Genomic DNA, 60,948 nt, shown 5'->3' with positions numbered 1-60,948 from the left:
GCTATGTACTTTAAGTGTGGATTTTTTGAATGACATTCAAGTTTTTGATGAGATGGTAGAACGAGATATTGTAACATGGAATACTCTTATAACTGGTTGTGCTCAGAATGGTTTAGATAAAGAGGCTATTTCTTATTTTGAGAACTGACAACTAAAGGGCTTGTTCCTGATCAAATCCCATTTCTTGAGCTCTCGTGTGCTTGTGGACATGCGGGGCTAGTGGATGAAGGTTTGGTGTATTTCAATTCCATGAGACAGCGCTACAGGACTGTACTAATGATAAATAATTATACTGCAATGGTAGATCTTCTTGGTCAGGGTGGACGACTCTTTAAAGTCGAATCACTGATTAAAGACATGCCTATGCAGCCAGATACTGTAATTTGGGAAGCCCTTATTGCTGCTTGTCGAAATCATGATGACACCAAACTTGAGCAGAGAGTTGTTGAAAGGCTTTTTCACATGGGTACACGAGAGTTGGGAGCCTAGTTCTATTATCAAACATAAATTCTTCTCAAGTCATGTGGGAAAATGTCCACAAAGTACGTGAAACAATATTGGATCAAGAAGTAAATAAAGAACCTGGATTTAGCTGGATCCAGATCAAGAATAACCTTGGACATATGACCATGTCAATGAGATTTATCCGATATTAAGAGACTTCTACACGAGCTTTGAAGCATAAGGTTACATTCCTGAGACAAAATTTGTCATCCATGATGTTGAGAAAGAGCAAAAGCAAAATGATCTTTTGTACCATAGTGAGAATATAGATGTTGTCTTTGGCATCTTAAACACTCCGAATGAATCTCCTGTCGAAATTATGCAAAACCTTTGTATATGTGGTGACTGTCACCCAATTCTTGTTCAAAGCTACACAACACAAGATTATAATTCAGAGATAGAAATAGATTTCACCATTTATCTGAGGGATTCTGTTCTTAGGGAGAATATTGGTGATAGATTCATGAGACAGCTTCATCTAGCTAACTAGCTAACTGACGCTTCCTGTAAGCCTCTGTTAGGTGAAAGACACTGTAATAGCTACTATATTGTGCCTGTCTGATAGTTATAAAGTGGATAACTTAAGGAGGCAAAATCACATTTTCATCAGTTGGTTCTTCTTGTGTAAGATGCATGAGAGGATGTGGATCACCTATTATTGCACAACAACTTCTTAAATATTGCTCCTCTTTGTACTTTTAGGTTGATTTTGAGAGAAGAAAATAATTAAATTTTTTAGGGTACAAACAATCCCATATGGAGGATTAAAAGCTCTATTTTTCATATTACTATATCTCTAGTGCCAATATGAGGAAATACTAAACGCAATCATTTATACTCGTTATTCTTCAGTTTTCTGGTTGAGGTCTATCTTACATAGATACTCCAATCTGATCAATGCTCGAGTTCTAGAGATTAAGATTTTAATTTTACTGGAATTGGCTTGTATAACTCTCAATCTCAATCTCACTAGAGATTTGAATGCTATTGAACATTCTGATTCATCTTAACATATTTGTATTTATAATAATAATAATTATTATTATTATTATTTATTGCCATTTTCCCATGAATCAATTACTGTGAGAGCAGCCATATAATAAATTTTGATGAAAGAAATAACTTGATCACTATGCATATTTTAATCAAAGAAGCAAGAGTGAGTTCTGTTGGAGGAAAGAAACACCACAACTAAAGTTTGATATGACAAATAATATGAAAATAAATTGGACACGAGAATTTTACGTGAAAACTCCTCTAACTAATAGAAGAAAAAAAATACGGGGTAGAAGGATCTCACTATAAAAATATAGAGTACACTGTTCTCAAATACAATAAAAAAACAACAATTAACACTTCTCTCTTGTAAAAGGAATAACTACTAAAGAGGACACTCAAGACTACAATATTTATCTTAGTATATAACTCTCTTTGTATTTTTACTCTCACTTTCTGGGATGATTTAAATGAGAACAAGAGACCCTCTATTTATAGAAGAATGAAAACGCGTAAAATTATTTTACGCATTTTCAAAATGTGTTTGAAATGTCCAACATTTCAATTCAACAAAGGCTGTAAAATGAAAAGTCATAAAGGGAGGCAGACTTTTTGACTTCCTTGTCCTCTCCTTTTTGACTCTCTTTCATTCTCCCACTTGAAGATTTAATTGAGAATCAATTAAGTCTTCACACCATTCTTTCTATCCAATTACTGTAATGTTACGTTTCTGCTAGGCCAATAGAAGATCGACACCATATGAACTTGTTACTGTTGATCGGCTTTGTAAACATATCTGCTAGGTTGTCATTAGTGTGATTTTCTGAATATCCACACTGCCTTTTTCCACCTTCTTATGAATGAAGTGATACTGAACTCGTATGTGCTTTGTCCTTGAATAAAATGCTGGATTCTTTGTAAGATGCAAAGCGCTCTAACTGTCACAAAATAGAGCAACCTTCTCTTGTTTGTACCCGAGCTCCTCTAGTAACATCTGCATCCATATTGCCTCTTTGCTAGCTTGTGTAGCTGCTAAATATTCTGCTTCCATCGTAGATATAGCCACGATAGATTGCAGTTTTGAAACCCAACTTATAGCTCCTCCAGCAAAAGTAAACACATAACCTGTGGTGCACTTACTTTTATCAAGATCACCAACATAATCTGAATCAATGGCCTTAATTTCCAATGGCCTTCCTTCCTTGTGGTAACTGAACATGATCCCATGTTTTATTTTTATGAAGAGCTTTAATTTCTTCTTGCATTGCTGCCACCCACAGAGATAATTCTTGGTCTTTCATAGCCTCGTGAAAAGTTGAAGGCTCTCCATCTTCTGTTAGTAGACAGTATGCAATATTACTCTCTATAGAATAATCTGAGTGTCAAGATGGTTCTCTTCTCTTCCTAGTTAACCGTCGAACTTGTGGAGTTTCGATCTCAACTTGCTCTTATTTTTCGTGCTCTGGTGTTGCTTTAGAAAAAACTGGAAGTTCTTCTATTTTTTCGATTTCAACTGTAGTAGTCTCTGATTTTTCTTTTGAAGTTCTACCTTCTTTTGCTTGTATTTTATTTTCAACAAATACAATATCCCTGCTGATTACCACCTTGCGGGTTGTGGGATCCACAAGTGATACCCTTTGACTCCATCAGCATACCCTAAGAAAATGCATTCCCTGGATTTTGGATCCAACTTTGATTTTTCTTGAGTGTTGTACATAACATAAGCAAGATTTCCGAATATATGTAAGTGAGAATAATCAGCTGGTTTTTCTGTCCACATCTCTAAAGGCGTTTTCAGATCAATTGCGGTTGATGGTGACCGATTGATCACATAACAGGCGGTTTTTACTGCTTCTGCCCAAAATAATTTTTCCAACCCTGCAGTTGACAACATAGCTCTTGTTCGTTCCAATAAGGTCTGTTCATTCGATCTGCTACTCCATTTTGTTGTGAAGTATATGCCACCATGAACTGTCGTTTAATACCTTCTTGATTACAGAAGTTATTAAATTCATCACCAGTGTATTCTTCTCCATTATCTATCCTCAAACACTTTATCTTTTTCTCAGATTCAAGTTCCACCCGCGCTTTGAATTCTTTGAAAACTAGAAAAACATCTGCCTTTCTCTTGATTGGATACAACTAACTTCTTCTAGAGTAATTATCGATGAATGACATAAAATATTTCGCTCTTCCTAGGGACTTCACCGGTACTTTCCAAACATCAGAGTGGACCAGATCTAATATTTTCTTGTTTTTAGCAAAGGAACTCCTAAACTTCAGTCTATTCTGCTTACTGATAACACAATGCTCACAAAAGAGTAGTGAAACATTTTTGAGCCCTAGAAAAAGCTTTTTCTCAGCAAGAATATTCAAACCTCATTCCAATATATGGCCAAGTTTACGATGCCATATCATCTTTGATTCTTCAAATGAACTTGCTGACGCGGATGATGCTTCTCCTTCTTAATGTGTTTCACCTTTAAGCACATATAGATTTGCAGCAAATTTTTTCGCTTTCATTACTACAAGCGCTCCTTTGGATATTCTCATGACCCCACCATGAGTCTTATATGAACATCCATTATCATCTAGTTGTCCTAAAGACAATAGATTCTTCTTCAAGTCTTTTACATGTCGTACCTCTTGGATAGTGTGTACCGTGTCATCATACATCTTTATTTTGATGAAACCAATACCAATAACATCAAAGCATGATCGTTTCCCATGAACACAGAACCTCCTGAGATAGGATTATACTGATGGAACCATTCTCTCTTGGAAGTCATGTGCGATGTTGCTCCTGTGTCCATGATCCAGACATTAGCGAAATGTTTTCTGCCTTCATTATTTGATATTGCCTCACTGCATAAAATATCACCATCATCCGAGGTACATGCAATATTCCCTTGAGCATTTGATGGCTCAGGGTGTTCACTCTTGTTTTTGAACCGACAATTTTTCTTGAAGTACCCTTTCTTGCCACAGTTGTAGCACTTGATATTCTTTTTACTTCTTGATTGAGATCTACCGTGATTGTGACTCCCACTAGGGCCACATTCCGTTGGACTTCCTCTCACCATCATCAAGGCTTTAGCTTGCTGCGAACTTGCTTGTCTGTCTTCCTTGTTTTAGTGCCGATTTTCTTTTTCTAAGACAGCAGCTGTAATTTTATCAAAAACTAGATTGTCTGTATTGTTCGTTAGATTGATGATGAGTTGGTCATACGAGTCAGAAATTTTTTTAAGTAGAAGCTCCGCACGTTTAGTCCCCTCTATTTTGCAACCCATTATTGTAAGTTGCGAAAATAGAGTATTCAAAGTATTGATATGTTTAGTAACCGACATGGACTCTGCAATTTGAAGAGTATACAATCTTCTTTTTAAGAAGATTTTATTATGTAAATATTTGGCCTCATACAACCCCGTAAGAGTATCTCATATTTCTTTTGCCAACCATTTTTCTGCCACACTAGACAACACTTGATCGGCTAGTGCCAAGTGTAGATCAGTAACTGCGTTGCTGTCTATGTCGTTCCACTTGCTGACATCAATAAAGTCTATGAGTTTGCCTTCAATTGCAGCTAAGCAATTGTCTTTTCTTAATATCGCTTTTATTTTCATTTTCCACAATGAGAAATTAGTCTCATTAAATTTTTCAACGTCAAATTTTATTGTAAGACATTGTTATTTGCTGCATACCCTTCTAGATCATTTTTGAATATTTTTTCGAACAATTGTGACAAACTATACCGTCATCGAAATTTACTATTCATGTGAATAGTACTATTCACCAAATTTACTATTTATGAAAATTTACTATTCATGAATAGTATCTTCGCATAAAACAAATAGAATAACCAAGAGCTCTGATACCACTGTTGGGTGAGAAAGCACCACAACTAAAGTTTGATATGACAAATAATATGAAAATAAATTGGACACGAGAATTTTACGTGAAAACCCCTCTAACTAATAGAAGGAAAAAATCACGGGGTAGAAGGATCTCACTATAAAAATATGGAGTACACAGTTCTCAAATACAAGGATAAAATAATAATTAACACTTCTCTATTGTAAAAGGAACAACTATTAAAGAGGACACTAAAGACTACAATATTTATTTTGGTATATAACTCTCTTTGTATTTTTACTCTCACTTTCTGGGATGATTTAAATGAGGATAAGAGGCCCTATATTTATAGGAGAATGAAAACGTGTAAAATTATTTTACGTGTTTTCAAAAGGCATTTGAAATGTCCAACATTTCAATTCAACAAAGGCTGTAAAATGAAAAGTTATAAAGGGAGGCAGCCTTTTTGACTTCCTTGGCCTCCCCTTTTTGACTCTCTTTCAAGTTCTTCCCAAAACTTTGATTTAGACAATAAAGACTAGGTAATTATTTTTCTTTTAGACTGTTAAATATAATTTTGGAGTAACAATTGTTAATTCGAGAGTTTACTTTAATCATCAATAATATAGTCATGATGGTTGGATATGTTAAGATCCTAATGCAAAAAGTCCCAAATTGGCTAAATGGGAAGCTGGTGTAGGGCTTATATAACTTTAGGCTTTCCCACCTTAATAGCTAGCTTTTAGGGTGTGATTCTTCTTGAATTGTATCATTGGTATCAGAGCCAACCATCACCTTTCGTGCCCACCGTGCTACGGAAAGGGCTACCTGAAAAAGAGCTACCTACTTGTGATAAGTGAAAGCCGTCGAGGATGACGAATGTGGAGCATGGTGATTTGTTATGATCCTAATGCAAAAAGTCTCACATTGATTATATGGAGAGGTGATATGAAGCTTATATAACTTTGGGTTCTCCTACCTTAATAGTAACTAGCTTTTAGGGTGTGTGTTTTCCCTGGATTGTATCAGGATACACCAGGAGAAAAATAGAACAATAAAAATTATGTATGGTAAAAAAATACAAATAAAGCTTGATAAAGTGTGCTAAGCAGCTAAATACATATCACAAGAAGGTATAAATAACTTCTCAAAAAATGATCCCTGGATATGGAGAAAATTTTGTTAGGTGTGTCTTCCTCAAATGAACTCTGCAGTGTGCGATTCAAGTTTAATCGAATTTCAATATAAACTCCGAACATCAAAGTGAGAAATCAAAAAAAAGATATCATATCAGAGTCTTCTAGAAGTATCAATCATGTAAAAACACATACTAGGATCACCATGGTCTTCTAGTTACTTTAAAACTAGCCAGCCTACCTCACGCTAGCCCACTCACACATACTAGATGGAATATTTTATCATCAAGATTCTATTTCTATAAAAATGGTTAATTATATCACAAAAAGGAAGATAGTTATATACATAAAGAGATAATTTTACAATAAATATTATAAAAACGATTGTTGATGTTATAGGTAAGACAATTGTTATCGAATCCAAGAGGGTCGATGTCCGATTCCCTGATCCATTACTCATTTTTTTCCTGAGAAGCAATATATAATATTAAAAATTAATTTAGAAAAAAACTTGATTATTTTTATGAGATATTATTATATAAGGATATTGTTATAATGAAGTCTAATTGCATTTATACATAAACAACTAAAAGAGCATATTTAATTTACTAAAAGTTAAACATGCTTATTTAATTTACCCTGGTATGATGGAATTTAAATGACTAAAAAGAGCATATTTCAATTAATCGAAAGTTAAATATGCTCCAAACGATTAAAATAATAATTTATTGATAACTGAAGGACTAACTGAGTCGTAAACTTTAGATTTTTATCTTCAAATATCTATTTAACTATCAACTTCAAATATTTTCAAGTTCTCATATCAATCAGGTTTTGGGAAAACTTTCGCTCCCGCTCACAAATATTTAAAACAAATTCAAACGCAATTTAAATTTCAAAAACTCAAATTTTGAAATTTTAACTTCGAAATCTAGAGCAATCTACAACCAAAAATTACAACTTTCAAAAACTCATATTTTCCTCGTATCAACCAGGTTTTGGGAAAACTTCCGCTCCTGCACACAAATATTGAAAATAAATTCAAGTAAAATGCATGTTTAAATGCAATTTAAATTTCAAAAATCACCGCTTCAAAAATTCAAATTTTCAAATTTTAATTTCGAAATCTAGAACAATCTATAGTCGAATCGTAACTTCAAAGACTCAAATTTTCCGAACAAAAAGTGTTTCTATAAAAGCATTACATTCTTCCATTTCACCGTATAGAGCTTTCCCTCCTCTTTCTAGAAGAACAAAAAAATGGCTCTGGATCCAATTGCCTTCAAAACCATCGTCCCTTCTCGCTACATCACCTTCACAATCCCAAATCCTTTGCTTCATCTTCATCACTTCAATGCTTCTCAACTCCGCGTTGCAGTTCTTGATTCTCCGGCTCCTTCAAAACCCATTCAAATCGCTGCAATGTTGGTTCCGATCGACCGTGAAACCGATTGGTATTTCTCTACCGAACAAGGTCATCTTCAACTCCTCCTCAACTTCCCTCAGCTCTCTCGCCTTGTTATAATTGGGAATTCACCGAATTCGACAAACCCCACTTCGTATAATCCCCTGTTATGTACAGATGGTGTGGCGGATTTGTCTGTTGTTGAGGAGAATTTGATGCCTTTGTTGATTGAGTTGATACCCAAATCGGCATTTTGTCGAACAGGTGGTGGGTTATGTGAAATCCCGTTTTTGTGCTATGAAGATGAGGTGGTTCGGAGTTTGTTGTTGGATAGATGTGTTGGAGAGTTTGTTGGGGAGATTTTGATAGAAGATGTGGAGTTGGAATTGGAAAATGGGGGTGGTAGAGAGTTTAGGAGGAGATTGAGGTTCAAGAGAATGCCAAATTTGGTACAAACACAAATAAAGATCCGACCCAAGAAAGTCGATTTTGTTAACATGGAGGAAGTAGAATTTGAGATTGTTGATGATGGGGTTTTAGTTCATCCTTATTTGACTCCAATGGTGGCGGGTCTTTCAGTAATCAGGTCATTCTTGGACGCGAAAATTGGAAATGGGATAAAGCCAAAAGCTCTGTGTTTGGGTGTTGGAGGAGGTGCACTTCTTGGTTTTTTGAGCTCTCAATTAGGATTCCAAGTCTTGGGTATTGAGGCTGATAATGTTGTTTTGCAAGTTGCAAGGAAGTATTTCGGGCTGGAAAGTGGTAACTCCATATGTTTATGTGTTGGAGATGCACTAGAAATGATTGGGAAATTCGCAACTCAAGTAGAAAGTGATGGTTTTTGTGGTTATGTTTTGGAGAATGGTGAGCATTTGGATGATTTTGATGGTAAATTTGATGTGATCATGGTTGATTTAGACTCGAGCGATGCTAATATAGGTAGGAGTGCTCCTCCTTTAGCGTTTTTCCAGAAATCCGTGTTATTGGCCACAAAGACATTGCTTAGCAAAGATGGTGTTGTCATCATAAATGTGATTCCTTCAGACCAGTCATCTTACAAGCTAGTAATTACTGAAATTCAAGAAGTTTTCACAGAGTTGTATGAGATAGATGTTGGGAATGGAGATAACTTTGTTCTTATTGCCTCTGCTTCAGAAATTGGACATGTTTCTAGTCACCATCAAAGTAAATTTCTAAAGAAGTTGAAACAAGTATCAGGATCTTTTGTGGACTATATAAGATTAATCTGAAAGGGTTTTTGGTAGCTCAAGTGAAATTGTGCAGTATATGGAGTAACTTGTTTGCTTAAGTTTTATATAGAAAGGATGAGCCAGGACAAGGACAAGTCTAATATTTTTTTTGGTTGATAGAGAAGACAAATCTAATATTTTTTTTGGTTGATAGAGAGATCAAATTGTATAAAGCTCATTTGTTGGTAGCTCAGAGAATTACAAACATGATTCTTGATTTTCAATTGGTTGTTTTTGCATTGCTACTTCATTGATCCTTGAAATTTAGAGCTAGCAAAGTAGAGAAAGTTGTGTATGTTTTCTTAGGAGTTCAATGCAATGTTTGCTTGGTGGCATAAGAAATATTATCTCCGCAAAACTAATGCGACTTTTAATTGGTGGCAGTATTAAATAATACGCACATTAAGCTATACAAACTTTTAGGTGTTATTTCATAGAGTAGTGTATAAGAATAGGAGCATTAGTAATGCGGGAAATTAACTATTTAAAGAAATTTAAAAAAAAATACCACTTTAAAGTAAGTAATTCGTTATAACAATCCCTTCATTATTAACCTAAGCATAGCAATTTTTCATTGTTAGTCCATGTATAAAAATCTCTACATTTTGATTCATACATAACTAGTATGTGAACCAAACGCCCCCTTAGTGTATTTGGGAATCATAGAAAATCCATCCCTACAATCATGAATTAAGAATAGTCGTAACAACAAGGTCTACTCGACACGAGTTCCGCGTTAATGAAACTTTTCAGAGTCGCCTTAACACCATTGAGCCTCCTGCCTAAAGAACAGGGTGCACATATACTGTTAAACTGATAAGAGAACTGACGAAAAGGGCAAAGGTCCATGCAAGCAAGAACTTCACAAGCTTTACTAGATAAGTTTCTTTGACTTCAAAATCTGTGTTGTTGGGACGCTTCAAAAATAGCAATGGGTGCGTGTCGGATCCTCCAAAAGTAGTGCATTTGGAGGATCCGACACGGGTATGACAATATTTTTGGAGAGTCCGAGCAAAATAGCTTCAAATTGATTGCAAATATTTCATAATGGTAAAACCAGAATTTTCTTATGCAGCAACACCAGGTACCAACATATATAATATCCAGAGGCCAATAGCTGATCTTCAGAATACAAAAGTGGTACGACCCTGCCAAGTTACTTTCAGCCAGGCGTCTCTTCGATTTATGCAAGCTCCAGAACAACATTCGACATGCATTCAGTCGGAACTCCTATGACTAATTATAGACACACTTGTTTTTGGAGCGAACTTCAAACATCTTCGTAAGATATCACTAGGGAAGTGCTCAATCGACCAAAGGTTGTTGAAGGCTCGGTCTAAGCAAACAATCTGGTGTAACTGGGAGATCATTCCTTGAAGAATATAACACAATCTAGAGCAATCAGCCACCCACTTAACTCTACAAAGATATCGGATTAAGACAAGTTCTTTCTAGCTTGGAAAGGTCTATTACAACCAATTCATTTTTTTCTTGATTGTACTATTAGATAAAAAGGTCAAAACAACAACAATAACAAACGCAATTTAATCCTACAAGGTAGGGCCTAGGAGCGTAGAATGTACGCAAACCTTGCCCTACATTGTGGAGGTGAGTTATGCACCAGCCGAAAAAACGAACCCGGGTCTGTACCATGGCAGGGTACTATTCTACCACAAGACCACTGGTTCTTGATATACAAGGTGAAAGCATCAAAAGAATTTATGTAGTCATTGCTCATAACCTGTTTGTATAGCAACTGTGCAACTCCAGTTCATGCAGTTCTTCCACAAATGCAGCAGCACACAGGAGCTCCAGTTTAGTATCTAATGCAGGTGATCAGAGTAGATTTTTCAGCTCAAAGGCTCTCCAACTAACTTGAGCTCAGTTACACTATATCACCTATAGTGCATCCATTCTTGATGTCTCATAATTAGAGTTAGATCAATTACTTGTTTATATAATTTCCAATATGATTTGGAGTTGTAATCATCTATCGATGAATAAAGCTTCTAATTTCTCTCAGAGAATTCATGGCTGTTAGAAGCTCATTGCAGTATTCTCTTCAGATTTTCCAAAACAATAAGTATTTGCATTATCCTGATTTATGTATGCTTTTTGGCATTATCAAGCATTCAGAAGGCGGAGGTAGAAGCCAACATATGGGTCTAGCCAACTAGTTTTAGTTTAAATTATCAAGAAATTCGCTAAATATATACAAAACTTAAATTGAGAACCAAGTTACTAACACATAATATCGCTAACCTAAAATTTAGAACCCATAAAGTTCAAATCCTGGATTGCCTCTAGCCCTCATTGAGTTCTTATTCCTCAAGTGATTGTTCAGAGATCCATTATTTTGCCCTTTTTGATTATTGCTTCCTCTGTAAAACAATTGATTGGTTCTAAAACTGCAAGTAACTGAAAGAAAAAACAACAACAACATACCCATTGTAGTCCCACAAAGTGATGTCTGTCTGGCACGGATAGAGTGTAGGCAGACCTTGTTTCCAATACACCTCAGACTCAAAGAAAAACAGTCCAAAGCAGTCCAAAAAAGATAAAAATAACAAACACAAAAACAAGAGGATGATAAAAGAAGGAACTTTAGCATATAACCAAGTTTCAATTCACTTCTGAGAGTTCAAGCTAAACAAAATAAAAATACTAACTTTACACTAAAATTTTAGTGCACAAAAATGGGAATTACCCAAAAATAGCTAAAGCAGAGTAATGAGTATGAAAATGAGAAGAGCAGCAACAAAAGAGTACTTAAGAGCAGCAAGAAGAATAGCCAGTGCAATCACAAACAACTGCCACAATATACTTACACTAGCCCATGTCAACAGACCCGTTAACCCAACTGCCACAATATTATCCGGGTCCGGATCCAACAAAAGATCCATCCATCTTAAATTCAATCTGGGCTTTCCTCCACCATCACCATTATTACTTCCATTTCCGTTGCTAGAACCATTGTTCTTCAACCCATTTTCTTGATTTTCTTCAGTATTATTGCCCCCATTTTCTGCTGCAAAAACAAGAAACTGTTTTCTTTTAGGGCAAATTTTTGATTTGGGGTTGTGAATTGGGGAAAAGGGAAAATGGGTTTTGGTGATTGATGGGTTTTGAAGGATTGGTGGTGAATATGAGGGGGATATGTACATTAATATTGCCATGAAAATGTAGCAAAGATTGATTTGAGGTGATGGAAAATGGAGAGGAATCAAACAACAAAGGTTTTTTTTTTTTAAAGCTAAAATTATGATTTGACCTCTTTAATTGATTTCTATAAGCACTTTGGTCCTCAAAACTTCTAAATTGTTGCTCCTACACCTTATTTTTATGAGATAATTAGTTAAAAGTATAATTGACCCAAATACATAGTCAAAATAGGCCAAAATTTTAAAATTTTATCATATATAGCCACTAATCTATTGACATTTCTCTTTCCTACCCATCCAAAATACACTCTCACTCTCTTTCCTATCACATTCCATTTTCTGTCCATCGTTGAAATTTTTAAATGTGATTTTATTGCTATGAGAATTTGGCAATAGTTAACTTGCTGATAATTTTTTTGATGAAGGTGACTATTGCAGTAATGGCGCAACGATAATTAACTGATTTATTTGTTTGCTTATTCAGAGTGAAATGAATGATCTCATATGTATATATAGTTGAATGATTGATTGGTAATGACTCCTACTTTTGGAAAAATTTACATATTAAGTCATTGTTTTATCTTTGTTATTGGAGTTGTGAAGTGCTATTGATATTTCATTGAACCCATAGGCAATCATTATTGAAGCTCGCTTCAAAATTTGAAATTTGAATTTTGACAAATAAGCTTTATTTTGAGTAGGCATTGTTGCAAAAGATCGACTACGTATTGAGGAGACTAAATATGAAAATTGAGATGATTTGGTGTAATTTTTGAAGTGTTTTTGGATGAATATGATGCTTTGATTCAAGAAAAAAATACGAAAGTCCATTTTAAAAAAATAATATATTATATATTATTATATATGAATGTATAAATACCTTTTATATTTTTGTATAATATTATATATTGGGTGTACAATAATAGTGTATGTCAAATTTTTAAATATTTTTGTAAAAATAAAATATGAAAAAATTATATATTATTGTAAACCAGATATATAATAGTGTATGCTGGAATTTTTTTTATCGAAATATTTATAATGTAAATTTTGAGCTATATTTTTACAATACAAGTTATGTAATTGTATATTTGTGATATTTTTTCTTTTTTTATTATCTCTTAAAACAAATGATTGTAGAAAACTAGTAGTCAAGCAAGTAAGAATAAGAGTCTGTTTAGATAGGCTTATTTTAAGTACTTTTTAAGTTAAAATAGCTTTTAAGCTCTTTTATTGTGTTTGGATAGATGAAGAGAGTGTTTTTGAACATTCATGTTAAGGCAAAACAGCTTTGAAAAAGTTGAAAATGAAAAATTGAAATTTCCAACTTAAAAAAGCAGCTTCAAGAAAGTTTATCCAAATAGACTATAAGGGGTCGTTTGGTTGGGAACAAATTATTATGGGATTAATTTTCCCGGAATAAGTTATCCCGGGATAAGTTATTCCTTCATGTAATGGGATAAGTTATTCCTCCATGTATATGGGATAACTTATTTCATCTCTAAGGTATAAATAATGGAATAAATAATCATAGGACTGTCTAATACCTCCAACCAAATGTAGGATAAAATAATCCTTCATTTTATTCTTGAAATTATTATACCTTATACCTCATACCAAACAATCCCTAAGAGTTTGCTCGTATTCTTATGCTTCAATTTGACAGAGGGATAGATCTTGATACCAATTGTTTAGTAGTCAGTGTTACGTCAAAAAATTACTAGATTATAAAGAAAATTCTTTTTTACCCATGATTTTGAGTATTTGTACGAAGAAAAGAATCTCATACGAAAATTAGAAAAAAATTATCTTATTTTTAAGCGGATTCATGTGTATATGTTCGGATGGATAAATAATAAAAAACGAATAAGTTACTCGATTGACTAAATCTCAGAGGAGTAATTGAGGATTGAAACAAATGGATAACAAGAATTTTGGGAATTCATTGGGGAATCTTGATTGGTGTTGAGCTAATAGAGATGACACTAATTACTTGTTACTTTGAAGAAAGTATCAAATCGACTTCTATCTATATGAGAACTTACATTAGTTTAGCTCTTTCAATCTAATACATATATTGATTGGGAGAACTCGTCAATTGCTAGACATAACACATAAGTCGACAATAAAAAAATACGAATTTATAATGTCAAAAAAAAAAATCATTAAATTATCATTTACAGAAAACTTGAAAGAAATTATGGACCGACATGTTCCAATATGTGTTTGATTGAATATATTTTTCACCAAAAAAAAGAGTATTTACCATCAAAATAGGTAAAATTATAACTTGTCTTATTTATGGACATTTTCCCCAAATGTCCCAGCTCTTATATAATTTTAACCCATGTCAATTAAATCTTACACTTTGTTATCTAACTTCTAATTAAAAACTATCACTGAAAAATAATTCAAAAAATTATGTTCCTAATAAAAAAAAGATGCTTTTAATGGTTTCAAACAGAAAAGTTTCGCCATATTAAGTAACTTCACTGTTTTTATTTGTTTGGCTTAGTTTGTTGGGATACAAATTATTATTTTTTGGTTTTCTATTCGGTGTTCGAAGTTTGTATTAGAGCCCCGATTAAATTTGGATCGCGCACTGCAGGACCTGCTCTCCCAACAGAATTTTCTCCATATCACGAGGTTGAATTCGATGCCTCTGATTAAGAATGAAATAATTTCATCACTATACCACAATCTACGTTGATAAGATACAAAATTTGTTTGGCTTAATTGGACACATAATCATGCCTCAATATAAATATCGAACGCTTCACTAAAAAAAACAAAATATTATCATCATTTTGTACTTTCAGAATCTTAAATTTAATTTAATTTTAATATAACTATGAAATAGAGATTGTCTAAAAAAAAATCATAATTATCATGTCTAGCAGAAGGTGGAGGCTTCTCAAAAGAAACACTATTTTTCTCAACACGTGTCTATATGATTTATTGCTGGACGCTTCTGATAAGTAACTACTAAGAGCACCCAACATTAGAGTATATAAAAAGTGAGTAAATTATATATAGTTAAGTACAAGAACAATATGCAAATATAGAGCTAAAAGCAAAAAAAAAACAAACTTGTAGCATAGGCATTAATTAATTAGATATGGAGGAGAGAAAGAATAATGAAGGAGGCAATAAGGGGAAACAACAAGTAACACAAATAGAAAAGTGGCTAAGGAAACATAAGTTAGAGTATACTGCAGCTACTAGACATCCTTTTATTTATTCAATCCATGATGGTTCTATCCATTTCTCTTCTTACAAAAAATGGCTGGTAATAATATTGTGTATTTATTATTATTATTATTTTGACAAATTTAATTATTGAGCTCTTTTTGCTAGGGGTATGATGATGAAGTTGTGTTTTTTTAAAAAATAATTGAACTAAGTTAATTGAAGTACTGCAGGAAAGGGAATATTTGTTTGTGAAAATAGCTTTGGCACCATTTGCAGCTAGTGTTTTGCTTAAAGCTTGGAAAGAGTCAGTTGATAGCTCTGATGTTGAACTCATATTGGCTGTTTTGGGCTATTTGAATGATGAGATTTGTTGGTTAAAAGAAGAAGCTCCCAAGTGGCACATTTCATTGACAAATGATGTTGTTGATGACAACAAGCATGTCCTTGATTACTTTGGCTAATCTGATGTTAAATATTTATATTGAGGCCAATCAAATTTGAATTCTGTAATGATCTGAGTTCGAGCATGGTATGGTACTGCCTATTTCTATTGGTGATTCTAATAGGATTATTTGTTTCCGTCTCAAATTCGAAACTTCTGATTTAATTAATTTGATTGGAGGAGGAATTCCAATAATTCCACTGCTAATTACTACTATTGGTAATAATGCTTAGGTGAGAATCTAAACTTTGGAATTTATGGTACCTTTAGTTAATTAATATCCAATAATAACTTTTTCACTCTCAAATATTTAGTGAATATTTTAATACACATGTGATTTGACTAAATATTATTGTATACATTTAAATTCGTAGATTCTACAAGTAGGGTTTAATTTCAGTTAGCGTTGTGGGAGGCTACTCCTCCCTAAATCCTAGTTCATGCTTATATGAAGGTAATATATCCCTCTGAAGAGGCATCTCAGAAGTCACATAAACTCTTAAACTTTAGGGATATTCAGAAAAAGATTAAGATATGTCAAGACTCTTCTTGATAATCAACACTTCAATAAGATTCATTCACAAAACTTTTGAGGAAGATTAAGTTCAAATCATCCTAGTTCGAGGAATACGCCACCAACGGCCCTCGAATCAAGGGGAGATCTAGAAGAGGAGAATCAAGGGATAAACAAATTTGTATCTATAATGTTTATCAATAAAATTATTTTACTGCATATTTTATTTGTGATAACAATTTATTTTCTATCACTTTAAAATTTATTGCGGACAATTATATTATTGTCCTAATTGTTTTAACTAGGCAAAAGTTACCATATGTTATAACCTACAATAATTACTCTAATGACATGACAAATGGTATTCATGATCCTCTTTAGGGGTTAATTATGTTACATTCACTTCTTGTAGTGGTTAATTTTATCATACATTTTTTCAATTAACTATATGGTTTCATATAATAATGAATTTATAATACAGGTTTTTCGAACGTTTGACAAGCCCAGAAGTGAAGTATTCAGAGGCAGTAACCATTTTATGGGCAGTGGAATCAGTTTATCACAATGGTTTTGGACATTGTTTAGAAGAAGGAAATAACACTCCAAATGAAATGAAAGAGGGTTGTAAAATATGGGGCAGTGAGAATTTCAAACAATATTGTCAATCACTTGAAAACATAGCTAATACAAGGCTAGAAGAGGCATCGAACGAACAAGTATCAAAGACTGAAGTATTAATCCTTGAATTTTTTGAGAATGTTGTTCGTTTTTGGAATATGAACCTTGGTGAAACTTGAAGTTTTTGTTTTGTGGTACGTACTAGTTCAACGTTTAATATGGTTTGTGTTACTTATATAGTATATGTTATCAACTTATTTTCTTTATTTCCACCATATGTTATCGACTTATTATCTTATATATCAGGTAGAAAATGATGTATATTAATGTACATGCATAGCTAGCATGAGTATATAGTAGTGTATTGTGTTAGTGTTGATTAATAATTTAATATTGCTCATCTTTTTTAATCGATCGTGGAACTTATGTTTACTTATTTATATATGTTTTGAGAATATCCGATTTTACTTCATGAATCGACCATTTTTTATAAATAGATGAGATAGACTACTTTTTTTGCGTTTTTAAACTCTCTTTGCTAACCAAACTACTTTTGTTGTCCTCTATAAGTTAATTTCGAATAGAATTTCTCATATTTCATAGTATTAAGCAAGAACCAAATCAATGAAATTGCTTGATTCGTGAAATCCATATTTAAGTCAAATGCGATTTTTTTTAGCCCTATAAACATTGTATTTACAACTAAAAGTTAACAAAATAATTATTATAAAACTTCGAAATTTAATACTAAAATTTTGTATTTTTAAATGGAACTTGGGAAGGAAACTCGAGAAAAACAGTTCTAACTATAACTAAGAGGTTAATTTTTACTCCTAAATCACTCTTAAAAAGAAGCCACAAACTTTTTCAAGTTTGGGTGAAGGTTCAAAAAATATTATTTTATACTTGTAAGTTCTAAAAATTATTAAAAATACTCATAAGTTTGTGTTCATTTTATAATGAATATGTTCTATTAATAAAAAAAAATTACAACACAATTGATAACAATTAACAACAACAAAATAAAAATATGAGCAAGAGCAATACATTAATAGAATTAAAAATAAATTATTCTTTTCCCAATCTTGTCACTCAAACTATTCTTTTTTAGGAGGTAATAACAAACTATTATTTTATAAAATCTTTCCACATTGTACGAACAATCTCTTTCTGACAAGCTTTCATTTCTAGATCAAGTGACCGAGAAAACGAAGCAATATTGTTAATCTAAGTCGATTGTTGATCATTTTCTTCAACGATCATATCATCACTTTCATATTCAGTGAATATTCCATCACTACTTTGATTTTCACACAAAAAATTATATAATATGTTTCTCCTGCATGTCTAAATCACAATTATTCATGCCTTATCGTAGTATTTTGAATCTACTTTTTTCACGCACCAAATATTTTTATAAATAAATTTTATTTAATGGTGTTGGTTAACTATATTAATGGAGTAAGTTGGTAGATAAATAATTAGTTGGAATTAAAAAATAATAGGTATTTTTATAAAATATAAAATTTGGGATAATTTTTAAATTTTTCAAATTTTCCAAGTTCTCAAGTTCTAATTTTTTTTAAAACTTGAAAAACTTGAAATTTTTGCAAAATATATTTGTCAAAATATATGAACAAACATTAATTCCCAATTTGTTTTGAATTTTTCCCCACAAACTGTCAAGTAAGTTTAAGGCGGGGCAAGTGTTGCCTGGCACGAAGCCGCCCCATATTTATTTCTCTACACAATGCCTCGTGTTCTCCACTCTTCCCAAAGAAAAAGCAAATAGTCTCCGCTCCATAGCAAAGGAAGAAGAAGTTGAAAAGAAAATGGAAGAATCTAAGAAAGAAATGTTGATGATCCAAAAATGGCTTAATCAACACAATGAACTCTACACTTCGGCCACCAGACACCCATTTACTCTTAGCATTCGTGATGGCTCTGTTGACTTCTCTTCCTTCAAACGATGGCTGGTAATTAATTTTTCTCCAAATTCTTCTGTTTCTCGACTTAAAAAAAAGGTTCTTCTTTTACTTGCTAATTGTACTAAACATGAAGTTTATGCTATCAAATTCCGCGTTGAACTAACCCCCTCATGTTTGGATCCGGATATTCTTTATATGGGGTTTCACTGTCGTTTGGTCAGAGTATGACATTCAAGGATGGGGAGTATATTCATAAATTTGACCCCTTGTGCAACCACCTATATCTGCAGCTGTGGTAATGATGGCGTGATTTGGTAATATGCCAATTTAACCACTACTAGATAAAATGATTTCTTCCACTTCTGAATTCCAAATAATTTTATGAGAGGGGTTAGTACACTAAGATTTAAGGTCATTTCTTCAAATTGCTCTCCATTTCTAAGTTCATAGCCTTCGCGGTAGCTTCAATAAAAGGCCTGTTCAGGAAGACCATCTAATTCTCCTTAATGGGAGAAAGTTTTTGCTTACTATCAATGACTCTGAGTACTATTCTAAAGCATTCACATTTAGACCATCTTAGAGATGTTCTAAGTATCTTTATTTGATTATTTATGTGAATTCTGTTCAGCTCAATAGAATGTAACAGCTAGCTTCAATATATTATTGTTTGCGGCCTGAAAAAATTGGAGATCTGATCGGAGCTTGATGACCCTTTAGTATTGTATTAGTTTGGACAAGATAATCGACTTTTCACAGCATATCTCCTCGCAACTCCCAATCACATACATTCCTAGTCTTTGATACTGCAGCAACATATTCAGCAAACTGATCGGACCTTGATGATTTTGATTTATGTCTGTAACCATATTCTCTGAGTGTAACACTTATCTTCTCTTTTTTGTTTCTGCAACTGAAATATGTCCCATGTTCTGTTCAGTTTTTTTCTTGCAAGTTCATGCAGTTTTCTAGCAGTTAAAGATTAGAAGTTGAATGCAGGGACAAGATTATATATTTGTTAGAGCCTTTGTTCCTTTCGTAGCAAGTTTACTGTTGAAAGCTTGGAAGGAGTCTGATGACGATTCGGACATAGAGGTCATTTTAGGTGGTATTGCTGCGCTGAACGACGAGATATCATGGTTCAAGAGAGAAGCATCTAAGTGGAGTGTTTCATTGTCCAGTATTGTTCCTCAAAAGGCTAACCTGGAATATTGCAGGTATAAAATGCACTATATACTTACAAGATCATACACATTTTCGTAATCTGCAGAGTCTTGTTTTAGTGGTTCTTGCCCCGCTACTATAATTTCTATGTTTTTATCATGAATGACTTCCGTTCAACATGATATAGGTTGTCTTATGTCTCATCTATTATGTTCATCCTTTTTCTTACAAAGCTGTTGAGAATTTAACAATTATGATTTGATAGTTTTCACAAGATGCACTCCGGCCTTGCTTAGTTTTTATTCTACTGTTCCACCTTTTTATTTTAACAAGGCAGGCATTGCTTAACAATTATGATTTGATAGGCATTTCTTTAGAATCCACCGAACTTGTATTCAAGCTCCTAGCCGTGCTGTATGGTTGACTAACTTGCTGCTAAAGTTCATCGCAGCTTTTGTAGTTGTTTTGGCTGTTAATGTAGAAACAGTATGAAATACACATCATGCCTTTTATTCTCAGATCCTGTTTTACTTGTGCCTAAACAATCTCCTCTGCTTCGCCTTTTCCTTTCAGCAAAACCAAAATAAAAAGATATGTTCTGTGTGGAGATAGAGAAATTGTTTTATAGTCCTCACCATATACTATTTGGGAGCTTATGTGGAGATAAAGTGTTAATCTAATTTGCCTCTTTTGCTACCAGATTTTTGGAAAGCCTAATGAGTCCTGAAGTAGAATATACAGTTGCTGTTACAGCCTTTTGGGCAATCGAAACTGTCTATCAAGAAAGTTATGCCCATTGCTTATCAGATGGCTCTAAAACCCCAGAAGAACTAAAAGAGACTTGTCAAAGATGGGGCAATGATGGTTTTGGTCAATATTGCCATACTCTTCAAAATATAGCTAATCATCGTCTTGAGAAGTCACCAGAAGATGTCATCTCAAAAGCTGAGGCAATGGTTATACGCGTTCTGGAGTATGAAGTTGAGTTTTGGAACATGAGTCGCGGGGAAACCTAAGTGCCTCTTGCCCCTCCCACCGTTGCTCATGTAGTGGCATTTCAAATTGTATGAGGTCCTCGCGTTTTGATACATTTTTCTTTGGTTGACATATGGACCAAGGATGATATGTTTGTACTGTATACAGAAACATGCTAAGTACTTGTGTATGCCTCGACTATTCCATCACTATTTTTCTACTACCTCTCATCAGTGGTGCTTTTCAATGAGGTTTGAAGAAAAACTGCAGTTTTATCATGAATTTTCTTCATGCAGAAACTGGATTCTGATGATGATTAATAAAGTGGACAATCTTTTTCTATGATTGACATTTTTATATAGGGAAACTTACCTAAATATACTATGAGCCCGTTTGGATGGGCTTAAAAAAAAGTAACTTTTATGTATGAAGTGCTTTTAGAACTTTAAAGTGCTGAAAGTTATTTTTATAAATAAGCAGTTGAGTGTTTGGATAAAAGTGCTTAAATGAGAAAAATTATGTGAATTTTAGGGTTAAAAGAATAAAGAGGGTAGTTTGGAAATTTAGTTAAAATATAAGGGATATAAAAGTAATTTCCATGGTCAAAGAAAATGACTTTAAGCACTTGGAAAAAAAAAGTTAGGAATCCTAACTTTTCATTTTTGATTGACTTTAAGGACTTTCTGGCTTAAAGTTAGTCTTAGGCAAACACGTCCAAAAGCTGAAAAGGGGCTTTAAGTTGGTTTTGACCAACTTAAAGCCAATCCAAACGGGCTCTATATCTTAGAAAATATTTACCAATTATAGCTATATAATTTTAATACATTCATATTGCAGATATAATTCACTTTTAATACAAACTATAGATTTATTTTTTTATCAAAACAAGCCTAATATATTTTAGACCTTTATATTGCATACAAAATTACTTTTCTACATAGTGTAATACATTTACTCTCTCTGTCCAATAATAGTTGTCCATTATTGACTTGGAACACACTTTCAAAAACAATAAATAATAGGGGTAGTATTACTATATTACGCTTTGAATATATTAAATTTAATGCTTTAGGAAATGTATTAGATATTGAATAGTACTCTCTCTATTCCATATTAATTGAATTTTTAATCTTTTTTTATTGTTCAAAATAATTGAATTATTTAAAGTTCAAGATGAATGTTTGAATTTTTTTTCATATTTGCCCTTTCATTTATTGAAGTTTTATATTTTTTAGGAGATAAATTATACTCTTTACAAAGTTATATTTATGATTTCACAAAAGGCAATAGTGAAAATTATGATTCAAATTATGTCCTTGAATGTTTTCTTAATATGTGTGCATTGCCTCACAAATTCAATCAATATGAAATAGAGAGAGTATCTAATAATAAGAGTACAATGAACATAAATGGGTAAATAATTCATTGATTTTTCAAATTGGACAAGTATTGTTGGACATCTATTTTTAATATAGTGGACAAGTAAAGATGGATAGAGAGAGAGTATACTACATGCATAATTCATTTTTTATATATAGTGCAATTTTTTTACCAAAACAAGTATAATACATTTATAATATATATATATATATACACACACACATATAATTCACTTTTAATACAGAGCTCAGTTGGTTGGCTACCTGAACTCCACCTTATTGGTGAGAGTTTGATTCCCCACATTGTAATCCTTCCTCCCCATTTCCTCTTCCCCTATCCCCATTTTTTTTTAAAGATTAAATATGTTTGATAAATATCACAAGAACTAAAATATATATCTATAACTAATCAAAATTGCTACTATTATTATTTACTGCCAAAACGAATTTCCGAGAAAAAATATATGAATAATTACTATTTTTAAGAAACTTTGCGACCATACCATAAAATATTATTTGTTTTTATTTGATTTAATAGAGAATTAGCCAAACGCATTTTTCGATCCAGTGAATTAAAAAGAGAAAAAAGTAAAAAAAAGAATTTCGGAGTAAAAAAAAAAGAGGCGGGAACGTAATCAAATAAAAAGGCGGCTAAACAATAAACTTTTCAAACCTAAAGTGTCAAAAAAAGAAAAAAACTCTTCACACACGAGTATCGCTTCACCTTCAGTTTTTCGGCGAGCTTTCTGAACTTACCAATCGGAGGCGCCACATTTTCCGACGAGCATCTGAACTTACAAATCGGAGGCGCCACATTTTCCGATCAGAACAATTCATGTAGTTTTTGTGATCATTGAATCACTTTATAACTGATTATATTTAGCAATAGAAGCGTACATTCAAATTAGATCTATGATTGACGATATGATTATTGCTTTGGTTTTAATTTTAATTTGAACATTTGCATTGTTGTTAACTTAAATAAGGAACTTGTGTGAAAAACTCTAAAGGTTCTATAGATGATCCGATTTAATTTTTCGAGTTCTATGTAAACTTCAAAGGGGAAAAAATTTCTAGATGATGTTTGATTGCATTTCGTATAATTTGTGTGGATGATTTATTGCTGTGTTGTTTTTCTTGGAGGAAGAGAGAGAAGTATGTCCTCATTAGTCAATTTAACTTCTCTTTTATTTTGAATTGCCAATGTTCATGTCCTGACATGACGGGTGTGGAGGTCGAAGATTAGGGTGGAAGCTTAGTAGGAAGATGGATGTGTTTCTTTTCCATTCTTAGAGAGTAGTATTTTCTTCTTGTTTTTTCCTTATCCTTAGATTGCTATTATTACCTGTTATTATTTATCCTCGTTATCTTATTTTGTTGCTGTTGTTTTTGCTTGTTACTGCTGTCTCTTTTTCATTCTTCGTTTGCCCGAGAGTCTATTGAAAACAACTTCTTTATCTTCTCAAGGTAGGGTAAGATTTGCATACACGCTACCCGTACTTGTGGAATTACACTGGATTTTGTTGTTGTTGTAATGTTCACTACCTTGCATAAACTTTGCTAATCCACTATCATTTTGCATTTCGCCCTTTCTTTTAGTTTCTTGGAAACATGAGATGTTTTTGGGTCTTCAAGTGGCTATCTGAAGTTTGAGAAAGGTTGGCAATAATTTGAGGAGCCTATTCCTGATAGGTGATTCTTTTTCCTATCTCAATTTTTTTAGTTTTGTATCCTTTGCTTAGACTGCAGGACATCTATATTAAGTTATTAGGTGAAGCTTCAATAGTATGCATCTTCAGTTAACCACTTTTTCCACATAAAAATGAGTCTGTCAACATGTAAATCAAAGTTTCAAAAAAAAAAAGAAAAAGAAAAAAAAAATCAAAGCAATATTCATTTCAGGGCATGAATAAATAAGGATTTTCCACTACAATGGCATCACCTGTTTGCACATCCAAACTATGAATGTTACATCTCAATTTTCCTACATCTATCCCTGTTTTCTATTTGGTAAATCTTGAATAATGATGGCTCAGTTTGTGAGCATAAATCAAAGAATAGGAGATGCTTATTGTACACTACAACCTTTTTCGACAAGGGGTGACTTCAAATATTCTGTTGCTGTAAATTTGTATCTCCGGTGAGGTTATTGAATGTCATCACTATGTTAGTCATCAAATTCTTATCCTACTCCTCCTTGTGTTTCCCTACTTTGTATGGACAGATTTTGGTGAGTTGTAACCAGCAACCTTCTCTGCAGCTGCTCCCTCCTTTGTTTTGTCATCACTTCTATTTTTGACCATCTTACTTGCGGGGAAGTGCAGTCTAGCAATGAGAGGTCGTGGGGCTCTCATTTCTCGATCAAATCCCCTTACGCAGACAAATCCTGCAAAATGACATTTTCAAGGAAAGTTTTACATAATCTGACTCTATTAGTTAGGTAACTCAATCCCATCTTTTACTTGGTTAAACATAAAGTTGAATATGTATATACATGTTTTCCCAATGTGAGAGCAGAAAAGGTACTGGTATTTCAATAATTTCTTGAACAGTTTAGTAGTGGTACATATTATAACTCATCCTTTTTCTGTATCTTTTTTAAACATGAAAAGAAAGAAAAGTTGGACTTACCTCTCCAGAAGCAGTACTGAATTTGTTCTGTTGACAAGCCTGATAAATATCAATGTTTTATGTAGTCAGTAACTTAGACCCAATTCTTAAGTCATAGATTGAACCACAATGTTTTTCCCGAGCATTTGTCTGTACCTTTAAAAATTGTTGAGACAGAGGTCCCAAAGTACACGGTCCTTCTTGACAGGGACCATAGCAATTTTCTGGGAACATTAATTGGATTAAGACTGGATTTATGATCCGCAAATACCTGCACAGTTTTAAGATCACATCTTATTCAACGATCAGAAAGATTGCAATCAATAACATCCATTTCCAAGTTTCATTACGCACAGGTGCGCTTGTAAGTTTTGAAGCATCATTGTCCAAAATGTACTCTTGAAATTTGTGATCAGATGACAAGTTTTGGAATTTACCTCATTAACCTGGAAGTATGTGCCGTTGAGTGGGAAGCTCCCTCTCATTGCTGTTCGGCATGGTATCTGCAATAAGCTGGTGTTTCAGAGAAAAAAAAAGGCAATACTAGCTTATAGTTCTTCTACAAGTAGTGACTTTAAAGCACAACAAATGCCTGGACCACTCACCAGTAGTGTGCCTCTTACGGTTTGTGAGTTTGCTTCTCTTATGCCATTGCACGAATAGCATGTCGTCTCATTGCACAGGCTCCCCGATCCACTATGATCACACTTTGTTTCAGGAGGTTGAATTGAATTTACAGTCTCACCTGGTGGCACATTAGGCACAGGAGTTGAAACAAAATAATCTACTGCGGATTAGAGTTCTAATTAACCATTCTATTGTTATATGTAGTCAGTGACGAAAATGGAGGAAAAAGAGAAAAAACTGGTCAGTGTGTCCTCCTGTACTATTTGGGGGCAAATTTTGGTTTCAAAAGCTAAATGTTGCTAATGCATGGTTTGGCTTCAGATTAGCACTATGGTGAGAATCAGGGACACAACTTTTCTCCATTCTCTAACTGTGCTATGTGTGCATTAGTTGATATCCCGGAGAAGATGGTACTGTTCAAAGAAACTTCAGTTGCATACCTGGTGTCCATATTGCCAGAAGGTACGGACTTGGATCATCGGGTTCTCTTCTATCCAGCTGTATTTGAAGATACTTGGGTCATAATAAAGCTTAGTTCTAGCCAAATTTAATTGAGCAACAGAAGATAGACAACTGACCTTTTCCAACAATTCATGGGAATCTGGGAGTTCATAGCTGCAATATTAGAGTATTGACCATTAGTTTTGAGGAAAAAATGAGACGACTCAATACTTCGTTAGGTGTTTAATAGAAGGCCTTTTGTGTCTCATAATTGATGGTGTTGAGAGGTGTTGTGGACGTGCAAATTTGTGTAGATATCTGCATTGCACATTCTTTTCTGTTTGTCTTCTTAATTCCGTACAATTTCATATTCACATCAAGTCCTACTACAACAATGTTATATTCTTCCAAGTCCCTTTTATTGCATACTTAAAAGTTTACTTATCTTGTTCACATCTTTACACAGGTAAACATCAAACAAGAGCTCAGGAACTTACACTTGGTGTTCTGTCCGTAGGCGGCCGACATTTTTCAGCTTGGGAGTAGGAATTGAAGCCGCATCTGGATTCAAGGCCACCAGAGCTTTGGATACATCGCCTTCTTTATTATGCTCTTGTAAAATAGTCTCCAAATTGGTCGTGAACTCTTTCATGTTGAGTTCGATCAATGGAATTTCATCAGGATCTTCAAAAAATCCATCCTCAATGTCACTTTCTAATAGTTCTGGCAATGGTTCTGGTGTTTTTGGTTCCTCAATAATAGGTTCACAGTTGCTGGTAACGAGTGTTGCTTCTCTATTTAATAAGTTGGTCATCTCTTGAGGTATTGGCATTGGCCTTTTCAGGAAAGAAGGTATGTTACCATCTTCAACTGGAGAATATGGGTACACCATTCTTACTTCAGCTGCTGGGGGTAATAGCATGGGCTTGAATGCAGCATCTGCATTTCCCTCACCAGGGATCGGAACTGCTGAACTCACTATACTCTTCTCTTCTGGGCCAGGAAGGGCAAGTCTTGCACTGCAGGTATAACGTTTGTCAATTTTCCTCGAAATTAACTAAGTAATAAAAGAAGTAAAACATTGCTGGATTTTGCATCTCTAATGCAAGCGATCATCTGAGGAACAGTTTTCGAGCTCTACTTGCCAATTTTTAAAATTATTTTGTGATTTGAACTTGATAATAAGGAGTGCTTGAGTTGTTGGCTCATGTTATTAATCATCGGTATCATCATTATTATAATTTGAATTAGAAAAGTATGGTTTCTGTTCTTAGAGTTGCATTTTTAAACTTCAAACCATGTTCTCTTGTCCCCAATTTTGTAGGTGACACTAACTCTTTTAGTTTGAAGTTGCTAAAAAGTGGAATGAAGTAAATCTCAAGGTAACCTTATGTTCTGAGCTTTACTAGCAGTTGAAGATCGGAGATATGGATTACTAACCTTGCGTAAGCACTAGCAAAGTGTCTACACTCAGCTCGCAGTGGGCATGCATTACAGTTAGGTTTACTTTTGGTGCAGAAAACCTGTGTCAATATTGGAAGTCATCCATAATTGTAATTCTTTCTGATGAGGGAGAACAACCTCCACAAAAATTGTCATATGAGGGCACATTCAACTTGAAAAGCACAATTAAACTTACCTTTCCAAAGGTAATCATGTGGTAGTGCAACTCATACCTGCCAACAAACATCACCCTATTAGTGATACATCCATGGGTATGTTAGATCGTTTTTTAGCTTATTAATTGCATGTGAAACCAATGAAAATTATTATGAGGTCTTGAGAAAGTACAGTGTTCTCTGGTCGAGCTTGCAGAGTCGTGGCCAGAGATACTTCTGAATTGACTCCAGAATTGGATACCTGTATTGAAGCATGAATGATAACCCATATAGTACACAAAGTACAGTTTTGAGGTTTTGCTTTAATAACTTACAGTTCAAGAAGATGCAACTGCAGCGACTCAGGAAGAGGTTGGAGAGGAACCCATCCTAATCGCACAGCGATTCGTCCAACATTTGTGTCAACCTGACAAATTCAACTTGAGTTCTAGATCAAGTGAGTAGATCATTACACATTGGCAAGTGGAACTTACTGGAAAAGCAAGGTTATGAAGTGTTAATAGCCGCACGCATTCTACACTTTTCAGACCCAGTCCACGAATACTCAATAGATACTCTCTGCAATAAGGAATTTTTTTAGTGGCAGATAAACTCATGAAGGTAGAAAACTTTAGTGTATTATTGCAAGCAACTTACTTCACTTTGTCTGGGGCCACATCTCTCAACCATTCTAGGTCAATACTTCCATGATCCCTTACCAATCTATCGAGGAAGTCCTGCACAATGAGCAATTATGTTTTCTATGAAAATTTACTTGCGAGGTCTCTCCTTCTCCTTGTGACTAATGAATACATGTTTAGTGCTGGTACCTTAATTCGTTCTGCCAGCATGTTGTTCATCCCTCGTTCCTTAATAGCATCCGAAATTTCTTTAACTGCTGCATTTCTGACTGCTTCGTAGTTCAATGAGTCCATCGCATCCTTGCTTCTTTCTTTTTTCCCACTCTTTGATTGGACTTCCTTTCTCAAGCTATCCCAATCAAAAGCTTTCTTATCTCCTTCCTCAACTCTACCTTTTCTTGGCTTTGAGATGCTGGTGCCTGTTACATTGGGTTGCTTGCTTGAAGGATAAGCTTGACCTTCTGCATGCAATATGGTTATATTGCAAGAGTTTCTTGTATGTACTACGAGGTAAGAACTACAAGATTTTGGGATATCAGGATTACCTTCTTGTCCTTTAGCAACGGCTTCTGAATGGTTTAGTGTCTGTCGGATGCTTTCTAATTGTGAGGCCATTGCCGTTTCCTTTTGATGGGAACTTACAGAATGTTGATTATTTCCCCTGTGAGGTTGCATTTTCACATTTCCTATCTCTCCCATCCTTGGTGCATGAATAGCGGGAAGTGCGGTTCTCTGAGCTATTAAAGTACTCGAACTTCCTGCTATGTGTTTCATGCTTTTGCTCATGTCGATTTCTTTCTCATGGCATGCTGTTTCATGTTTTCCAAATTCTGGTGTCATGTTCAACCAGGAATTACTGGCAGTTCTTACTGATATCTGTTGGACCTGAACATGCGGATTGATTGGATAGCCATGTAAATATGTCTCTGCATCAAGATTTTCATTATGCCTGATATCCGCTACAGTTTCTGTCTTCTGATTCCCAGAGACGGGCAGCCTTTCTGAAAGCCTATTCCTCATAAAGTGACTCTGATATTCCTGGAATGCAGCAGTCCACTTTGTCGATGGAGAATGGTTTGCTTGAGTACTGTCTTTGTTCAAGTTGGGCGAACTTTGTTGGTCTTCACATTCTGAGTCGGATCCGGAGCTTGACCTGAGTTCTTCATTGGCTTGAAGAATGAGAGAGTCAGGAGAATTTTGTAATGAAATGACTTCCTCGTCTGCTCTCTTATCATGCTCACTTACTAAATAAGCTCTAGATGTATGAGTGTGGTTTTCCATTCTGTGCTGTAGTCTAGCTTTATGATATATGGTAGTCCCATCTGGATCTATTATTTCGACTTCTGGTTCCTCCACTACTATGTTATACCCATCTTGGGAGAGGGTATTCTTGGTGCTTGTTGGCAAGGGGAACTTGGCTGCAAGGCACATGAAAGCAGAGCTGCAAGAAAGGGTATGTTATTGAATTATCAACTTCTATTTTTAATTAGATTGACTATGTTCTTCTGATGGTATCTGACCATCATTTACCTTGAGAGATGATCTGAAACATTCTGTGTGAGGAATACTCCTATTACTGAGTCGACTACAGATCCCTTCCAAGCCGAGAACCTCCTATCGCCTGCAAAACTTTTCAAATTACTTGTCTAGTAGGAGTTGATAACATCAATTATAATAATAGCAGACAGATGTGTGGTAGTGGAAATGAATGGTTTATGAGATTCTTTGTTACCTTGAACAAGGCGCATTCGTGCGACAAAAGAGTCTACCCGTCCACGGACAACTTTCCTTTCATCTTCCCACCATTTTTCGTTGTCCTTGTCCATTGTCTCTGCACTTCCTTCCTTCCCCATTAAGACGTTCCATAGTCTGTTTGTCTCTGGGTCAAGGTCCACTCTGGGCCGTGGTTTACGTCTTTTGATAAGATCAAATCCCTCATATGGGATAATTGTGCCACTGCCCTTGTATGGAACAAGGGCCTTTTGCTCCACTCGAGCTGCATTTTTCTTGCTATCACTGATAACAAGGCGTTCCAGTAGCTGTGTGATTATATCGACTGACACTGCATGTCTCTGAGTTCCTTGTAAGCTTGTGTCGACTGACACTGCATGTCTCTGAGTTCCTTTTAAGCCTGTGTCGATTGACACTGCATGCCTGTGTGTTCCTTGTAAGCCTGTGTGACAGAAAGTTTGTAGTGATTGGAATCTAAGTAGGCATTTGGACATAAGAAAGATGTGATATTTGGAAGAAAGTAGTATTTGAAATTAAGTTGAAAATTGTATTTGGAAATTGAAGTTGTGTTTGGTCATGCATTTAACTTGAAAACAAGATGAAATATTTTGAGTAAAAAAGATTTTTCTTCAACATTATTTCAAATTTTGAACAAAAAAGGAAAATTCATCTTCAGACTTTTTTTTGAAAAATCATCCCAATGCATTACTAATCTATGTTCTAATTTTGTTTTTTTTTTAAAAAGGAAAAATTATGTCATGAACAAACCACCCAATCATGATTCTTTATACGAAGTCTTAGACTGACGCTACATTGCTGGAAAAAAAAGAAGAAGAAAACAATAAAAACAAGAGTGCTGTCATTGTTGCAAAAGGATACCTGTAGCTTTTGTCAGGTGATGTTGGCCAGCTCGTGAATTCTTGTTCACTGTTGTAAACAGCTCCCCATTATTGAGTAGCTCATTGGGTGATGTCTTCCCCATGTTCTGCATCTGTGCTGGCATCTTATTATGAGAATTTCTTCTTTCAATCTTTTGTACCACCATAGCAAGACTTTGGAGTTGATACTGATGATTCAAATTACTGCTTGTGGCCTGTACTTGGGATCCATGGATTCCAGCCGTCTGTTGGGATATGTTCTGTGGTATTGGCTGTGTATAAGAATAGATTTGAGATGGGTTAGGTTGCTTTTGCAAATTATGTTTAACAACCATGGGACTAGCACAATGCCTACTAGTCTCCTCAGTGGCTCCGTTATATCTGTTTATGCTCAAGCTATTTGACAGGAACTTTGTTGAGTCATGTATTGCAGCTGCAGTAGAGGAAGGAATACCAGATGAAGTGCTGCAATTTCTTCTGCTGTTGTCATTCCCCAACACTTCTGGGCACACAGATCCCATCTGGATAAAAGTTCTTGGTTGAAATGGGGAACTGGGGCACTGATCTCTCTTGGATCCTATTCTGTTGTCATGTGTGCAAGCCGTGTCTCTCAGAAGTAGAGGCATCCTTCCCAGTGCCAGCTGTCTTGGTTCATACAGCTGAATCCTGTTTTGATACTGACTGACAGTTCGCATACTCAGACTTCTTGCAAGAGCATTCAATGCCTGGTTATTTCTTGTAACTTGATTTGCTGAAGGAAGTGGCAATGGCAAATCTTTTGGCTTTTCCATTAGCAGTTTCTCTGCAATTTCTCCTTTCCTCTGATTCTGCCCAGCTGATATTGCTGAAGCCTCCAAGATAGCCAAAGATGACTCCATGCCTTGAGAATCCAAGTTCAAATCGAAAGTTGTTTTTCTTTGTTGATGTTTTTCTGCATGGTGGATATTGGTACTTGGCAGGCTTTCATCTTTTGTAATGTCTTCCAAGTCAAAATTTAGCATTTTCCGACATGTTTTTTCTGTCTCTCCAGTCTCAGGAACTTTGTCCTTGTCAACAACTTTGGTTTGTTGAGTTGCTGAAGCATTGGGGCCCTTTCTGCGGACATACTTCCTTTTTCCTGATGGGTTCTCATTCGGAGTGCTATTTCTTGGGGCAGCTGACTCATTAGCTTCGGCTTGTTCAGTTGTTGAAGCTTTGGGACCGTCTTTGCGGACATACTTCCTTTTTCTTGATGGGTTCTCATTTGGAGTACCATCTCCCGGGGCAGCACGCTTTGGGGTTCTTTTGGTTTCCCCTTCTATTACTACCTTCGGCCGGAGTTTTCGCCTTTTGGGAGTTTTCGATGCTGGTGTCTTGTTTAGGTCAATGTCCACATTACCTACATTGCCATTATCAACCTTTTCACTCAATGATGATGTGACAACCAATGAATCTGTGACTCTCTCTAACAGTTTATCAGAGTGGTCATCTTTGGATTTCATAGACCCGAGAGCATTCTCCTGCTTAACTTTCTCAGGACTAGATCTTTCTTGTATCGGGAAATTTTGTCTCTCAAAAGGCTGGTTGTCGTTGAAGTGGTTATGTTCTGGTGTTACTGGTGCAAATGTGAAGAAACTATTTGTGCTTGGACTTGTACCAGCATCTGGTGCCAAGGGTGAAATCAAGGATCTATTGACCTGATAAGGACTTCGCATACCATCTGTAAGGAAAATTAATTAGACATAAACTAGTGATTCAGATTAAAATATCATGATATATATCTGTCAAATGGGATATTTTCTAAGCTTTTACATCACTAACTTGTGATCAACATGCATATCTAACTAGCTTTTAATATTAGGAGCAACTTTTCTGATACTACAGTTTGAATCTGTAGTATATGGAATTGATACAGGTACTAACAACTTTGTTATGCAATTCGCTGAAAAAGGAAGTTATGCTAATATATTGTATCTATCAAAATACAATAAAATGTTATGCTAATGTATTGTACCCGGTAGTGGTGTGGACTTCCTAGCACAATCTCGGTTGTTCAAACAGAGATTGTAAATTAGGGTCGGTAAATTGACATGCATCAATCTTGTTAGTGAAACACATAACATAGGCATTACAATGTAATATCTGAAACTGTTCCTGCCTTTCATGTATTTTCTTTTTCTGCAAACACAAATTTGAAAGACCTCATAAATGGTTATGTTCTTGCAATAGTAACATAAGAGTAAACTCACCAAGTGGTAGAAGCCTGTTGTTGTAACAATCAAATGTCTGTTTTGGACTTATAAACACTCGACTCTCATTGAGCAATGTTTGACCTGCAGACTTGAGTTGTTGCTGCTCATATCGAGAAAATGAATTCTGAAAGCTTGGTATATCACCGAGATGGATGTTATTGCTTTGACCTGCTGACTTGAGTTGCGGCTGCTCATATCTGTTGTCAACTTGAGCATATGAGTTCTGAAGGATCGGTATACTGCCAAGATGGATGCTGTTGCTTGATCTTCCACTGGTGGAGAGCATATTTGACTGGTTCTTCATCCCAATCAGTTCTTCTAACGAATTAACTCTTGTGCAAGCAGGTTTACTGTGATCTGGTACATTTTCACAGCTGTTGATATCTATATGAGAGCGTTTGTGACTGACTGCTATATCAGTCCAGTCACCAGTATACCCTTTATTCAAATTCACAGATGTGACGGGATTTTGAGCTGCTCCAGTATCAGAAGCTGGCATTTGTAAAAAGTCACCATACATCCCGAGCAGGTCTTGCCAATCTGTCCTTTCCATCTGATTCCCTTGCATTTCAGCTGGAACAAGATCTGGTGGTCTTCGCAAAACAGGCTTTTGCGGACTAAAAGGAATCCGAGGATCCCCATTTTGGACAACTCCATTCTCTTGTGGAATTGAAAATATTCTCCCCGGATTCATCCTTAAAACTTAAGTCTATTCTTCTCCGCGGTCTAATTCATCCCTCAGGTCTTTGCTTTTAACTGTTCAACACTGACTATGTTTCAACTCCCAGATAGGACTTCACTGTAAAACACACAAATGAAAAAATTCAATCCATAACTGCTCCTAGGTAGAAGGTTTAAACACATGAAAAATAACAGTTCTTTGATATGAAAGCATAAGAAATTCCATCATGCATTAAATAACAGGAACTATCAGAAACATAAAGAGGCAGATCCAAAATCTAACCTCAGTCAACATGCCACAATAACTGAAACTAGTAACTAGTATTATCAAATTCCCAATAGTATATATTGTTTTATAAAAAAAATTGTTGAAACAAATCATTATATGAACATGAACTTATGATCATTAGTGAATTTAAACATACAATTTCTTAGTACTTGAGATTTATGCACTTTTCATTGTTTGGTACTTATATTAGAGCCTGATTAATTCGGATTCACACTATCTAAGCCCATTTAGGAGAGTCTGAAACAAAGAGCTCTAGTTAAGGAAAGAGCAGCCCCATCTGCTGCCCCACATCCCATGGCGGTGAGTTCTATGCACTTTACTAATTCAAGTCTGAATTTTGTTTTCTGCAGCCTAAAAGAATAGCTTTTCTACCTATACATAAACCAATGATCAAATCAACGATTACTATTTCCAGTTCATTGATATTTTATGATAAACCCAAATGAATCATCAATCAGATAACAGAAAATCGAAAATGTTGCTCATTATAGAAACTCAATCTCAAAAAGGAAAGATTAATTCAGTTTTCAGTTTCTTTCCCATTTCTAACTTTTTACTCTGTACTACTTATCATCATATCCGCATACCAAATTCATAAACAAAAAAAAAACACAGAAATGTTGTTTACCAATTAGCAAAATCTCACAAAAAAAAACAGAATTTCTAACAATTCTTCAAAGCTCATCCTAATTTCCGTTGAGATTACTGCCTTAGCCCTGTCCTATCATCTATATAATGGAGTTCATCATTTATTAACGGATTTTCCTTCCTTAGAATTGGAAGAAAAAGATTGAAATGACTGCTAAAAATTCAACATTCTGCAGAATGATAGAGGAAAAAAACAAGTGAATTGGAATAACAACAAATTTAGAAACCACACTGAATTTGAGGGAATTCAATTCCCCAAAATCTTCACCCAAAATCTACAAAAACGGTTCTGAGTTGAAAAATGATCACACCTACTTTTATGGATTGTTGTTACATAAAAAAAAACAATTACAAAAAAAAGTAAAAAATAAAATAAATTTTGGAACAAAATTATTATATATATAAACTAAACTTACCGATCTTTAGCTAAGTCCAGTTACCGGAGTGAATTTGTTTGAGAACCAGTCAATGCCGGAGAGCCAAATTCAGTCTTCTGTTAAAAAAAAATGAGGAGAGAGAAACAAGAGAAAATGAAGGACAAGTAGAGAGAGAGAGAGAGAATAGATGAATTGGAAAAAATAATATCAAGAAATAGTACACCTTTGTATACGTTAAGAAAAATTTTGTAATGTTTATGGTTGTACCGTTTATATACTAAAATTAAGAAAAAAAAATTGGGTTGGGGTTGAGGGTGAATAAATATTTGGCTAAAGACTACATTCAAAGCATAAAATCTTTCATTTGTTACCAAAATTAATAACCACCTATTAAAAGTGTGTATATATATGTTTAAGATGACAATTTTTTTTATTGGAAAGAATTATTTATTGGTTTTTATTAATGATTTAAATAATACTATATTTATGAATTTAATTAATAATATTTTGTTTTTATTAATTTTGATGATGATTTCTATATACGGAGTATTACGTGAAATTATCATAATGTATTTGTTTCGACTGTTGGTAGATGAATTTGGTCATGATTTCTATGTAAGGAGCGTTATATGAAATTGCCGTATTGTATTTGTTTTGATCGTTGATAGAGAGATATTAATGTAAATTAGATATTATGTCTATATTTTTTATTTTGATCTTTAATTTGTAATTTATTTGTTTTGACTGTTGATTGAAAGACGTTTATCCTATATGTAAATTAGAGATTATATTTATATTTTTTATTTTGCTTTTTTGATTTGTAGTGTATTTATTTTGATCATTGGAAGAGGGATGTTGAGCCTATATGTAAATTAGATATTATGTCTAAATTTTTTATTTTATTTTTTTGATTATTTATTTATTTTGATTGTTGTTAGAGAGATGATGATAGTGTCATTAGTCAAATTTTAAAAAAAGAAAAGAAAAGGAAAGATATTCATGATTTAATGATCAAGTTTGACGAAAGCTAATTGAAAGCAAATCCTGTATGTAAATCAGATATTCTATCTATATTTTCAATTCTGCTTCTTTGATTTGTAATGAATTATTTTGACCATTGATAGTGTCGTTACTCAAATTAAAAAGAAGATATTCACGCTTTAATAATCTAAGTTTGACGAAGTTTGATTCAAAAATTAGTATTTTTTATATTTTACTTGTAATGATATTATGACAATGTTTTTGGTTCTACATTTTTGTTTTGTAATGAATTGTTTTAACCATTGGTAGAGAGACATTGATAGCATTGTTATTCAAATTAAAAAGGATATTCACGCTTTAATAATCAAGTTTGGCAAAATTTAATCCAAAGATTAGTAATTTAATATTCTACTGATAATCATATTATGAAAATATTTTTGGTTCAACATCTTTCATCGTCATTCATAGTCAGTATACAATACTCCAATTGTCTTACATGTTACTATGCGCCGCTCTAGTCAATTTTATATTACTACATGTTAGTCATTCTTTGGAAAAAATTATACGAGATAGCAAACATTATCAGTTTATTATTGCATGAGTATAGTTTTATTTTAATATTATTTGTGGGTATATTTTATTGAGTTTATTAGAATTTGTTTGTATATTTTAATATATAATTTGTGTACATCATTTGTATAATTCGCAATACAATTTATAGTGTTTGTATATTTTGATATACAAATAATTCGTGCGTTTATATAATTTGCTATACAATTTACAGTTTTTGTATAGCATTTGTATATTTTGATATATAATTCGTGTACCACATTTTTACAATTCGCAGTCTTTGTATATTTTGATATACAAATAATTTGTGGATATAGCGTTTGTATAATTTGCTATGCAATTCACAATTTTTGTATAGCGTTTGTATATTTCGCTATATAATTTGTGTACAACGTTTGTATAATTCGTTATATAATTCGCAATGTTTATATATTTTGTTATACAATTCGTGTACAACGTTTGCATAATGACAAATATAAATTTGTCATTATAAATAATTAGGAAAACTATACTCATATGAAGTTATTATGCTTAAAAAGTATGTCATATATAAAATTTTCCCAATTCTTTTATGTAAATAAGAATTAAGCTCCACAAATCAATTTAAGCTTAATATTTTTGATCTTTTATGATTGAGTTTACAAAATGATATACTTTTAAATGGTAAGTCATATTATTACTATTAGTTATTCGCATGCAAAAAAGATGTATATATGAATCAACGAGGACAATATAGAAAACATTACTTTATGAGCAAATACACTGCATTATTCTTATGATATAATACATATTACTAGTTTCAAGGAAGTCATTATTATTTCGTTAGAGATGAATGAATACATTAGAGATATATTTAAAAAATTTGTATAGTACTTTTTCGTTTGATTTAGTTGATAGATGTATTTATTTCTTTATATTTCTATCTTTACTTTAGTTATATTTTTATAGACATTACTACTTTAAGCATCAAATCAAATTCTAGCGCAGCCAAGCACATCCCTAATGATTTTTTTAATTTCATGACAAATTTCATATAGCTTCATGTATAATTATTTTCTCGCAATTTTTTCCTTCCTCGTAAATTTGCAGGAGGACTAGAATCATACAAATGAACACCAAAACTTATAAGTAAGGTTTGATTTGTTATTTTCTTCGATAAATATATAAATAATCGTATGCTATAATAAATCGTTAAAATTAAAGATAAAAAATGAAATATAAATCGTTAATATTTTGAGCACCAAACAAAGTATTCTAACAAATTTTGTGACAAATTTGTAATGACCTAATGTATAAATTTCTTCTTACAATTCTTTGCATCCTCCTAAATTTGTAGACAAACTAAAGTCATGTATATAAACGAAAATTAAAACTTACAAATATAATATGATTGTTATTTTTTCCAATAAAAATATAAATAATTTTATCATATTTTTAACATATGATATAATAAATCATTAAAGTTAAAAAGAAGAAGAAGAAGAGGAGGAGTTAAATACATCTCTAACTTCAGAATGAACATAATATTTATTTTGGTATAAATTTAGCAATCTTCTGACCCTAAAATATATCATAAAGATTGAATACTACAACATATAGATAAGACTGGAAACAGCCTATGGCAGAAATGCAAGATAAGGCTGCGTACAATAGACCCTTGTGGTCGGGCCCTTCCCCGGACCCTGCGCATAGCGGGAGCTTTATTGCACCGGGCTGGCCCTTTTATAGATACTTCAAATTACCACCAAACCTAATCCTATCGAAACTAACAACGTCGTTCAACATTCTACTAACTAATGTATTTGTAGGGAATACAATCTAATTAAACTAATGGTAATTTTCAACTACATAGAGTTACTCATGGTGTAAAATTAAGTTGAAACCTGCGATCATTAATCAAATGTGAGTATGTACAACAATTTATTTGTTTGTAGTGTTTCTATTATAAGTGAGTTAATATATTTCATTAGATATTTTATTATTGTTGAATATATTTATTTATTAATTATGAGGACCTTTTTTCCTCCTGCCCTTTTTCTGAGTCTGGACCCCATAAAGGTCTATTGAATATCAATTTTCTTATATTTAAACACACATTTCTTGTTAAGAATGACATGTCGTATGCACTTTTCAAAAGAAGGTGACTTATAATATTATATTCAAATTTGGACGAGTCTATATGATTAGCAATCTATGAGTCAATTAAAAGTCGTTCTCAAATTTGACAAAAGTTAAAATTACCTTAAAGTGGTAAATTTGATGTGATACTGGCCGAAAATTTAAAATTAAATTTTGATAAATTATCTTATTTATAAATATATTTAAATTTTCAAAATAACAAAACTTCAAAACAAAAATTAAGTAAAATACATGTCCATATAATAAGTTGTAAAATTTCTACTTTTCTATTTACAATTGCACCAATAGATATTCTAATTTTGTGATCTGTCAGTCAATCAACTATTTTCAAATCCTAAACTTGATTATATATTCACAAAAATTAGATTAATTTTTTATTGGTATAATTTCACCGAAAAATCTAAATATCATTAACAAGAAAAAAAAGCATTGTTTCAAACTACTTAATCTAAGTACATGAAATTAATTTTTAAAAAATGACAAGGAACGGATGCATACCTTAGTCGTTATTAATTGATTAATTAAACATTAAAAAAAGATATGGGACTAAGGGAGTGATGATATCTTAGTCTCTAAAATAGACTTAACATTAAACCAACACAAAAATTAAGATCATTAATTAATGACGAAGCAAGCCTAACGGAGATGCTCTTATTTAGTGAAGATCAGAAAAATTAAGATAGTAATCAATTAAGTTTGTAAGAGCCTTTTAGTGAAGATATCAAACTTTTGTGGAACAATTTGTTTCCGTCGTAATGGATAAACCAATATGAGAGAAATTTAGGTCAGAAAATTTCTGAGTAGTGACTTGGAAATTTTGAGTCAGGTGAGGTCTAGAGTAATCTGGTAATGGATGGAGGAGTTGATTTTGAGTTTGATCATTTGATTTGATAGCCAAGACGATAAAGAGCATGCACGATTTTACGGAATCAGATTCGGGCGAGTAGAACTCCCGTAATTGATCTTGGCGTGAAAGGTTGAATTTAGAACGTCATGGATTGAAGGTGTGTTGCAAAATGGGAGCTTGAGACTCAAATCCTGACTTTCTGTCTCTGTGCAACCTGCCAGGGCGGGGCCGCTGTGGCAGGCCAGTCGCGATTAAAATTTAAAAAAGCCCCAAAAACGTTATTTTCTGCTGAAACTTCATTTTTGAAAGCTAAGGGGCGACTTAGGTTGTTTCTTGTAATTTTTCCATGAATTCTCGTGCCAAAGGTAAGTTAATTACTTCCATAATTCTTATTTTGATTCTTAGAACCTTGAGTCATGGTTAATTATCCTTAAGAGAGGTTTTTGCTTGAAATTAATGGTGGAAATAGCCCTACCTGGGTGTTAGGATCATAAACTTGGCTAAGGATTAGTATTATGATATAATTCGGGTAAATTAGGCCATTTTATTGATCCTTTGCATATGTGTAATTATTTTTAGACCAAGAACACGCTGAAAGACTTCGGAAAGGAAAAACTCCAGTTGTTTAGAGTTTTCAAGGCTTTGTTTTGAGGTATGTGATGCCTGTTAACTACTCCATTGTATGCATGTATGTTGTGAATAGGGAAAGATGAAATGAACCAAATGAAATAGTTGCTTATGATCAATTGCATGCAATAAACCTGTTACTTGATGGTTGTAACTGTGTGAGACTATTCATTGTGATTGTAATTGTGTTTGTGGTTGATTGGATTGGGTGTCACGTTCCAATACATTATTGGATCGGATGTCACGTTCCGACTTATAATTGAATTGGGTGTCACGTTCCGACACAATATTGGATCGGGTGTCAAGTTCCGACACATTATTAGATCGGGTGTTACGTTTCGACACACCAATAATTTGAGTGTGGGTTCCATGAGAGAATTCTTTCACTGTGGTATTGAAATTGAAACTGTTAACATGTTATATGTATATGTACTGTTTATGAGATGATAAGTGGTAAAGTATTTTGTATATGTATGCTCATTGTGTTGTGGTTACTTGTTTATATTTCACTTACTGAAATAGCCGCGTGATCCTACCAGTACACCATTATTTTGTATATTGATACTGCACTTGCTCATTTTTTATTGAGTACAGGCATTTTCAGGAGGCTATTGAGAGACCTCAGATAGGAGATCCCTGATCGTCGCAAGAGTGACCCAATTCTTTCAGGCTGTCGTGGATCCATACTACTTCTTAGTCCACCCTTTTGGACTCAAACTTAGACTCTTGTTTACGTTTATGGTTTCAAGGTTGCATCTCCTTATCTTAAACTTATTAGTTAGAAGTTTTGATACAATAACTTTCAAGTTCTAGGGGTATTTTCCACATATTTTTGTTTCATTGTGTGAGTTTATGGGAACTCAGCACTTTATTTTTTATTTAAACCTACTTTCGTTAAATTTGTTAAGTTTTGGGTGTAGTATCGATTCTCCCAACGGAGGGTTAGTTAGTGTGGGTGTCAATCACGGCGGATCAGGATCGTGACATTTTGAACATGGGTAGTATTTCAAGAGAATATTTTTATTAGCATAAAGTTAAGATAAAATAAATAATTAATTCTATCTAAATTTTATAATATGACAAATATATTGATTTAACTATTTTTAATTTTAGAAATCATGATAACAAAATAAACTTGTAGGATTATTTTGGATCAACTATTTTTTTTTAGTAATCATGACAACAAAATGAACTTAGCAGGAATATTTAACAGCACTAATCATAAGAATATTTTCTATTTTAATCTTTTGTGTTTCCTTAAATCTCTCATGTAATTAATACTTCATTAATTAGAAACATAAAAGAAATAAAATTGCGTCACACTTGAACATATAATTTTTTCTCACATTATAATCCCATTTGTGACTTAATATAAATCATATTTGAATTCCATAAATAGTATTCTCTCTGTCCATTTTTATTTGTTCAATATTAACTTAACATATTTTTAATGAGTAAAATATAGAACGACAATTTTACCATCTCACAATTTGAATATAAAAAATTCAATATTTTGAAAAATGGCTATAGTTAATAATAAGGGTAAATTTGAAACTAAATGATAATTATGTCTTGATTTTTTAAACTAAGCAAATAAAAGTAGACATCTATTTTCAGTATAGTGGACAAGTAAAAATGCACAAAGGGGGTAAATTTTATACTCTATCCATTTCAAATTATCTGTCGTATTTTTAAAAAATAGTTGTCTTAAATTATTTATCATTTTTGAAGCTCAAAAGAATTAATTGTCTTTTTCTATTTTAACCTTAGTAGTAATTGTTTTTGAAGACAACAAACACTTCAATAGAGTAAATATTAATGAAGACAGCTTATATCTTAAGACATAAATGAGGACAAGATAATCAAAAACTCCTCTTAATTAATGCTTTTTAAAGAACATATAAAAGATAAATACAACGGATAATTTGATATGGAAAAAGTAATTCCAGGAAAAACGTTCGATAAAATTAGAATGACAAAACATAACTTTTACCTAACTTGGATAGTAATCATAGAAAATCTCTATATTAAGGTAAGAATATTGATTTTACTTGTTTCCTTTTAACACTCTATTTATTGGTAATAATCATATTTTAATTGAGGTATAATTATCTTGTGTATCAAAGAATTGTCCCATGTGTATGTACATGAATTGATCAATTTAGAACATTTATTAATTCATACTATATACATATACATCCCCTACTTTTTTTTTTACTATAATAAGTTTTGTAAATGATGCCTAAAATATGATGAATGAATATAACAGTAGTAATTAATAATTAATAATACTTAATTGATATATTGCATGGAAGTAGTAACAAAACTAAGACTATGCAAACGAAAAAACTAATTAAATCTCTCTTCTAGCGTTACTAATAATTCTTTAATATTTTGTTACTTAATACAATGTTTAACAATAACTATTTAGTAGAAGATATGTTAATTAAAATGATTGTTGAAAACTAGGTATCGTTCAAATCTTATTAGGAGTACAAGTGATATACATTTTTATTTTTGGTGACACGGATCTATGTTCTACGTCATTATTCCGATCAATTTCATAAGATTGTCAAATCTCATGGCTCAACACTAATTAATGTTGACTCAAACCTTGAGACACAAATCCAAGACTGAGATCGAACTAGCCTAAGATTTCAACATTGAGACCCGACCCAGAGTCTCGATCCCAACCTTGAGATCCAACGCAGACTCGAGACCCAACCCCGAAACCAACCCATAACTTGGTCAAGTCTCAGGATGGGGTCAAAATTTTTTTAAATTTGTTTCTGTTTTGATTTGGGGTCAAGGTTAGGGTCACTGTTCAGGATCGGATCCCATAGAGAAAAGAGTCTCCGATCGAACTTCAGATCCCGAATTAGGGTCAAGATGGGTCGAGTCTCGAGTCAAACATCTGATCTCTAATTAGGACCAAGTTTGAATCGAATCTCGAGGAGGGTTCCAGGTTGGGACGGATCTCGAATCAGGTGATCCCTCGTCCAGTCCTGAGTTGGTCAGGGGCGGGATGGCCCGCTTTACTAGGTGGTTGGTTGAGGGGTTAGGGGTAGAGGCTGTTAGGGTGGATTATGTAGTGGAGGGTGATAAGATTGAAAGAAAAATTATAAAAATGTTTACACTACTTTTAGTAGAAAAGTCATATTCTTTAGATTAGAGAAAAATAAATTTTTTAAAATAAATTTTTTTAAAATTTTAAATTATTAAAAAATTAAAAATTAAAAAATATTTTTCTCCGTAACGAACACACCCTTAAAATCTGTAAAGAACTAGACCTATATTAGTTATAAAAACTTTTGGGTCATATCTTGGGAGATCCCATTCTCCTCATAGGCTTAATCTATTGACATTGCTCTCATGATAAGTTTTCTCAAGTGATATTTTATTAAATAAAAAAGTTACTATACCTAATGATCCCATCAATCATAAAAAAAAAAATATCATCAATCATCAGCATGTAAAAATGATCTATTTGTGCAAAAGTAAAGAAAAAATAGAGAATATCATTGCAGAACAAGGATACTAAAAAAAAAATTCTATTAATAGTTAGATTCAAAAATATTTTATTATTATGTAATAAAAATATCTTTTTAATAAATATATATATTCTATTCCTCATACATATTACTACATACTTTTCAACAATAAATACATTAAAGGAATTTTCCCATGTGACAAAGAAGAAAGCGTGCATAAGAGATACGAAAAAGAGTTATATTTATTTTTGTACTATTAGAAAAATATTATATTTATCTCTTATAGTATATTTTTTGATATATTTATCTTTGTTATCTAACTTTAGGCTCATATTTATCTTTAGACAGTTATGTATCATGTCAAATTTTAATAAAAAGTTAGTTCCTATGTCCATTTTTACTTGTCTACTATACTAACAATAGATGTTCAACAATACTTGTCCAATTTATGAGATCAAGATATAATTTTAACTTAGTTTCTAATTTATCCTTATCATTTCCCTATTACATTTTTCAAGATTTTGTATTTATTATATTCAAAGGGTGATATGGTAAAATTACTTTTCTATTTATAGTTTCTTAAAAATTGTGTAAAATCAATAATGAACAAGTATTATTGGACGGAAGGAGTATTGTTTAGTGTAAACTTTTTTATAGAAGAATGTAGCATTTAATTTCACGTAGTAAAATCCTTTATATTAGGTAGCCATGTGTTTCAAATTAACTAGATATTAGCCATGTGTTTATTATACATTATCTTGAATGTTGTTGTAAAATAAACTATTTACTAAATTTAAAGTTTTAAAATATTTTCAATGAGTCAATGTCTGTCAAACTTTTTTGATAATTTTCTTTACAAATTTCAATATGAATTAATTGACTGATAATGATACGTACTATGTATATAAATAGTATTTACATGTGTTCCCATTAGGGGCAAATCAATACTACCGATGACCTAAAATCGGAGTTTATCTTATCTTTTTAAGATAAAAATACTTTATTAAACAGAAATAAATAATAATTAGAATATGAAACTCACAAAAATTTAATTATTTAGATGTATTTGTTTTACTATTATCTCTTTTTTAAAAGATGCTTATAATCCTATTTTTCTAAAATTGAAGCCCAAGGCAATTGCCTTTTTTACTTGCCTCTACAGCCGCTCCTGGTTACAACAACAAAATGTGTATGAAACTTTAATTAACCCGCCGCACCACATCAACGTCATGTCAGAAATATAATTATTTTATTATTTTTCACTACTTTTTTTCTTTTTATTTTCTTCCATACTCACCACCAAGCTTCCAATACCCAACACCAATTTTTCATTACTACCATAGCAACATCATCACTAAAATTTACGATCATCAATTTTATCAATCACCACCAAAGTCGCCACCATCATCATCAAATTTACTCGACATCACCAATATTCTTCCATTACCATCGTGTTTGAAATAGTAAAGTGTATTTTTCAACGAAGGAAATAACTTTTGAAAAAATAATATATCTTATGTATGATAAATTTTAAAATAGCGATTTAGGAAAAAATGTGGAATGTGAAGATGGAGAAGAAAAAGGGAAAGGATAAGACAATTTGTTGTTAGCCAAAATGGGTGGGAGTGTGAAGAGGAAGAAGATAAGGAAAGGTGGGAGGGGTGGGGATGCCTAAAAAATTATATTTTGTAATAAAATAAATAAATTTCATCAAAACGTGTCTTTTTTAATAATTTAATTTTTTATGTCACATCAACTTTTAGAATAATATTAAATTCACTTTTCATATGTAAAGCATTTGTAGATTGTAAGATTAGTTTGAGTGTGAATTAAACTTTTCAAACCTACCTCAGGTGCTTTTAATATCATTTATGTTTGTGCATTTATGCTATGCTGGAAAGGGCTTGGGTGATACTGGCTGAGAAGCTTCTACCCAAGTTATTCACCTTATTTATCTTTATGTAAAAAAAAATTAATTATTTTCTTTCTTTAAAACAATTCTATCGAACTATAAAAAAAAAAAAACTAATTTTGATCATGCTCCTTTTTATTTACAATTGCATCAATAGATATTCTAATTTACTTGTCAAATATTTTTTAATTTGATTTTTATTTTTAGTAGTCATTTTTTGAAAGAAGGACAATTTTTTCTCTCTCTATTATATTCTCAATTTATAAATATTGAATTAATATCTTTGAAAAATGTAATGAGTAAATATGTTTGGGACCCTATCAATTAATAGAAATAAAATCATAACCTCAATAGATCAATTATTGTTTTCTTAATAGTATGTCAAGTCAAAATTTGACAAGTAAATCATAAGGGAATATTAAATAACTATATAAAGTGGTATCATTAAATTTAGATTTTCAAAGTATCATTAATAAAATTAGTTTAATGAAGTAAAATACACCTCTAATTAAAATTTTCTTAAAAAATATGTCGGTCAATAAGAGTCAAATAATATAAAATGAGGTATTATTAAATTAAAGATTGAAACAACACAAACATTACAATCATTAATTATCCCTCCATCCCCTATTAGTTGATCATTATACTAAAAATAGTTGTCTTATATTAGTTGTCCACCTTACTAAATCAAAAAAATATTAATTAATTTTTTTCTATATTGCCCTTGCAATTAATTCTTTTTAAAAGTGTTCACATTTGTTTGTAAAATTCTTAAAAAGTTTTTAAAGGATGAATTAGTAAGAGCCGTTGTCATTTCCATTGAAATTTAATTAGTACTCACTCCATTTTTAATTACTGTTGTGTTTATTTTTTACACCTCTCTTAAGACAATTTAATTAAAATAGTAACAATTTTATTTTTATTTGTATCTTCAAATGTATTCTATCTAGTTTATATTAAGTGAATTGTTGAAACAAAGAAATTAAAAATATAAATGAAGAATTAAATATGAAAGGAAAGACAGACATGTTGGCTATTGCACAAATATCATATGAAAATAGAAGCTCTTTACTTTTTTTGTCAATTTTTATTTGTCTACTATATTAAAAATAAATATTTAATTTACTTAGTGTAAGAAAATCATATTAATTATATTGATTTTGTTGATAAACAATGTGGGTACAAATCTATTTGTAGCATATTTTTTGAATTAAAATAATTTGAATTTGATCTCCATGTAAGAATTTGTGTTTTTCTTGAAATATTTGATTATAAAAAAGAGTCTGTTATATCTAGATTTCTTTATGAATATCACAAGAGTTTATGGGATATTCAAGATTTCTTTGAGAAAGACAGTATTTGATGATAAATATCACAAGAGTTTATGAGATATTCAAAATTTCTTTGAGAAAGACAACATTTGATGTCTTCATGATCTCTTTGTGAATATCCGAGAATTTATGGGATATTTGAGATTTTGATCTTTATGAATACCTAAGAGTTTATGGAATATTCATGATTTTGATCTCTTTATGAATATTTCATAAATTTGTGAAATTTCGAGATTATGATGTTTATGAATATTCAAGAGTTTATGGGATATTCGAGATTTTAATCTCTTTATAAATATTTTATGAATTTGTGGAATTTTTGAGATTTTGATCTTTATGAATATCCGAGAGTTTATGAGACATTCGAGATTTTGATTTCTTTATGAATATTCCATGAATTTTTAAAAATTTTGAGATTTTGATCTTTATGAATATCCAAGAGTTTATGGGATATTTGAGATTTTGATCTCTTTATGAATATTCCATGAATTTGTGAAAATTTTGAAATGTCTCTTTAAAGGAATATAATACTTTTTATATAGACATAAATTAGGGTTTAGGGTAAAGTAGTCTCCAAAAATCCTAACTAGAATCAAACACGTCTTGTAGAATCCCATAAAATTCCAAAGTTTACAAATGCCCCCTACTTCAAGGGTTGTCAAAGTGTAGACTTGATGAACTCAAAGTGGAGGCTTGAAGTATTCATTCTTTCACCTTTGTGATTTTGTGGATTCAGATTTGCAGATTTAATTTGTGAGAGAAAAGATGAAGGACAGATTTGGTCTCACTGGGTGTGCCAATTTGTTTGCAACAAATTTTAAATATATAAAAAATAAATCATCCATAAATCAAATCTGAAGAAACAAGATTTTTTATTGATAAATAGTGCAGTACAATTATGTTTCTCCCTTGATTTTTCTCTCTGAATTTTCTTCATGATTCGATAGTCATTAGTGTCGTATTTTTTGAATTAGGATGATATAAACCTCCTTGAGATTTGTTTGATTTTCATTGATCTTTGTGAATATTCTATAAATTTACAGAATATTCGAGATGCCTCTTTAAGGGAATATAATACCCCTTATATAGGCATAAACTAGAATAAAGTAGCCTCAAAATTCTAACTGAAATTGAACATGTCTCGTAGAATCCCATGAAATTTCAATGTCTACACTTGTCTATTTCACCCTTATTGTTAAGTAATATTTTTATTTATTTTCTAATATTTTGATAACTTATAATAATTATGATTGATATATTAAGATTATTAATTTATTGATATTGTATTACGTCAAATATTGAACAAATAAATATGAACTGAAAAGTACTCTCCGCATTTCAATTAGAGATGGTTGCTCGAATGATAACATTCCTCATTTTAATTTTAAAATTGTAAGTTTAAATTATTAAGAGGGTAATTTTTTTTTCTAATTCGTATTAATTGATCTTTGTGACATGTCACATTATGCTTATAAAAGGTAGACATAAAAAATATATAATATTTTTTTTTAATATTAAAAATTAAATAAATAAATAAAATAATTATTTTTAATACAAGGCCGAAGAAATATGAAAAAGAAGGAAGTGATATCTACGATGCATTACCCAAATGAAAAGAGAATCATTGGCATTTGAAAATAGAGAATATCGTTATACGTGCAAGTCACTAACTCTATATATAAGAAAAGAATCTTCCATTAATAATTCATTTATTTTATTTGGAAAAAAAAAGGACACATGAAACTCTTATTACTATTTCCTCTGTTATTTAAGTAGTTAATTATTTTATTAAAAATATTTATCTCATGTTAGTTGTCTATTTTACGAAATTAAGAAAATATTGGTTAATTTTTTTTTATATAATTTTTATAACTAATTTTTTAAAAAAATGTTCACATTTGTTTATAAAATTTCCAAGAAGTCTTTTTAAGAGGTGAATTAGTAAAATAATCTTTTTATTTATAATTTATTAATATGCATGTAAAAAATAATCAACTAATATAAAACGGAAGGAGTAACTATTTACAAAAATACTTTTGATACCTTCAATAAAATTGATTTAGATATCAAAAATATATTTTAATTTCTTAAATTCGTGTGCTAACAAATATCATTACTTGAAATAGAACATATGAAATAGTACCATATATCAAGTTATAAGGGGTCGTTTGGTAATTGCAAGAGTTATACAAATATTAATAATATAAATATTAATTAGGAGAAAAATAATAGTATATTATTTTATATATAATTATTTTTTTAATTTTATGTCAAATTAAAATCAAACAAATAAATTAAAGACAAAAAAAATAACTTTAAATAATTAATTAAACTATATTAAAATGTTTCCAGTCATTTTCTAAGAAAATCCTGACAATGATGTTACTGGTTACATATGAAAGGACATAAATGTGAAGTAAAGAAAGAATGCACGTGAGTCATGAAATGAACGTTTTATTAAAAGGGTTTGGCACAGATATATATGGTTGAAAGAATAATTATTGGTGGTTGAGAATTACAGTATAAGTTATTCACACAACATAAAAAGTTAAAATTACTGTACCAAAAGAAGAAGAAGTTAGAGTTACTTTAATAAATTTCAAATATATTTCAAAAGTTACTATATGTCTCACGTGATTAAATTAAGTTAATAAATAAAATTAAGAAATATTGATCAGAACTTACGACAAATTAGGTAACTTTCTATTTTAATACAACAACAACAACAACCCAGTGAAATCCCACATCGTGGGGTCTGGGGAGGGTAGAGTGTACGCAGACCTGACTCCTACCAATGTAGGACGGCTGTTTCCGAAAGACCCTCGGCTCAATAAAAGCATAGAAAAAGGTCAGACAAGATTATTTAGGTCAGACAAGTTAGTGACTATTTAGGATTAGCAGGTGTTTATGTATTATTTTCTACATTTCATTTTACTTGGTTCTGTCGTAAAAAGTCGAGACGATACATGTCAGCATGCATGACGATGTGCCACATATTTCCTTTATTTCATATTAGTTGAATTTTTAAAGTAATGCACACATATTAAAAAAAATATTTAAGTACAAAATTTGAGCAATATTTTCCTTTATTATCCTTTTATTTAATCAGCATCATAAAGATGATTAAATGTGAAATCATAAATACAAGTAGTCTTTTATTAGAGTATAACTTTGTAAGTAGTGTAGTTTACTCCTAGAAATTACAAAACTTCATTAATGAAAAGGGTAAACATGGAAAAAGTTTCAAACATTTCTCTTGAACTTTGAACAATGAAAAAAGTTCTAGAAATTCAGTTAATATAGAATAGAGGGAGTAATAGGTTTTGTTCATTTTAGATATCTCATGTCATGCTCCGTTATATCATTTTAACACTTTTTTGACAATCAGTCAAATCTATAAGGTGTGTGTAACACGCTCGTCGATGATATGTCAAAATGACGAATTAAATAAAGACGTGGCATATATATATATATCAAAAATAATTTTCAAATAATAATTTTTTAGTAGAAAAAAAGTGACCAATGACTAAATGACATGTAAAATTTTTTGCTCAAAAAAATTAAAAATTAAAATTAACCCAACCCCACCCCACCCAAATCATTTTCTCCATCCCCACCCACCCCAACCTCTCCCCCACCCAACCAGATCGCTTTCTCCACCCCTCCCCCACCCATCCAGATAATCTTCTCTATTCCCTACCCCACCCAGCATCTTTTTCACCCCTATCCACCCTAACCCGAACCCGTTAATTCCCACCCACATCGTCTTCTCCACCCCTACCCACCCTACCCATCGTCTTCTCTAAGATTTGAAATCGAAGAGAAAAAGTGCTAGAAAAATGTAACGACCTGTCTCCGTCGTTACGAGTAAGTCAATGGAGAAGGAAATCGGGGCAGAAAACTTTGGATAGTAACTTGGAAAATTTGAGTCTAGGCCAGGCTTGAATGAAATTTGAGTCAGGTGAGGTCTAGGGTGATATGGTAATGGATGGGAGATTGAATCTACAGCTAGATTGATTTAGTTGATAGCCAAGATGATACGGAGCCTGTATGACTTTACGGAATAGTATTTGAGCGAGTAAAACTCTTGAAATTGAACTTAGCGTGAATGGTTTATGTTAAGATGTCATGGGATGAGGGTATGTTGTGATATGGGAGACCTTGAGACCCTTTATGAGCTTTCTATCTTCGTATATCCCGACAGAGCGGGATTCTTTCTACCAGGGCGGAATGGTCCTACTATGGCGGGATAGACGCAAATTAAATTGGGGTAAAACCCCCAAAAATGGTATTTTTCATAAAAACAGTTTGTAAGAAGTTAGGAGGCGACCCGAGATACTTTTGATCATTTTTCCTCGAGTTTTTGCACCAAATGTAAAATTATTATTCCCCTAATTCGTATTTCAATTCCTAGCACCTAAGATTGTGGTTGGTGATCATTGGGGGAGAATTTTGGCCTGAAACTAATAGTGGAAAGTAGCCCTAGATGGGGAGAGAGTTAGGATCATAAATTTTTCCTTAATGGGGAATTGTGTTATAATTCATATGAATTATGTCATTGTATTAATCATTTGTATGTATGTGATTGTTTTAGATCAAGAATAAGTCGAATGAAACCGGAAAGAGAAAGCTCCAACAGTTTAGAGTTACCAAAAGCTTGATTTTGAGGTAGGTGATAATTTTTTCTTCCTATATATGTTATATTTGCTTGTTAATTGCTCCATTGTATACATGTATTTGTATGTGAATAGGAAAAGATGAAATGATTGTTTATTGTCTATAACTTGTAATGAAACTGTTCTTGGTAGATATATCTGTTGAACTATTCACTGTATTTGTGGTTGATTGTGTATGCTTGGATCGGGTGTCACATTTCGACACATAACTGAATCAGGTGTCATATTTCGACACAACCTTGGGCCGAATGTCACATTTCGACACACTAACAGGTATTGGTTGGTCCTGTTAGGGGATCCTTTATTGAAATTGTAGGATAATTGGGACTGTTAATATGTGAGTATGTTTAAGTACTGGTTCTGAGATGATAAGTGGTAAGATACTCTATAAATATGTGTTTACGGTGCTGTAATTGCTTGCTCATGTCTCACTTACTGGCTAGTCGCGTAATTCTACCAGTACACCGTTGTCTTTGTGTATTTATACTGCACTTACTCTATCTTTGTTGAGTATAGGGTATCTTCAAGTGGCTATTGAGAGACCTCGCATAAAAGACCGTTAGTTTATCAGAGTTCAAGGGTGAGCCGGTTCTTTTAGGCTATCATGCGCTCTTGTTAATCTTAGTCCTTCACTCAGGACTTGACTCTTAAACACTTATTTTATTTTATGACTTTTGGGATTGCACTCCCTTTCTTTAGACTTGTTGTTTCATTAGAGTTTTGGTACAGCGGCTTTCGGATTCCAAGGGTATTTCCACATGTTAGTTGAATTGGCTGAGTTTATGGGGATTCAACACCCTTTTACTTATATTTAATCTGTTTAGTACCTTAAATTGCTTAGTATCGTTGTTAGTTTGGACTGTAATAGTGGTTCTCCCATCGGAAGATTAGTGTGGATGTCAATCACGGTGAGTCAAGTTCGTGACAGAAAAAAAATGCTAGTTTCTGATTTTGCTTTACTATGAAAGAAGATGAAATCTCTTGGCGTTGAAATTCATTTTTTAGTTTGTGGCATCATCATCAAATTTATTTCTCCATGGAAGGATTTCAAGTTTTGGGAGATGGTGGCTGAAAAATGAGGAAGAAAAAAAATTAAAAATTGATTAAATATGCTTTTCATGAGTTAGTAAGGAGTATATATATTGAACTTGATGCAAATTTTAGGAAGCTACCGATGGATTTGACAAATCAAAGAAAGAACACTTACTAATATATATTTACTTTGTGTTATTAGAGTATAAAATAGCACAAAACTATTCGTCATTAATGCTACACTAATTATTAACCAGTTAAGACTAGACTATCTTAGTTTAACCTCTAGATCTAAAAAAAAAGAAGTAAAATTACAGTACAGAAAATGTCAGAAATTGTTCAAACATTACAATATTGTTTAACTTGGAAAATTAGTTAAGTTTAAAGGACAGTAACGGGCTGATAGCTTAGGCATTATTAATGACTAAACATTAAATTAGCACAAAAATTAAGAAGATCTGTAATTATGAAGTTAGACTATAGGCCATAACGGAAGATGCTCTACAGTACAGTTAAATTTTTGATTTCCAATAAAATATTGAATGGAAATTATAATCAAATTTGCAAATACAAATCAAGATTAGTTGATTTTTGATATGGTCGCTTAACAAATAGTTATTAATTGAATCAATTCTTTTTATTTGTTGACAAAAATTAAAATTAAAAAAAAAAGTAATTTTTTTAGATAGTAACTGATAATTAATTAGTTGAGTGAATATCTCTGAGAAATCAATCAGTACCAAGATACTTATTTACTCAAAATATTAGTTCATTATGTTAAGGGAAATTTGAGCACTTAAGTCCCTAAAATATTAATAATATTTGAGTTAGATCTGTGTCATATCTAGTTAAGAACATTTACCCTTTAATTCGTTAAATAGTGAATTTTTGATCCATATACTTGTGAATCTTATCAAATTTGTCCAATGCCATCCCTGATTGTTTCAATGCCATAAAGAGTCTGGTCAGTAAAAATTACATACAAATATGTCACAAAGAAACTATGGTTATTGACTTATTGCGATTAGGTAACACTTTCATCAATCACATCATTTATCACATTAAGCATCGATTCATTAATGACAAATGATTTGATTGATTGATAAAAATGTTGTTTTTCGTGAATAGACATCCTAATACCTCTTCATTCCTGATTGTTTGACTATAAATTTTTAGAAATTTTGTCTCATTTCGGACACTGAAAATGAAATCCTCCTTTTTTTTCTTCTTCTTTACTCACTTTTCTGCATATGCGTTAAAGAAAAACAATAAGTGTAGTGTGATTTACATCATTTGTTGAGTTTGCTGAAGTTCTACGATTTCGATTACCAATATTGCAGAATACTGTTCCGTTATATTCTAGAAAGATTAATCCAAATCTTGGACAATTATGAGAGAATTAAACTCTTTGAAACAATACAATTTTCTATGGGCTCGAACTTTCATAACATGTTCTTATGTTTTGGTTCATACCAAAATATGCAGGAATAACTGAGAAAATCGCTTAATTTCGGTTGGATGACCCCTAAATGCTATAAATGTGGCGAAAATCATGACAAGGCTTACGTAATGCTCCCAAGTCATTACGGCAGTGGCAGATCCAAAATTTTTACTCAGCGTGTTCAAAAAAATAACTTGTAACGACCTAGCCCGTCGTTACTAAAAATATCTGCAATAAAAGTATACGAATCTCATTTTTCATAAGTCTAGGATCAATTCCTTGGTATGAGAGTTCATTAGTTGTGAATTAAGGTTGTACTATGCTCCTATCTCAAAGTTGAGTAGAAAGTGTCTTTTCGATTTAGTTTTGGACTTGAGTTCAAACTAGGGTCAACTTCAAACGAGCATATCTCTCAACCTATAATGAATTAGGTATCCTATTACCTATCCAATTAAAGGTCTATGAGTCTTCTTTCCAACGACATCAAACTAGCCTCATTTGGAGTTCAAAGTAAAACGTTATGCCCATTTTACTAAATATTATCTGTGCTAGGCCGCCGGAGCGTGATTAGGGCCGCTGGTGTGGGATTTGACAGGATAGAATGGAAGGGAGGCGTCTTTTTATTATCTCATTCTTTTCCTAAGTGTCAAAACAGATGAAGGTTACCCTAGAAACTCTTAGGAATGCTACAACCCATGGATTTCAGGATCGTCTCTATAGATTCTCCTTCCGAAAATCAGAGATCATGCTATAATCCTTCTAAAATTGCTTGTAGCCAATGTAGGCTAGGTTTTCTCAATTGAATAGTTATAAATTCATTTCCATTGCTTAATATAATATGGATTGTAGGAAAATTTCATGCCTAGGCCTTCAGGAACGAAATCTGAATGGTTAAATGATTGTAAATTGATGTTTAGAGTGGGAATATATGATGTGGGTAATGATTATTATGTGACTAGTGATAAAGGTCCAATATTTGAATGTTAACTTTGGCAAAAACTGTTTAGAAGTTCAATGACCCTTGCGGGATTAAATGTAGATTATTGTTGGATTGTTAGGAGATCTTGAGACCAGTGGTTTATGAGTTATGGATATACATAAAGGAATGTGATAATACAAATAGTTGTGTGTGTTTATGCTGATTATTCCTTATGAATTACTTGAGTAATGTAAATCATGAAATAAAAGGGTAAATGTCATCTCATGCCATGAACCTATTTGATTTTCTATGGCTGTAGGTTATGGTTTAGTCTATATCATATAGAAAATCTTAATAGTGACTGGATAATATTTTAATGTTATCATGCATTTAATCATTGTGGCTGGATGATTTATATATTGTTGTGATGGGTCTACAATCTTAAGACGGTGAAATTCATAATCTTGAACTTGCTCTACCAAAAGTGATGTCTTAAATAAAAAAAGCTTGATGAAATATTGTTAATGAAGGGAAAGATAGAATCAAACTAATGAAATAACTATTTGTGAACAATTACATGCAATAAACCTGTTACTTGATTGTGCAAGTATGTGAACTATACATTATGGACAGTGATTGTGGTGGTGATTGTGATATTGGATCGGGTGTCACGATCCATACATATATAGGATCGGGTGTCACGTTCTGATACATATATAGAATCGGGTGTCACATTTTGACACATACTAACTATTGGATCGGGTGTCACGCTGACACACTAGCAGTTTGAGTATGGGTTCCATGCGAGAACCATTTTGTGGCTATCATCTGTGTATTGATATTGACTATATGTGTGATGATAGAGAAACTGACTTGACTATAATTGAGTATGCCATCTTGTGTAATAATTGATACGAAATAACCAAGGTCCAAGTGTTACCATGTTGACTGTTGTATCTGAGATTTACATTGTGAAATTGGATATTGCTCCAAATGGTAAATGGCTAATGTGTTCATGTATATGCCCGTTCAGATTATGTTATGATTGCTAGATTTTTCCACATCGTAGGCATGAGATCATGGATAAATAAGTGGAGCAATCGATACATTGTTAAGTGAAATTAGTTACTTAAAGTCATATATTGTTAATACCCTGTGGGGACATATGTTAAAGGAGGGATTTGAAGAGAATTAATTCGGAGCTTCTGCCTCTGGACAGACTGCCCTGGCGGGAGGAATCCCGTTGTGGCAAGGCCGCCAGAACAAGATAGGTCCCACCACAGTGGGCCAGTGCGGTTAGAATATAGCCTTAGCCCACCTAAATATTTCCCTCTTTCTAGTGAAATGCTAATTATTTTAGGGCCAGGTGTTGGTGTGAAAGGCAAAGGTAGTAGACTGGTAAGACAAGGTTAATGAGCCTCGTAGTTCAGAAACTCATTTATGTGAAAATGGTTAGACTTTGATCTGGATTAGAGTTGGTAGAGAACCAACTAGAAGGGATGAGAGTTAGTCTTGAACGACGTTAATGAGGTTAATGAGAATGATAAGAGTTTGTGCATAAAGGTTGGCGAGTGTATTTCCTTAAGAGTATGCTTCTTTTTGTTGATTTTTTTATATTATGCGGTGGGTATCTAGTTGACCTATGATGCCTACCAGTACGTATTGTTTGTACTGATACTACTCTTGCTATACCACTTGGCGTAGTCTGGTTGCAGGGTCAATGATGTTTCATAGGTGAAGACGAAGATGTGTCTCCAACAACTTCTACTCTTCATTCCTTATGTTGGGAGTTGTGTCTTATTTTTATTTATATTATGTATCTTTTGAAGCTTTTGTACCTATTTAGACTAGTATCTTTGGGGGTGTTAGAATTTTTCTTGTAATCAACCTTGGAGTTTTAAATTAAATTACAGTGTCTTCACTACTCGTTTTGGCTATTAATGGCATTTTGTCAAGCTTTCGCATGACATTTTTGTAAGGGTTCTCCTATTTAGGTGTTAGAGTAGGAGCCCGCACAATCCGATGGATTGGGTCGTGATATAATTGGACCTAACTATACAATGTAATATATGTTTAGGGTGTTCAAAAGTTAATATATATATATATATATATATATATATATATATATATATATATATATATACATAAACACCAAAAACTTAACCTAAATATACATTGTAATTTTTTGTCCAGGGTGTTCGGGTGAACATCCTGGCCTCTTATTGCATCCGCCCCTGCATTACGGAGGTCCTGTAAAAAATCGCAAAAAAGTGATCGAAAGCTAGTTCACCAAAAAATTCATTGACCAACACACAAAAAAAACTTAAAAAATTGTATAATTTCTATTGAGATTTGAGTGACCCCTAAATGCTATAATTATCCATAAAATTCACGAAAGGTCTCAAATTTTCAATCAGCTTACAATTAATAGCCCATTGGATTAACAATTAAGTATCAAGTTAATAAACTTGAGAACTTACTAATTAATAAACAAGCTACACATATTTCAATTTTCAATAAGAATAAAAAAACTCAAATAATGATAATCAAAGAAGTTTAAAAAAAATCATGTGTGAAAAAGGATGATTTTTTTTTTAAAATTAAAAATCAAAAAAATAAATTTAAAATTAATTTTTTAACTTTCATTCGATAAAATGGTATATGTGAGTCATTTTGTAATGATAAATGTATATTTGAGCTACTTTTATAATGAGAGTCTATCAATTCTAAATAATAAAATTCAGAAGTATATTAGGCTCTTTTTCCTTTTTAATACATTGAGCAAGTAAAACTGGACGTAATGAGTAGCAATTAGGCTATTATTAAATGTGCACATTAATTTCCTCCTTGTAAATAGAGCATATGGATGCAATCAAACTGGCAGAAGTTTTTAGGGCTCCGTTTGGTTCAAGTTTCCAAATATTCTTGACAAGTTATTTTTGGAAGAAATTTTGATGAAATTGCACCTTGCGTTTGGCCCCAAGTTTTTCCAAGTTTTGGTGAAATTTTAAAAGATATTATTTTGTACCCGTAAATTCTAAAAATTATTAAAGATATCCATAAGATTGTGTTATCATTTTAGAATGAACATATTTTGTTAAAAAAAACTTATAACATAATTGATAAGAATCAACAACACAAAATAGCATTATAGGCAAGACCAATACATTAATCGAATTAAAAATAAATTATTTTTTTTCAAATCTTGTCACTCAAACTATTTTTTTTCGGAGGAGTACCAAACTATTCTTTTATAAAATCTTGATTGATCATATTAATGGAGTAAATTGGTATATAAATATTTAGTTGAAATTAATAAATGATTGATGTTTTTATAAAATATAAAAGTTTGGGGTTATTTTTAAATTTTTAAAACTTCCCAAGTTCTACCTTTTTTTAGAACTTGGAAATTTTGCAAAAATATTTGTCAAGTAATGACAAATTATATAGACGAACACAAATTCCCAAATATTTTTTAATTTTTTTCCAAAAACTACTTGGGGCCAAACGCTACCTAGTTATATAATCTTGTTCCTAACTGAGTAGTCTGAATATGAAAGAGAAATTTTGAAGGGGATACTGTTATGCCAAATCTTCATACTAGTGAAGCTGCCTCCATTCTTCTTCCTCACTATATAAAGGACAACTCGGTGATTAAAGCTTTCATTATGCGCATGATTCGAAGAAAAAGTTGGTTCACAAGAGTTCATTGTATGCCATCTTATCTTGTATATCTACAAAAAATTATTTTCTCAACTTCAACTATAACCTCATGATCACATGACTACAATAGTACCAGGCTATCAACTACGTCATGGCTCCCCTCACTTACTCCCTCTTGGGTTTACATCTATCTTTTCAATGGTGTTGACAACATCAATAGGTAGAAGATCAAGAAGCTTAAAATGGAAAGGAAGAAAAAATGCATTTAACCAAACACATTCCATTGGTCTCAAACATTTGTCCTTTGTCCAATTGAATTAAATCTTCTTTTTAAAAAAAAATTAACGTTTTAAAAAAGTCGTTTTTCATTTCAAATATGCTCTTGTTATTTTAATTAATAGGGTGTTAATTAAATAAAAAATTTAACGAGAAATAAATATTTTTATGATTAAAGATATTAAATGTCACGATACAATTTACGGAATTGTGTGAACACCTACCTTATTCCAGCTATGTAGGTGAACCTTTACCACCCAAGCAAAATATGAGGACAACCGATCCCAATCTTTTCAAACGACATAAAATGTACTTTTAATTAAGGTCAATCTTTACAAAGGAGTATCGCTGTCATGAAATAAATATTTAACACTAATTAGCAATCAACTTCCACGACCTAGTCTAGATAGGTACAAGAGCCTTTAATCAGAATAGGACAAGAAAAGACAAAACTTTTGCTTGACAAAGATATGCAGAAGTTGAAAATGAGTACTGACGCTTCATATAAGAGACTAACAGGCAACCTGCAATACATCTACACTTTAAAAAAAAATATAGCAAGAGTAGTGTCAATACCCCACATATACCGATAAACATCATTGATCGACCAAGGATAAATCACGCTACATGAGCATAGAAGTCGTAAGAGACAAAAAACTTTTTCCACCTTAGTTATCCTCCCTCATCAAGCTTAACATCCTAGCCCTTAGACCCTTATATATTATGAGTAGTATAATTAGTGATTAGTCCCCCTCCCTAAACTATATTACCCAACTTACAACATATAGAAACACCTGATGACAATCAACAAATATAATCTCCACAAGATAAATCATATTAATGTCAGGTCACACGGTCAGTGATTCAAATGCATCATAAACTTACACAATCATAATTTAAGTGTTCCTACATGCTATAAGATTTATTTATGCCAATAGCCAGGACCTCCAAATTCTCATTCATTACCATGATCAACAACCTAGTCATGACTATGTCATCAAAAATACTTCCTCGTGCCTTTCTACGACAAGTCCATCCATACAAGTGGCTAAAAAGCCCAATTCCTAGAGTATAGGTTTATACCATTCCTCTAGCGTTATTTACATTCTCATATTCACCATATAATTCATGCAATAAAACATACCAACACAAACACTCATCAAAGAATTCATACAATAATATGAAAATACACCTTTAGACCTCTTTTATCCAAATATCATTTTTTATTCATCCAAACGCCGTGTTTGCAAGCCTAATCATGATTCTCCCATCAATTCTATGTTATGTACATATCTTCTAGCCACAATCTACTATTCATAAACCATAGCCTACTTGGACGCGAAGGTCCTGCTACATAGTGCATGAATCCTCACCCCTTGGTCCCATTCTGGGGAAATTTGAAGGAGAACCTGCGATAACAGGGATTAGAGACGCGTTCTTGGAGAGTCTTGCCTCTCTCTCCTCAAAATTTTTCTATTTAAAATAACCCTTCGGCGTTTTCAGAAGGAGACAACCCTTTTTGAACCTGAGCTGAAAAGAAAAGGAGATAAATTTGGCCAGACCACTGTCCGGTCCTGCTACAGTGGCCCGGGGGCCGCCATGGCGGCTTCCATGATGAATTCCAAGGGCAAGCTATAGCGGTCCCTGGCAGTCCCCTCTCCAAATTTAAGTTCCCCGCATTTGAAAAATTTTATTTGGTCAAGGTAAGGCGGGACCTGGCTTAACACCCTAGATAAATCATGAGCAAAATTGGAGCATTTAACCAAGATATAAATAGT

General features: G+C 32.6%; 5 protein-coding genes and 1 long non-coding RNA gene across 6 annotated transcripts; 4 read left to right on the top strand and 2 right to left on the bottom strand.

Annotated features, from left to right (window-relative positions):
- Positions 1 to 7,580: 7,580 nt before the first annotated feature.
- On the top strand, positions 7,581 to 9,273 carry LOC129899730 (uncharacterized). The gene has a single exon (XM_055974765.1). It carries the CDS (start codon positions 7,749 to 7,751, stop codon positions 9,141 to 9,143), a length of 1,395 nt encoding a protein of 464 aa, XP_055830740.1. The 5' UTR covers positions 7,581 to 7,748; the 3' UTR covers positions 9,144 to 9,273.
- Positions 9,274 to 11,591: 2,318 nt separating this feature from the next.
- LOC129899741 (uncharacterized) lies at positions 11,592 to 12,501 on the bottom strand. The gene has a single exon (XM_055974771.1). It carries the CDS (start codon positions 12,317 to 12,319, stop codon positions 11,861 to 11,863), a length of 459 nt encoding a protein of 152 aa, XP_055830746.1. The 5' UTR covers positions 12,320 to 12,501; the 3' UTR covers positions 11,592 to 11,860.
- Positions 12,502 to 15,422: 2,921 nt separating this feature from the next.
- On the top strand, positions 15,423 to 17,249 carry LOC129891202 (probable bifunctional TENA-E protein). The gene is made up of 3 exons (XM_055966483.1): positions 15,423 to 15,593; positions 15,727 to 15,952; positions 16,933 to 17,249. The coding sequence occupies exons 1-3, from the start codon at positions 15,423 to 15,425 to the stop codon at positions 17,247 to 17,249; spliced, it is 714 nt and encodes a 237-aa protein (XP_055822458.1).
- A 1,510-nt stretch (positions 17,250 to 18,759) lies between these two features.
- On the top strand, positions 18,760 to 21,476 carry LOC129886392 (probable bifunctional TENA-E protein). The gene is made up of 3 exons (XM_055961064.1): positions 18,760 to 19,046; positions 19,995 to 20,212; positions 20,860 to 21,476. Exons 1-3 carry the CDS (start codon positions 18,903 to 18,905, stop codon positions 21,173 to 21,175), a joined length of 678 nt encoding a protein of 225 aa, XP_055817039.1. The 5' UTR covers positions 18,760 to 18,902; the 3' UTR covers positions 21,176 to 21,476.
- A 2,894-nt stretch (positions 21,477 to 24,370) lies between these two features.
- Positions 24,371 to 35,458, bottom strand: LOC129899714 (transcriptional activator DEMETER). Its single transcript, XM_055974748.1, has 21 exons — positions 35,305 to 35,458; positions 33,268 to 34,069; positions 31,041 to 32,738; positions 30,163 to 30,603; positions 29,961 to 30,051; positions 28,976 to 29,871; positions 28,620 to 28,891; positions 28,447 to 28,526; positions 28,284 to 28,368; positions 28,125 to 28,216; positions 27,983 to 28,051; positions 27,831 to 27,867; positions 27,632 to 27,714; positions 26,689 to 27,210; positions 26,329 to 26,365; positions 26,191 to 26,248; positions 25,729 to 25,868; positions 25,561 to 25,626; positions 25,280 to 25,394; positions 25,145 to 25,183; positions 24,371 to 24,899 (listed from the first exon to the last, which is right to left on the bottom strand). Exons 2-21 carry the CDS (start codon positions 33,962 to 33,964, stop codon positions 24,721 to 24,723), a joined length of 5,697 nt encoding a protein of 1,898 aa, XP_055830723.1. The 5' UTR covers positions 33,965 to 34,069; positions 35,305 to 35,458; the 3' UTR covers positions 24,371 to 24,720.
- Positions 27,146 to 27,821, top strand: LOC129899723 (uncharacterized). The gene is made up of 3 exons (XR_008769574.1): positions 27,146 to 27,216; positions 27,516 to 27,573; positions 27,710 to 27,821. It is a non-coding gene; the product is annotated as an uncharacterized LOC129899723 (long non-coding RNA).
- Positions 35,459 to 60,948: the final 25,490 nt, after the last annotated feature.

Source organism: Solanum dulcamara, chromosome 1 (genome assembly GCF_947179165.1).
Source record: "Solanum dulcamara chromosome 1, daSolDulc1.2, whole genome shotgun sequence".
Classification (NCBI taxonomy): domain Eukaryota; kingdom Viridiplantae; phylum Streptophyta; class Magnoliopsida; order Solanales; family Solanaceae; genus Solanum; species Solanum dulcamara.
Note: the sequence above shows the minus strand (reverse complement) of the source record. Positions and strands in the feature narration are given on the sequence as shown.

Coding starts and splice junctions, on each gene's coding strand:
- LOC129899730 (XM_055974765.1), top strand. CDS start 7,749: ATGGCTCTGGATCCAATTGCCTTCAAAACCATCGTCCCTTCTCGCTAC.
- LOC129899741 (XM_055974771.1), bottom strand. CDS start 12,319: ATGGCAATATTAATGTACATATCCCCCTCATATTCACCACCAATCCTT.
- LOC129891202 (XM_055966483.1), top strand. CDS start 15,423: ATGGAGGAGAGAAAGAATAATGAAGGAGGCAATAAGGGGAAACAACAA. Junction 15,594..15,726: donor CTTCTTACAAAAAATGGCTG/GTAATAATATTG, acceptor GAAGTACTGCAG/GAAAGGGAATATTTGTTTGT. Junction 15,953..16,932: donor GCATGTCCTTGATTACTTTG/GCTAATCTGATG, acceptor ATTTATAATACA/GGTTTTTCGAACGTTTGACA.
- LOC129886392 (XM_055961064.1), top strand. CDS start 18,903: ATGGAAGAATCTAAGAAAGAAATGTTGATGATCCAAAAATGGCTTAAT. Junction 19,047..19,994: donor CTTCCTTCAAACGATGGCTG/GTAATTAATTTT, acceptor AGTTGAATGCAG/GGACAAGATTATATATTTGT. Junction 20,213..20,859: donor GCTAACCTGGAATATTGCAG/GTATAAAATGCA, acceptor TTTTGCTACCAG/ATTTTTGGAAAGCCTAATGA.
- LOC129899714 (XM_055974748.1), bottom strand. CDS start 33,964: ATGAATCCGGGGAGAATATTTTCAATTCCACAAGAGAATGGAGTTGTC. Junction 27,715..27,830: donor ACATGATTACCTTTGGAAAG/GTAAGTTTAATT, acceptor ATATTGACACAG/GTTTTCTGCACCAAAAGTAA. Junction 26,249..26,328: donor CCCATGAATTGTTGGAAAAG/GTCAGTTGTCTA, acceptor CTTCAAATACAG/CTGGATAGAAGAGAACCCGA.